This window comes from Pelecanus crispus, chromosome 3 (genome assembly GCF_030463565.1).
Source record: "Pelecanus crispus isolate bPelCri1 chromosome 3, bPelCri1.pri, whole genome shotgun sequence".
Taxonomy (NCBI): domain Eukaryota; kingdom Metazoa; phylum Chordata; class Aves; order Pelecaniformes; family Pelecanidae; genus Pelecanus; species Pelecanus crispus.
Genome location: NC_134645.1, coordinates 47,508,913 through 47,572,707, shown reverse-complemented (window position 1 = coordinate 47,572,707; position 63,795 = coordinate 47,508,913). Strand labels below are relative to the sequence as shown.

At 40.9% G+C, this 63,795-nt stretch overlaps 2 protein-coding genes across 3 annotated transcripts in view; one reads left to right on the top strand and one right to left on the bottom strand.

The window, feature by feature from the left end:
- Window positions 1-11,520: 11,520 nt before the first annotated feature.
- On the top strand, window positions 11,521-42,095 carry RASGRP3 (RAS guanyl releasing protein 3). Its single transcript, XM_075707688.1, has 16 exons — window positions 11,521-11,590; window positions 13,169-13,271; window positions 13,919-13,981; window positions 15,164-15,295; window positions 16,680-16,827; window positions 19,157-19,330; window positions 19,727-19,843; window positions 20,150-20,425; window positions 26,084-26,161; window positions 30,902-31,018; window positions 33,294-33,409; window positions 34,221-34,368; window positions 37,865-37,901; window positions 40,378-40,503; window positions 41,033-41,397; window positions 42,054-42,095. The coding sequence occupies exons 1-16, from the start codon at window positions 11,521-11,523 to the stop codon at window positions 42,093-42,095; spliced, it is 2,112 nt and encodes a 703-aa protein (XP_075563803.1).
- An 11,462-nt stretch (window positions 42,096-53,557) lies between these two features.
- The window catches only part of FAM98A (family with sequence similarity 98 member A), a 17,949-nt gene continuing 7,711 nt past the window's right edge, over window positions 53,558-63,795 (bottom strand). Inside the window, exons 5-10 of one of the 2 annotated variants that reach the window (XM_075707358.1) lie at window positions 63,395-63,579; window positions 61,327-61,407; window positions 59,841-59,957; window positions 56,959-57,126; window positions 54,876-55,431; window positions 53,558-53,674 (exon numbers count right to left, since the gene is read on the bottom strand). In XM_075707358.1, the coding sequence (XP_075563473.1) occupies window positions 53,667-53,674; window positions 54,876-55,431; window positions 56,959-57,126; window positions 59,841-59,957; window positions 61,327-61,407; window positions 63,395-63,579 (1,115 nt within the window). In that variant the 3' untranslated portion in view covers window positions 53,558-53,666. Of the gene's footprint in view, window positions 55,432-56,958; window positions 57,127-59,840; window positions 59,958-61,326; window positions 61,408-63,394; window positions 63,580-63,795 lie in introns of both variants that reach the window. The other variant, XM_075707357.1, reaches the window with a different exon arrangement.

Below are 63,795 nucleotides of genomic sequence, written 5' to 3'. Positions count from 1 at the left end.
GGGACTTCAATACTGAAAATGCAGAAAGAGGCTAAAAGCTCTAGGCAGTTACCTTCTGGGGTCAGAACGTGAGAAGTGAGAGACCAGGCTGAGAACCACACCCCTGGAGTCAGGCCCTGGAAGTAAAAGGGCGCCAGGATTTCGGTGCTTAATCCTTATTTTGGATCTAGTTCCCAGCTCACATTGCAGAACCAAAATAAGAGAAGTGGTTTTCAGGTTAACATATCTTAAGTAAAGGCTCTTTTGCAGTTTGCTTCATGTCTGTTTCAAAACCTGCTCCTTTTGGAATTCTTGCACTGATTTAATTATACAGATTCAGAAATTGTTGATTTGGCCACAGTTATCTGGTATACTAGTGCTTATAGAAATATAATTCATTCCTGTAAATAAGCCTGAAAAGGCATGAACTGTTTTGAAAACCTGACTGCAATAGCTCAGTCTTTCAATGCCAAATATTTGGGGAGGGAAAATAAGTCCCTAAGCCTCTATCTCAGCTTCTAAATCAAGATCTTCCTAATACTTCCCACCCTTTAATTTCCTCTCCTTACTTGACCACGTTTTTCACTTCATATTAGCTTTACCACGTAGCCACAGGATATATTTTTTTTTAATCATTATTGGAGTTAAACAGACCCTTCAAGAAATTCTGATAAGCTCCTTAAATTTAATAAATACATGCTAAGGAGGAAATAGTTATGAGTTTCCTCTATAAATACAAAGCAAACAGGCTTGGATTAATTTAATAACTGTCTTCCAAGTTACTCATGATGGTGACAGGTATTTGGGATGGCCTGAACCAGCCATTGCAAAGTTGTTATACTACCAATTAACTGAAGGGGTTTTATCCACACAGCCAAAAAGATACTTGGTGTAGTATGCAATTCTCAACTGTTACAGCTACAGCAACTGCTCTTGTTGCTTTTCAAATAATGGTGAATCTTTGGTATAGCATCTCTACAAAGTATGCATTTGGGGATTTTCTGCAGAAAATATGGGTTGCACTACGAATACATGAGGTTTAGAGAATTACAGTGTTTTATCTTAAGACATGAGCATTGCAAACTTAACTAATGGGGTTTGGTTATGTTTGTTTCTTTGAAGTCCTGTTGTCCTATTCTGTGGTTGCGGAAGTGGGATATTTGTGTAGCTGCAATCCTGTGTTAAATATTCTTTCATGCAATAAATATTTAACTACCGAAATAATATTAGCAAACTAAAGATCAAAGTTACTTGTTTAATATATTACTTATTAAGGCAGGAGCTGTAAGATGCTTTTTCTCTCTTTTTTTTTGTTGTTGAGATAGATTTTTTTCACATTGCTCCTTCCTTTTCTAATTGTCTTGCTGTTCTGTATATTTTTATATATAGCACCTTCTTCAGATGAGCTTGTGTTTGTGTTTCAAGTCTTTTGATGAGAAATTTCTGTGTTGCCATTACTCTCTTTTTAAAGAAGGCATTTAAATTGTTGGCTGCAAACTGTCTTATTGTTAGGAACATGGTTATTAATAAAACTCACTCTGTTCCAACAGCTTGGATATAGGAATCAAATGTGGTGACGCTGTTTGCATATCCTGTGCTCTAGGCTTCTTCTTGTATTGTAAACAGTTTTAGAGGTTTGCTGTGTGTTTTCACACGATCATACTAACCAGTGTGTGTTTCTTAGTAGGAAGTAAGGAAAACAAGGTTTAATCAGCTGACTGACAGTTGCTTTGTTACCTCTGAAAGAAAGTACAAAATCTGTTCAGACAAGCTAGAAAGAGCAAATAATCTCTTCCCTGTCTTCACTGTTGGAGGCTTACTATTTTAAAAACCTCTGAACTGGTTTAAGGAACACTGTATGCATGTGTTTAAAATACTCTGTTGGCATCATTAAGAAATCCGAAGCCTGCCATTGTTTCACCCATCTTCTCAAGGGAAACTCATAGAAAATAACTAGATGTAAGGAACTGCTTTTGTATTTCAATGTCCAGCATCTGTGGACAGAATTTCACAAAGAAAGATGCTGGATCTCTCCTGACCTCCCGTCTGCGTTTTTACTCTACCAGCTTTTTTGCACACCTGCTTGCCTGTGAGTTGTGAGTCATTGGTGGCTTCTACAGATGCAAAACCATAGCACCACACAAGGCAGGCATCCCTGATTCATGTGAGTGTGCAGTAGACAACAATTTGCATGAGTTCCTAGGATCACACAGCAGGTCTGTCTACTGGCGTGTGCGTCTGACAGTGTTTTCTAGTGTACCGTTTTAATTTGCATCTCTCTTTAAAGAGTGACTGCTCCCAGATGAATGGGAAGCTGCCACCAGAGAGTGAGAAGGGTTACTGACCATTAGCAACTGGTCCCATCTCTCTCTCTGTCTGGGACCTATTAGCACATCTGTGAGGAAACAGCAGTTACATGTGAACCATTTTCTACATTCATCAAAGGGAAAACAAAGGATGATTCCATTCGAAATGCACCGTAACAGCCAAATGAGCAAAAGGAGCCAAAGTTCTGTCCTGCCCCTCTGTCCTTTTAACTCTGTCTTGCTCCATCTCAGACATTCAGCTTCCCATTACTTAAGTCTCTGAAAACCTCTTCCTGCCTTTATTGTTTTGCCAGTTGCTGCCTTCAATTTACTGCACTGATAAGTACTTCCCAGGCTGTAAATGTGTGGTCAAGATATTTCTGAAGTCGACCCATGTTTTGATTGTAGTCGCAGGAGGAAAGGTCAGCAGCAAAACTGCTCTCTACACGGGGAGGCCACTCCTCTCATACCAGGATAGGTATAGGTTGTGAATTCATGGGAAGACATGTGAGGTAATGTACGGGATAACAGGGCTAAAGAGGAAAAAATAAACGTGCATTTAACCTTCTCTCTTCACAAGGCGATACCCTTGCTTTTATTAGATGTAAAGTAACTGCAGTTGTTCTTCAGCTAGGGGAACACAGGAAAACAGAAAGAGTGAGAAATCAGATGTGGTCATCGATGCTGGCAATGATAGCAGGTAGGTAGGAGGTGTTGAAGTCTCCCTTCCTTCCAACCCAAAGCATTCTATGATTCTATGATTCTATGATTCTATGATTCTATGATTCACTGGGATCTGTGACTGCAGATAATCATTTTGTCTTCTCTTGATATAATGTAGCCACAGAGATGGAAAAGGGAAGAGGGAATGTGTTTTAACATCTTGCTTTCTGGGGCACTTAGCTACAATCTCTGCTGTTTGGGTGACCAGCACAAGCCTGTAGAGCTTGATGTGCTTGAGAAGCTCCATTTGTGTCTGTAATTCCTGTGGCATCATTATAATGTGTGGCACAGATGTTTGCAATGTGGCTGTCTGCCAGCATGGGCCTAGAAAGTATTGTAACATGAACACTTAGTCTACAGTGGGAAGTAACTGGAAATTACAGAATTATATGGAGTGAAAAAGCTTCTTCCAAGGGAAAGTCAATCTGGAAGCCATGGATTTATCAGACAAGAACATTGATATGAAACTTACTGAATGTAAATACAAGTTAGAGGCTCTTATGGTTCCTCTCTGCCTTAAAATTGATCGAAATTGAAAGTAGTGTTGACTCTTAAAACTGTCATAAGTCCTGGAAGATTTAGCAGCCTCAAAAAAGACACTACCCAGGGACTATACTGCTATAGAATAATTTTGGCTTAGTTAAAAATGAGAAAAAATAAGCTTTGTGGGGGAAAATGTAAATTTCTAAGCTGAGCATATCAGAAGGCCCAGGTAAATAGGGCAGAGGTTTTCTTAGTAATCTCATTAATAAATCAATGTGATTTTTCTAGCTTGGCTTTAAGAAAATGTAGCTGGCAATGATAAATAATAAAAAATATTAAAATATTTTGTAACAGATATACAATAATAAATATATTTGTCTGTCAGAACTGAAGGGTTGATTATTTCCCCATACGTGTTTTAAAATAACTAAAAAAATGTTTTTTCTTGGGCTGGTCCAGTCACATTAAAGGCATGTAACAGTGTAACCAGTCAAGAACATATGCTGATAAGGTGTTTTTTTCCTCTGAGTTGACCTACATGACTAGGTTAACAAACCAGATTTATTCATGAAAGACTGTAAAGAGCTGTATGCAAGTCTGTAAATAGTAAAGGTAATTGCCAAGAGTTTCACCAAAGGCTTACAAGCAGTAGTATAACTTGTAAGAAGTATTGACAGTGTACTGATTCAGTTTCTGAAAAAAGATTGAGTCAGAGTATATGAATTCTTATTGCTGTTTGCTGTCCTCTCCCGATGGGTTGTACTTTGGTGTTGGAGATATCTAACATGGCTGAAGGGCAAAGATTCTCGGAAGAGCCGCGTCCTCTGGTGTCATACAAGTTAATCGAATGTCTGATATTTGTAATTTTATTTTTGCTTTCCTGGGAATAGCGAAACAATTTTTATGGCGAATCTACTGAGAAGTGTAGCTGAAAGTTTTCCTCTTTTTGAAGTCTTCCTTTAGCTCTTCCTTTGAACCTGATGCATTCTGGGCAATTGTACTACCTTGATCCATGGAAAGTGGAAGTAAGATGTCATCATCATCATAGTACTGGGAATAATTTGAGGATGTATGTTCAGCTTTTACTGACATTAATAGCTGGAGTTACAGTTAGAGAAACAAATTCTGACATGGTAAATTGCGGAAACAAATATAGAAGTGGATGGGACAAAGGTGAAGTATAGTAGATAACCAGTTCCATAAAATGCTAGAATTGCAATTGAGAATGAAACCTTTGTTGTTTTTATAAATCCAGTCATCAAGTTATCCATTATTTTAGGGAGTTTATAAGTGAGAAAACCTGGGTTTTTTTCCGTTGTCGCAGAAATTATCTTGGTTGTATTTCACAGAAAAAGATAAGAATGCTAAACAAAATGCTGTCTAAGCAGCTCAAGCCTTAATCAAGTAACTTTCTGATTACAGAAAGTATTTGGTCGTGTGACTGTCCATTAGCATTCCTCATGATTTCTGTAATCTTCTCTTTTATGTTAGGTCAGCATGTATTGTACCACATATGCTAATTTATTAACTTCTACAAGGCATTATGTGGCTCTGAACTAATAGTTTGGTAGTGCATATGAGCGGATCCATATATTCACTTGGTTTCTTATCTATGGTCCTATTCATTTAACCTCTGTTCCTGTAGAAGAGTAGACATCTAGGCCCCAAATTCATTTATAATATGCTTCTATGTTAATTGGGTGATCTGTGAGGACCTGAAACTAAATATTTAGCCCAGTGGACTCTTCTCTCAAAATTAAGCATAATGAAATACATTTTGACAATTTGTAACTTGCATACTTTTGTGCTAAGGTGTCAAATGCTCATCCCTTAGAGGCTATATTGGATGTAAATGGCAAGGTTTTGGCAGCAGGGGGGCTGCAGGCATGGCCTCTCTGGGAGGAGGCCAGGGGCTGCCCCATGCCAGACATAGCTGCTTCCAGCTGTCCTTGCAAGGGACCCATTGCAGGCCACAGCTGAGCCCATCAGCTGACTTGGTGGCACCTCTGAGAACACATGTTCAAGAAAAGGCAGAAAATGCTGAGAGGGAGGGAACACAGAAAGAACAAGGGATAAGAGAGGCAGAGGGACAACAGAGGGAAGAACAGAGGGAGTAACAAGGTCACAGGACTAGAAAGTGCTCTGTGGTGGAGCAAGTACTTCCCTGAAGGCACTGTGGCCTGTGGATAAGCCCATGCCAGAGCAGGTACTCCTCTGAAGGGACTGTGGCCCATAAAAGTCCCATGCTGGAGCATAGCACAAGAGTAAGAAGGAAGGAGCAGCAGAGACAATCTGCTGTGCACTGACCCTGAACTTCTGCACTGTTTGCTGCCTCACCAAAGGCACTGCAGCAATAACAAGGGAGAAGAAGAGGTGTCTGGAGTGAAGCTGAGCCTGGGAAGGTGGGAGGAAAGGTGTTTTAATGTTTGTCTTCTTTGTGTCCCAATACCCAAATCAATACTTAAATATTTATATTAATTGGCAATGAAATAAGTTAAATTCCCCAAGTGGAGTCTGTTTAGCCCATGACGGTAACTAGTGAGTGATTTCCTGTTCTTCATTTTGACCCATGACTTTTCTTGCTCCTGTTCCTCCTATTTTGTCCCCCATCACACTGTGAGGGGTGTGGAGTGAGCGAGTGGCTGTGTGGATGCTTGACTGCTAGCTGGGGCTAACCCACCACAAAGATTACACTGGTCTGGATAGGCAAATGGAATGGAGTAGGTGAAACTTTATCCCATGGAGTCTGTAGAGCTGTGGAGCCACGAACATACCCTCTGCAGTGCCTCTTGTTAATATGAGGTTTGGCTTTAGCCACCCATCAGCAGTGTACGCTTAGCCATTCCCCTGTCCTCTCCCCTTTTGAGACACAGACGTCCCACTCTTTTTAATGTCTTTTGAAGTTCCCCTTTGATCCAGAAAAAGAGTGAATTAAAGCAATAGGGTGCAGACAGTTATGGTTTATTGTGTTAACTGCTGTCTGAAGGTGTGTAGCAAAGGTGAATGAGTACTGGTGAGTCACAGCGGATGAGCCCAAGACTCTCATACTTAATTTTCATTCCTCCCCTGCTCCCAGCAAAGGCTTGTATCTTGCATTCATGGAGCGGTACCACAATCTCTCCCTTGTTCTGTGTCCCTGCTCCACATGACAAATGTCATCGGTAAGCCAGATGTGCCATCCTGCAGCCAGCTGCATGTGATGGTTGAGGTCATGGACTGGGACAGAAGCATTGGCATTAGGCTGCATGGCAGCCCAGTATCACAGCCCTTTCCTGCCTAGCACAGCTTCAGCACATGTCAGTCACTGGAGAAACCTGACCACATATGTGACTTGCTCAGAGTTTTCTAGAAATTGACTTCTGTGTACTGTCATAAGTAAACTGGTACTGACCACCTACAAGAACTATTTAACTGCTTGGAGGGGAAAAACTTCAGGAACCATGCATTAGGCAACGTAGGACCTGTGTTGACTTGAGCCCAAACAGATGTCTCAATTGCACCTGTGTAGGCAAAGGTGCAGCCGTTATGTGTGCCAGATGGGATTCTTAGTATGGTAATTACACTAATATGTGTGGAGACTAATCAGAAGAAAGGGCCTCATTGCGAGACCCTCCACTACATCTACAGGGTAGCAGATGAACTCTGTCCTGAAGAGCTTGACCTGGACATGCCAGGATAAAGAAAAAAGGTGTAGAAAGGGAAGTTACCCTTAAACCTTCTCATGAAACTCTCAATTTCTTCTTGGCTTCTTTTTCTGCATACTGCTACTGATTCAATTTCCCTGTTCAGCTGCTCACATTTAGCACTCTTTCTCCAGCAGCCAGGTGGAAGCTGTTTAATGCAAACATTCAGTGATGTGTTGTGTAGGTTGGAGGAGGGGGAGACAAGGGGAGGTCTGGCTGACTTAAATGCCCAAGAATGTCCTAATCTTGTAAAGAATATGAGTCTCCTGTGTGCAGGCCTCTGCAAAGTTTATGGATAAACTGAGACCCATAGAGGTGCCTCTGTCAAAGTTGAACTGATTGCATGTGGCTCTATTTATTGTCCCTAAGTAGAAGGAAAATAGCCCACTTCTAATTAATGAGGAAAATGCTACATGTACATTTACTTTGGCTTGGCTAAAAAGCTGTTTAAATTTCATTTAGCTAAATAAATATTACACTGTATGTCAAATTTAAGCCTATTTAAACCCAACTTATTGGTTTAGCTTGCACCTGTAACCAATATAACTTGCTTGAAATCCGTGTGAAAGTGCCCACACAGGGATTTGTGCTGCCTTGACATTTTAATATTAGTTAAACTGCCGTAACTTGTAGTTGTGGACCTCCCCTTAGTAGCCTCCAGCAGTAAAAGTGATATCTTTTGGTTTTACTAACAACAGTAGCCAGCATTTAAAACTTGACTGCACACTGCCCACTCTGTACAACAGCATTTGGTGCTTTTGCATAAGACCACAAGTTTACTGGCAGGGTATCCTGTTTCTTTTAAAAACTAGTGTATATTACACCTGACCACATCTGTCCCAAGAGCTCACAGCCTACACACTTGTTTTAAATACATCTATCAAGACAGTCCACAATAGTGCCATCTCAAGACTTCCAGAATGTTGGATACAAAATGCAATTAGACTGCACAAGAGTGCTAAGGAGTCATCTGCTCAAAGTAACTGTCTGTGTGCATGTGGCAGTCAGGGTGAGGGCAAGACTTGGAAGGGACTCTTATGTTTTGCAATTCAGTCCTTCATGAACTTCTAACCTCTGGGCACATCACTGCAGATGTTTCTGCTTTCCCCCTAAGGAGGAAGTGCACATCCCATAATGGTATTTTTTCATGAAATAAAGCATGACATGCCCAATACCATGACTTGGTTCATAGGAATATTATGGTTTTATCTATTGCCTAAATGAAGGGGGTCCTTTGGGCAAAGCTGTAGGCTTTGAGGGAGTGCTAAGGTCTCTATTGATCGTATTCCTACTGCCGTAGCCTTCACCCATCCCTGACTATCACCCTGAAATCCCTTCCCAATGTATGGCAGGTTACCAGCAAGACTTGCAGTGGAGTCTGTCATTTCAAGCGGCCTGATTAAAGAATGAGAATGGGTAGCTGCAGAGGATTGTATGCCTCCTGTGTTAATAGCCTCTGTTAACCACAGTAAACCAAAAAGGACTTATAATTCCATTATAAGACAAAAAATATTTTTTTTAGTTTCATTATAGTATGTAATCATTCACTAACTGTGTGATCTTATTGGATGAGCCCTGTTTTTCTCATCCAGCTTTCCTGAATCCTCCTGAAACAGCTGGATGGCAATGAGATGTTTCAGAGTTACGTTGGGAAGCAACTGGAGGCAAAGATTCTCTAGGTTATCTTTATTTGGAAGTCCAGCTGCACCTTTGACAATCGATTTTTTAATAGTAACCACTTAATTCAGAAGTTTTTAATTCTTTACACATAGAAAAGCTTTGCTATGATTTTATTTTCTTTTTTTCTTTTTGTGCTTCTCTTGTATTGAACCATTGACTATCAGAATACAATTTATTTAATTTATGTAGATTAAATTTATAGTTGCATCTCTAGAGGTGGTGGTGTGGTTGGATACTGTTGTGGCATGACATAGAAAAGATGTTTATTATTCTAGTAGAACAGCAGTGCTTAATCACACAAATGATGATGTAGTAGTTGTGGTTGTTGGAGTCTGTAGTCAAGAGATGTGATATCAGGTTTTGGCTCAGCTGTGGATATGTGGCTTAGCCCCAGTCAGCCAATTCTTCCTCCAGTGGAAATGTTTTATTCTTCTTTTACATGCATTATGAGAATAAACCCCTTTAGTGGTCATATAGGCTGTTTGGGGGGATAGTAGTGTAACATCAGGATCTAGGTATCTACTAGTTCAGTAGTTGTCATATAATTAAAAAAAAAAAATCCTGCAATTTTACACAGAGCATTACTTATTAATTGCTATATGGATGCCTTTATACTGTTGCCAACAGAAGACAGAGATGATACTTTCCTATGCTATACATTATGGAGGATGGTAATACTAACAAAACTGAAAAGCCAGATCAAATCTCTTCTCTCTCTGATCATGTTTGCTGTTGGCTGACCTGGGCTTCATCTGTGCACTGACTTGTAGAAACTCCCTGCTCCGTGAGCTGTGCTTATTTCATGCAGGGTCCTTCTCTGAATCCTTTGTTGGATGGGACAATAAAGAATCTGGCTGTAGATACCCATTTAAAACTAATCGTATCTTTGGCTGAATGGTACATTTTGAAGGTCTTCCAAGCAAAACACCACTGCATGCTTGGAGCTGCCTGAGCCCTGCAGGACTCTGAAGCTGGGTCTACAGAGAATTATCCAGTGTGGGATACTTTTCCAGGTGCTGGGATGCAATACGCTGTGCTGCTAGAGTGTCCCTGACCAGTTAGTGGTCTCCTAAGTGGACCTGAGGTGCAGGTGGGAGTTAGCATAGGCCAGCAATGGGCAGTTTTCACATGCCAACTCTGGGAGGTTGAGAGACTTCACTGGTGTAGATACAGGCCAACCTCTGCTAGCTGGCCTCGGCACCTGGGAGCCAGTCTGTGCGTGGTCAGTTCAGAAGTGCATACCCAGCCTGAATGAGCAGCATTTTCTCCTCTCTCTGGGAAGTAGGAGTTGTGTCAGGATACATTGGCCCTGCCTTTTGCTGAGGAAGGAGCATGCCTTCCCACACCGTGGCTGTGAGCTGGCTGGCTGAGGTGGCAGCAGCAGGGCCAGCAAATCTGCCACCGCCTGGTGTCCCTTGGGTGGCTGGGCCATGGTGACATCTGCAGGGCTGTACGCTCGCAGGGACCTAGCTCAGAGCACTCTGTGCTCTTTGTAACAGTGGCATTTGGGAGGTGGTCAGGGTGGGTTAGTAAAAATGGTGAAGGATGCCATTCCTGCCAGGACTGAATTTGCAGTATGAGGTCTGTGATATGGTAGGTTTGAAAAACTTGGTATTTTGGGTGAATTAAAGCAGGTATATAGTTAATCAGTGCTTTGCATGACCAACATTAAAAAGTTACGTTACATGCAACAACTTCTGAAAAGAAATTTCCCAAATTCCTGCATTGTTTCACTTCAAGGACTGTTTTAGCTCTCTTTTTGGCTTTTTTTCTAGAAAGGTTGCTGGATGTGTATTGTTTGTCACATTTCAAACACTTGTTATGGTCAGGCAGTAGTGGGGCTTAGTCACAGATAAACAATAACATACTGATTTCTTCTCTTCTTTAAATATAACCTGTAAAAATATTTCTGAAAACTTGTAACAGAGTATTTTCTGCATCTTTCAGGTAAATGGATATTTGATAATTAAATGCATAGTAGTAGTAGATGTGTGGAACAATTTAGAAGTTTCTGTATGTGTTCAACTAATGTGGGAAGATTTATTTTAAAAAGCTGTAGGGACTGATCTTAAGGTTCTTTGAAAAATGGCCTCCTAGTTTAATGTTTGCTATGAACTTCATTAAACATTTTATGCGGTCTGAGCCAATTAAGACCATTAGCATTACCATGAACTGGTAGCCTTAGGAAAAAATGGTTATGCGTAAAAACATAAAAGCAGGGTTATCAACAAAAACTGACTTACCAAGTGCAAATAAAATGACCTGAATAAAATGTGCGTCATTGTACATGCATGCCCTCATTTACCATCTCGTTTCTGTTTTATGACTTTTGCTATGGATTTATTTTGTGCTAGTGGACAAACAATTGGGCAACATTTAAAAACACAAGCTAGAATGTAGGGAAAGCTTGTGGCAGTCTTTCACATGCTCTGTATCGTGTGGGGAAAAAAACAGTTTATAGAAAAGATGAGTCGAACTGTAAATACTGCATCCTGGTAAGTGTTCCATATAGTCATGTAATTATGATTTCTTTTACTTCCTTCAGATTTTCCTTGAAGTCCAGCTAAGAATGCAACCAACAATAAAGTGAAAAAGCTGCGCAGCTGAAGATGCATCCTTCTACTTGGTGAAGATGTGTCTTATTTTTTGACAACAATTAAAGGACAATGGGGTCAAACACACTTGGGAAGGCTGCAACATTAGATGAGCTTTTGAATGCTTGTATTGAAATGTTTGGTATGCTTTTTTAATATTTTACTTTGCTGTTCTTGAAATTCATCTTATAATATAAAGCCTGCTGTTCTCTGATTTAGCCAGTCTTTCCCTTGGCAAACAACATTTCTGTTCTGTAAAATTTTCCGTGTTTCATTTTGGTCCAGAATCACATGGGCCAGAATTTTAATCACATGCATATTGTATTAAATTTTCTTAATACAGATAATACGCAATGGTGGGTATAGTGGTTTTTAAAATGCTGGCCTTCACCAAGATAATTGTTTAGTTGAATTATTCGAGGAGTTATTTCTGGCATTGATCTTTGTCTTGAATGGTTACACAGCTGCATTTCTGACCAGTCATTTTTTTTTTTAAAGGTTTTCCAAATCATCATGTGATAATTGGCAAGAATATGACTTAAGGCTCATGTAATCTTTTTACTCTTATTAAAATGTGATGTACCAGGATTGAGGGAAAGAAATTATGAAAAAGACCTTGACCCATAACACCACTAATCATAACATATGTCACATTGTAGTCAGATGAGTTCATGGATGGGCTTAAATGCTTTGAAATGGGGCCTTAATTCACAAAGTTACATTTAGATTCTCTTGAAATGCAGGACAGCTTTTGATTGGAATGAGGTATTGATTTTTTTTTTTCCTTTGTGGAGAGAAACTAAAATCTAAAGGTGAGAGAAATTAAATAATTAAGGGGCAGATCTTGCTACTGAGTGTAGTGCATCCCCATATATCCATGTTTGTAGACCACTATCAAACCTGTTGTTCTAAATACCTAATGTGAGGTAGCAGAGCCCATATACTTGTTTGCTGGAAATCATGCCTCTCTTCCTTGTGTACACACTCTCTTGGCAAGTGTAGTCCATGTGTGGTTCCCATTTCATACATGCATGTTGACTACTGTCTTTTAAAAGAGTGACAGACAGAAAATAATCTAAGATTGCAGATGTTGAAGAACACTGATGGTCAGCCAGCATGCTAGGGAATAACTCTTTCTGTAGTTTCAGTGGCTGTGTTGCAAAGATGCAAGGATCTGTACAGCAACTGGAGTTGGGACCCTGGGCACGTATGTGAGGTGTTGCTTTGAAATTTAAGTCCTTGAGGCAGATCCCTTTCTTAACAATGTAATTGTTAGCATAAAGCTATAAAGCTGCGATAAAAGAAATATTGTAAGTGGCTGTACATAAAACATCTGGACTTGGTAGTGTTAGGTTAATGGTTGGACTGGATGATTCGATGATTCTATGATCTCCCTGCCCTTTTGGTGGACTAGTTTTGGATTTGTTCTTTCGATTACTGGCAGTCTCTTTGTATAATGTCTAGCATAGTGCTGTCCATACCCTGTTTTTCTAGCTATAGCCTGTTATCTACATTGATTATTTTTTTACCTACCACTACAATCTAGCAGTAGTTATCACTAAAGGAGCATTTCTGTTCTTTGGTTTTGTTTCCTACCTATTTGGTAGATAATGACCCAACATTTCCACTTTTGGTCCTTTCTCTCTGACTCCACTTGAAGAATAAAAGCTTTTCTCTGTTCATGAATAATGTGGTTAACTCACTTGTTTCTCTTTTGCAGATGACAAAGGAAATCGGTGCTCCAGCCATTTGCCAAGAACCTTTCTTTTAATGCACCGGTGGTATCTGCCTTCCACAGAGCTGGCTGGCAAGCTTCTGTCCACATATCCTTTCAGGAAGAATTGCAAATTGAAATTACAACATCAAAAGCAGATTGTTTCTGTGACTTCATGTAAAAACATGTCAATTAATTAGTGACAAACAAGGTTTAGGGGTGACATTTTTTCAGCCTGAAAAATGGAAGTCTGTGAGCTTCTTTCCGCTATTGGTTGTGGACTTTTTCCATATGTACAAGTTTGCTGAGGCATACTTTGAATTAACTTAGAATAAGGGGAAATATATTGCCAAGATAACTTTTCAAATGTGTAATGGCCATCTGGCCTTGAACTAGTGTGAACTTTCAGTGGTAGCTAAGCACCTACATGTCATTTATACCTCTTAAAGTCTTCAATAATCAGAAGTAGTATTGTATTTGGTTAACCAGAGCTGGCAAGAAACCATTCAGCAGAATATTCAGAATAGTATAATAGAGGCATTTTTGCTAGAGCAAAAAACAAAGTGGCAGCCAGGAAATTATCTGTGTCCCCTAAGATGCTGTGAAAATGAATGAAGTATCAGAACATACTGCGGTTATCTCTGGAAGAAAGGTGTGATACTGTTTTTTATTCAGCTAGTCTAGTGTCAAAGTCCTCTGTGGATAAAAACAGCATCACTGAATCAAGGCACACAAAGCTTTCTTTAACTATCCTACGTATAGAGATGCCAATGGGGAGAACTGCAATGAATTCAGATTAAAAATCTGCTATTTCATGAGGTAAGCATGCTTCTGGTCCTCTAGCATTTTGTTTTTATGCCTCTGTGAGTACTATCAATGTAATTTGTTTTTGTAAAGATTAAAACTAAACCATGGACATGTAAAGCTTTTCTTTTTTTTTTTTTTTTTAACTTGATCTCCAGTCCATAGTGAAGAGTGAATTTCTGTGCTGCGAAAACAATTGTTTACATTGAGCCATCCAGCTTTTAAGACACTTAAGTGTATTGACCTAAAAAGCTGATTGAAAACTTGTGCTATGATTTACCTGGTGTTTGTGTGACATTTCCTAGAGGGAGACTAGTTCAGTGCCACACAGAGGAGAGACCCATTTTGCTTCAAGACATAATAGTGTGGTAGAGGAAGATTGCCTCTGGGCTGTTGGCTTCAGTTCACACAATCCCTACATCATTTATGACAGGAGTGTGTTAGTGATGCCAAAGCTATTACAGGTCAAGTATGTTCTGATCCTTGCACCAGCTGTCTCTGACCTTGTTTCTATGGGAAAGCTTTCATGTGTTAGGCTGTGCTTGTGTAGGAACATCTCTCTGTAAAAGAGAAAGCATGAATTTTTAAGCTAACATGATATAACCTGCTTCGCTCAAAAAAATGCTTTTTCTTTCTTCCTCTGGACTAAGTTATATCACTGCAAAGAAAGGGAGGGATGTATTGAAAGAAGGACTGATAAAGACTTTTCCATACCCCCTTAAACAGCAGAGGAGATGTCTAGTTTACATGGTTATCGTGGTAAAACTGCTACTCAAATTCACATTTTCATTTTCATTGAAAAATCTTTTCTGAGCAGATAGAGTGTCTCACTTAGACAAGGGATAAGTGCAAGTGTCATTTGGGTGTCCTGTCAGCGTGAGCCAGGACACATGTGTGTGCCTTTTGTGTGTGTCACGTGAGGCACCACTTTAATTTTGCATTTCAATAGAATGCTGCTGTGTTGTGCTGTGGTGAGTTAACCAAAGGGAATTATATGATAAAGTGTCTTTTGCCACTTTAGTGTCACAGAGAATCACAGCAGCAACAAGTTGGGGCAGTCCACCCCCTCTGCCCAAAAGCCATTGGGTCTGAAATATTTATAAGTCCTATTGAAGAAAATGTGAGTATATATATGCAGCCACTGAATGTTCCACCTGAATCCCTGGGCATCTTTGAACCACTGTCTGTGGATTTCAGATACTGGATTTTGGAATTTCCTGCGGAGTTTAATTTGGATCTTGGGCTGATTCGTTTGACTGAAGAGTTTCGAGAAGTAGCCAGTCAGCTTGGATATGAGGATCACATCCATCTCATTGATATCTCCAGCATGTAAGGATGTTATGAGCTTCAACATCTTTCTCTCTGTCTCTGTAACAACAGAATTCTAGTACTGTGCAAAATAAAAAAAATGTTAAGGGCCAGCTTGATCTCAAGAGTGCAAAAAAGCAGTTACAAAAAGATTGTATTGTCTTCTAAATTTGAAGTCACTAAAAATTTGAAAATCTAGTTGTAGTGTCACAGTAAAGAGAAGATTCTTACCTGTATGCAAGTTTTTAATATAAATGGGAAAGAAATAATTTTCCTGACAAAGCTAGTGCCAATTAAGTGATTAATATTACTTTTTTCCTATAATTTTTCATGCAGAATAACAAGGAATGCAGTGACTGGCATGTTGTGTAAATCTTGCATTTTCTCAGGGAAGCTTTTTTGTTCTCTCATCAGTAACCTGTTAATTTTTTCTAATGGCTTTCTGTGTGCTTCTTTTCTATAATTTAACTGAATAATCTCTAGCATTCATATTTGTAGTTTTATTGTATAAAAATGATTACACTACTATTTCCCTGACACGCTGAAATTAAAGTTACCTTTTAAACATCACCACTGACACGCTGAAATTAAAGTTACCTTTTAAACATCACCACTGACATGCTGAAATGAAAGTTACCTTTTAAACATCACCAGACAGGCTCTTGTATCTCACCTGATATTGTAGATTTCTTTTAAAATATGGCATATGCATAATGATTTGTCCTTATTGAAAAATGACAAAGTATCCTGGAAGAACAGCACTACTAATCTCAGTTAAGGTTGTAAGACTTCCTGCAAGAACAGTACCAGTGAAATCACATGAATATTGCCTCTTAAATCTTCATTTTAAAATATTGTTAGCAACCTCTTTCTGCTCTCTGAAGTGCTTTTACTGTATATGGGTAGGAATTATTCCATTGCTTGGAAGCAGATTATTTGCCTTTTTGTCCACCCACTTCTTACTGTTTGTCTTACTGTTAGTTGTTTGACTGTTTCTGTTGTTCCATTATTTCATGCACCCATGGTCTTGCAGAGTAAAAATTAATCCTTGATGTTATTCAAGTCTTTTTTTATTCTGTATCAGAATTTGGTGTGACCTGTTCTTCTTGTATTTCCAAAGCATTTTTAATTATGGCTTCCTGTATCATAGAGAAGAGTACGTTGTCCTTTTGCTCTGACAGAAACCTGCTATTATTTGTCATTTGCAGTAGCACCTCCAAAATTCTTGTCTTCTGTTATGCACCTGAATGGGTCTTACTCTGAGTGTTTGTTATGTGCTGGATGTCACAGATTAGAAAGCTCAATGGTCTGTGTCTTGGTAATTTTATACTATGTGTGCAAACTGTGGGCTACACTCACATATACCCAAATAGAATTGAGAATTATACCTATTTTTCTGTTGCAGTCCTTCCTATGACTGGATGAGAAGAGTTACACAGAGGAAGAGGATTTCCAAGAAAGGAAAAGCCTGCCTGCTCTTTGACCATCTGGAGCCAATTGAGCTAGCTGAACATCTCACTTTTCTGGAGCATAAATCTTTCAGGAGAATTTCTGTAAGAAGCCTACAACTTTGCCAGTTGTAATTATGAGCCTCTCCTTAAAGAGTGTTCATATGGTTTAACACTTATGACTTTTTTCCCTCAACATTTCAGTGTAGTAAATCTTTACAATCCTTCATATGATGTGCATAGCCGTGGCTGCACCTGCACTCCTTGATCTTTTTCATGACTGATGCTTTTAGTGACAGAAGTCAATTTTGTGGAGAAATTCTGGGCAAAAAATACTGCTAAAAGCTACTGCAGCCATGTGTTGCAGCAATTGATTAAACTAATGTTATTGTTCAAAATCTGCAGGTGGTTTTTTTTTTTTCCTCTGAGGAAAATAGTTAATTACTTTTCAGGAAACATCAGAGTCTTTGCAATGAATAATATATATATTTATATATACTCAAATATATATAGTCCTTCTGTAGTTTCTGTTTACTCCCAACCACTTCTTCAGAAACTGTCCTTTTATTTGCCAACTTAGGATCAGAAGATAATTCAGGCTGGAAGGGCTCTCAGGAGGCCTCTAGGCCAACCGCCTGCCCAAAGCAGGGCCAGCTCTGAGATAGTTTGTGTTCCCCGGCGACTTAGCCACTGGGGAATTGAAAACCTGCAAGAACAGAGACTGCACAACTTCTCTTTCCTCCTTATTTCATTGTACATGAACAAGAGGCAAAAATGGATGAAAATAAAAGTAGAAGCTAAAGCAAAACAAATGAGTAATGCAAATGCCAAAAGAAATGCTGATTTCTGCTGGCAAATATCCATACAAAAAGGTCACATGATGCCACTGTATCTATCTGGTGGCAAATGGAAACAGTAAGTTCTCAAGATGACAAGTTCTCTTCAGAAAAAAAATGAGACTTTTTTAAAAGTATTTAGGAGCATGAAAGAAATCAAGCTCCAAAACTAAGAAAAATATATGAGTTTTTCGTTTGTTTCAAGACAGGAAGGAAAAAGAGATCAATTAGGAGCTGAGACCAGTCTAAATAGAATCGCTTTTGACGTCATTTAATAACGTTCAAAGGTTTATTACTCTAGACTTCAAATCATGGGAAAACACCCTCCCGTGCAATGCTAACCTCAAAGAAGGAGGGAGGGACAAGAAAAAAAGCCATGGATGTCTAACTAGACTTAAGATATATTTTAATTCCTTTGGGAATTCCAGAAAAACAACTCAGACCTGCAATGAATTTTCTTTCTTCCTTGTTGTTTCTGATTTGTTAATTCTTCAGCTTGAATTTTGCAATCACCTCAGATGTTTCTCTGCAACCAGTTAGAGTTAACTAATTTGTACTACTTGTTATCTCAAAGCTATGTAATTGTAGAAGATGATTAGTCTGAATCCGGTCTTTGGTTTCACCTATCTAAAAAAAATACAGGAGAGAAGGAAGGGCAGTGTTAGCTATAACAGAAAACATTTAAAAGTGTTTGAACACTGAAATACTGTCTATCTGCAGCTCTGAGAGGACCATCTGCTGTATAAGAGTATATGCCATCGTATAGTCTTCTAGCAGGCAATTTTGATCGGCTAAGACCAAGAAACCCGTGTTGGCTGGCATTGTAAGCAACTCCCTACACAAGCTAAAGTTATGTCGTAAGCTTCTGAAAATCTGTCTTTAAAGGACAGCTGAAAAATGTTTTCCAAACATTTAGGGAAAACTAATTCCTGGGAACTGTAGCTGTCCCATGTAGAACCATATCCATGAACACGCAGGGACTGAAAAATAACATCAAAAGGAGCCAGATTTATTGGAAGTACCTCACTGTGCAACAGACTTTTTTTGACATAGGAGGAAGAAAATGGGTGCATATTTAGCTTTTTGGGATGCAGTTCCAGCTCCTGTGAAGAGTAACAGAGCTCCTGTTGATTTCAGTGGGGCAAGATTTCCCTCTTTACATCAACAATGGAGTTGGTCAGGATATTGGAGTAGGATGAAAGCTCTTATTTATATGCTTCTTGCTCGTAGCACTAGATAATTGCTATAGAGTATCATGCCATGAGGATGTCAAGTAAAACTACACAGAATAAAATGTTGCAAGTGTTGAGAAAATTATGGGAAAGATAATTCCATGGAAGTAGTAATCATGCTCATCATGCAGGCTCCTTTATTACCTGACACACAAACTCTAAAGTTTTAAGTTGACATTTAAATAAAAAAAAACCCAAGCCCAACAACAAAAAACTTTTAAGAAAGAACTGATGTGCAGCAGGGTCTGCTGACCCTGAGTCTTGATCACTTTCTAAAGAGGAGCTTTAAAAAGAACAAATGATCAAAGTTTCAGTTTGGTTCTTCTGTTGTCCACTGTTTTACTGAAAATGCCTTTCCTCTGTTAGTTCACAGACTACCAAAGCTATGTGATCCATGGTTGCTTGGAGAACAATCCTACTTTGGAGAGATCTATTGCCTTATTTAATGGTATCTCCAAATGGGTCCAGCTCATGGTTCTCAGCAAACCAACACCCCAGCAAAGGGCAGAAGTAATCACAAAGTTTATCAATGTTGCACAGGTAAGTCTTGCATATGAGTCTTTTTCTTCCAGCATAAAGCAATAATATAAATAGAGATTGCAGTAAACAAATGAACTGGATGCTCTTTGTGCTGTTTCCTCAGTCAATAGCCTGTTCAACATCACTGCAGGTTATTAGTTCAGATGTGATATGTCTGTATTTTTTGAACTAGCAGACATAACTATAAAATAATTTTTCTTTGTTGTATTCTAGTTGACAACTGTCATTATTGTGTGTTTCTTGTGGTGCTAAGCTAATTAAAAAAATAAATTCTGAACCATTCTGTTGTGTCCCCTGGTTTAGTGATTTCTGCTTTAGCTTGTTGTGTGCGACACTGGATAGCTGCCAAATGTATTTCCTTGATTTTTAATTATGTATGATCAATATCTCCTGCAGAAGCTCCTTCACCTCCAGAACTTCAACACACTGATGGCAGTTGTGGGAGGTCTAAGCCACAGCTCTATTTCTCGCCTGAAAGAAACTCATTCTCATCTGTCTTCAGAAGTCACAAAGGTATGGTGGACTCCAGAATATAGACATATTGAGCAGAACATCACCTCTCTGAGGTCTGATGAGTTCTGCAGTGCAGGTGTCTCACCAGCACAATACTTGAATCATGGCAGGGCATCCTAAAAGGCACTTTGATTGCATTCCTCTCGGTGGAGCAAGATCAGCCCACAGAGGTCCTTGGCTTGATTGTCTGTGCCAGAGAGGAAATTAGCACTGTTGACACCCTGACATGAGTTGTGCTCATTTAAAACAGATTAAGGAAATGCTATGAATGCTTTCACAGAGACTTGCTTCTCTGCCTATTTGTAGGACTGGAATGAAATGACAGAGCTGGTCTCTTCCAATGGAAACTACTGCAACTACCGCAAGGCTTTTGCTGACTGTGTTGGCTTCAAAATTCCTATTTTAGGAGTTCATTTGAAAGACTTGATTGCTGTCCATGTCATTTTTCCTGACTGGATAGATGAGAACAAAGTTAACATAGTGAAAATGCAGCAGCTTTCCATCACCTTGAGTGAACTGGTTTCCCTACAAACTGCCTCTCATCATTTAGAGCCTAATATGGATTTAATTAACCTGCTAACTGTAAGTATTGAGCATGTTTCAATTCACTTCTGTTATTCAGATGCTGAATGTCAGTAGGAATATTCATATCTATAGGTCTATCTGCACATTGTTATCACAGTTTTGTAAAAGAAAAGGGAGAGCATACGAAACAGAAACAAGTTAACATGAGGTGTGAATAAAGTCAAAGAGTTTCATTACTATAGTATGTGATGGCTGGAAGCAGCCACAGGATTACTATCAATTAATTATTTTAAGGATGACAGAAAGAGGGCTGTATTTGTGTTAGGAGAAGTAAAACTAAGTTCTGACTACTTGGAATTGAAGCTTATGTCTCCTGCACAGAGATCAGGTGACATATTGACATGGACACACAAGTGAAATTCCAACTTGGGCATCACTCCATTCTTACTCCCCTGTGCTTTGTGTGCAACACAGTACTCTTCCTATCCAGTAAATAAAAATGCTCTTCATTAAACAACCCCTGCAAACCCTGCTCTTTCCCTTCTCCTTCCCCCTTGGCAGTGGCTACATTTGGGGAGGTTTGAAACTTGCACACACAAATTACAGATAAGGAGTTGAACATCCCATTTCAAACAAAAGGAAAGTAAGATTTCAAAAAGACTGAATAAAACATTTTTTTAAAAAAAGCTGCAACTGAGAATCCTAAAAGGAATTCATTTTCAGTCCCATTTTTGATATGTAGACAATTAATGTTGTTTTAATAAATACTACGTTTTATTTCAAAACATACTGAAGTGTGGAGCCTGAACCATCAGGCCAAATCCTGTTTCTATTGAAATGTAGTCATTTTAACACTTATCTCAACTGCAGCAGTGTTTGACCCAGCACTACAGTTTGTTCAGGTCATGGGCAAAACCCAGTATCTTGGAATTAAAGATAGAACCTGTGAAACTTGAAAAAAAGGCATGTTGTTTGTTATAAAACAGTTGATGTTGCAAGCAAATAAAGTCACCTACTCACCTGAGAGTAGTCTGAAACACATCATGTTAGGTAAAGGACCCTCGTAATATGTAATCATTTTATGCTGTTCCTGTTCTTGTTTTTTAACTTGGTCTTTCAGATCTCTGATCTGGACTGAAAGAGAATAACTTTGCTCTCCTTAAATCAATAGAATTCTTTTAAAAATAAACTTAGAACTAAACAAGGTCTGTGTGTAAATAGGACAAATTTGAGAATTTTTCCAGTGTTCATTTTGTGGGATAGCATGAACTTCTCAAGACCATGTTTTTCTCCAAATTTCTTTTTTCTCTTTTAGATGACAGGAAAAAATCTAGATCAAAAGCCAGGGAAAGAATTTGGCTATCTCTGAATAGCTGTGTCCAGAACAAGCAATGACTCAGCATTGTCCCTCACTCCTTGGGGACGTGGGAACCAAATTCCATTTTTTCCTCAGCCAGGTCACAGGCTTGAGGTGGCTCTCATTACCTAGCTCATTCTAGGTTAATGCCTTAACTGGAGGACTATTGGGCAGGAGCCTTGGATTTTTTCCTTTCATGCTTTACTTTAAAATGCTCAAAAACATGCATATCTGGAAAGTAAGCAGAAGTTGTAGTTTATGATGGATTTATGCTGGGACTGATCAGGTCCAGACCTTTACACTACGCAGGCTGACAAATATGAGCCTGAGCTTGGAGCCACCAAGCTGGTGTGGATATACCCATGGCTTCATTGTAATGAGGAATGGGAAAGTTTGGGGGAACAGGAAAAACTTCTCCTGTTGCACCTTGTATGGAACAATCTGAGAACAAGTCCTAATCCTGGTTAGTGGGACAGGGAAGAGAAGAGACCATCTGTTGCCCACTGCAACATGCCTTTAATTTAAATATTGGACTATAAAGGCAGATATTTATTATCTTGTTTTGTTTTTGCAGGGATTGAGCATTGCTTTCTTATGTCATGCCACTCTTTCCCTCCCTGGTTGTTTCTGAAAGTTCACAGTTTCTTACAAGCTTGTCTGTGAGTAGGGAGAAGTGGAACCTCAGGCTTTAGGGAACTGAGCAATAAGAAACTGAGTCCAAAAGGGCAGAAATTAGACAATGTGAAGTGAGAGTTGGAAGCTGAACTGCTGCTGACATTTTCATTAGCTGTTCTTCTCTCTTTTGGGTAACAGCCTGCTTTCCAAAAGGAGCAGAAAGCTTCATATTTTTCTAACACGTTGCAGGTTTATATCCATTGTTGTATCAGCCTGAGCTTATATAGTGTGTCTGTTTTTCCTTATATTAAAAAAAATTTCCTTGTTTTGTGTGTTTTCAGCAAAATGATAGGGATTCTATTTATATTTCCATATTTAATTCAGTATATTTCATTTACCAGGAAAAGTAATTGAGTACCTGACGGGTACTTTTTCACTTACTTTTGATGTATTGATTCCTAATATAACTCTGCTGACTTTGGTTACAGTTGAGCCAATCTGATTGTAAATAAATGAAGCTGCATGCTGCAATATTGATTCCAGACCTGATCATGGGTTAAAATTAACTTGTGCTGCTTTTTACCTGTTAGCAGAATTCCATGGTGGTACCTTTTAGTAATGATGGAGACAGCCATGGGTATCCTAGGTAGACAGCTGGAGGTATCCTAAAAACATTTCCAGTGTAATTCTGTCTTCCTAGTAGTCACTGGAAGTATAGTTGTGGGTCGAATGTGTTTGATAGTGTGGGAGTTTTGATTTAAGATGGTGATTCCTGGAAAGGAAAAAAACAGATTTCTACAAAAAGTTCCTGGACCAGAATCTTGGTACATATCATAATATGAATATTCTCATTTATCGTCTGGTATGTAGTTTTGGTCCTCATCTGTACATATGAATACAATACTTGTTTTTACAGTGGTCTTTTAAACAGTAATAATGAACTTATACAGTAGATTAAATGTTTCTGTCAATCTTTTTGTTAATAAGAAAGTTTTAAATTATGGAGTGGGGTCAGAGAAAGAGGAGAGGAAAATCTAGGACTGCAGCCCAAAGCTGACAAGAACTGTCAACTAAAAATAGCTGACCTTGCTATGTGCAAATGGTCTTTTAGCAGATTTAGCCTCCCTTGCTGCCAAAGTCATCCTCCGTTTTCAGAGCCTGAAGAAAACTATTCTATTTATTGCTAGGTCTTCCCTCTCTAATGCAAACTGTAAAAATTTTTCTCATCTTTAACTTACTTAGAGAAACTCCCTTTCAAAACTAGTAAATGTGTAGAAATGAGTGGAGTGCTTTTCATTTGCATGTGGATCAGCTGACCCAACTATTTGTTCACTTCTGCTATTTTCCCATTAAGCCACTTCTGTCGGGGCAAGCTTCTAGTAGGTGTTTTGTCCTGATAAACAATGTGTAAATCTCTTGCCTGGCCTCTGTCCCTTGCAGCGTTGCCTTTTACACCACACTTAGCAAGTGCTAACAGTCTGGCCTGTGCTTGCTTGACAAGTAAATCACTGGGGGCTGGCTTGCTAGTCCAACAACTTGCACAAAAAGGTAAAATGGGTATTTCATGGGCATGTGGGAATTTGCCCTGGTTTTTCTTTTCCTTGGTGGTGAAGTCCTATCCACTCTGAGGGAGCTGATACCTTTCAAGTGTTTTGGAAACGGTGGCTTTTGGGGAGTCTGTGTTAAGAGCAATGAAGTGACAGCTTGGCTTAAAAGCTGGGGCAAGGGCTTGGTAGTAAACTTCAGGGCATCTGGTCAAGGGTCCTATGGGCATTTTTCAGATGCTATTGTGCGTGTAGACCAAAAGGGTGAATGGGGAGCAAGAGGTTTCTCTGGCTTCAGTGGCAGCTGCTGAAAGATCAGTATTTTGGAAAGTTGGTCTCTCTCTTGCCTTAAATGTCTGCACACAAACTTAGAAGTCTGCTTCCCCTCTCCCCTGAACTTATTGTCAGCATAAAAAATCAGCTTCTAGCTCACAGAATTTTAGCTTTGAACAAGTAGCTGAAAGAAGCCAGTATTTTGCATGGAAGTTAACATGCCACAAATAAGGCAAAGGTTTGCTGTATGGAGGGCAGTGAGACAAATGCCAGGTTTACCTCCATAGGAGACTGCAACAGCTGAGAGGGAGCTCTAGTGATGCAAGTTCTCACTCATCATGTGTAAATGAGTCTAAGTTATATGGGCAAAAGAAGTAAATGTGCCACAACTCAGCTGCTGGTGAGCCAGTGTGTTACACGAAGATGGACTCACTTCTTAGTGCATGCTTGCTCTTAGTCTGTGTGATTCTTCCTCCTTTCCTGCCTTATTGGCCACACTCGCTCCATCTCCACTGACTGTACTGGGTTCTGTACCAGTCCCTAGCATCCAAAACATGGAGCTAGAAGTAGAAGTAGTAAAAAAGGACCTAAGCCCGATCTTGACAGTGCACAGGAGAGGAATAATAGCTTTAATGATATTTTCATCATTAGAAAACTTACATTTGGTAAGGATGCTTAAGGGATGTCCTTACCTGCTGTGCAGTATTTCCACATTGTTTTTATTTCACAACATGAATAAAAGCCTGTGGGTAAATGTTTCATCACTTTCTGTGGATTGGAAGTGGATTTCAGTCTCTCAACTAGACTACAGTGTATTTATACTAACTGCATTAGAACTTATTTGGTGCCACCATTTTTCCCCCACTATTTTTAGGTCTCAACAGCTATTTATCTAACCTGTTCTGAGACTATATGCAAATGACTGGAAAGTCCCAGTCATTTGTACAGTCTAGTGAGGAGAATGAGAAATGTCTAAACAATCAAATTGAAAGTCACCCTCCCTAATTTGTGTTCAGTAAGTTCCACTTACAAAAAAACAGTCACGCCTTTCTGATCACTCCCCCACCCTCCTCAACCCCCCCAGATTGCTTGGAAAAATAGGACAGCAATGAAAGTCAAATTAGAATGGAAACTGCCACCTGCTGCAAAGGTTGTCCTAGGAAAACTCTTATTACACTTTATCTGTCAGAGCAAAACTGTAAATAAAATGTAAAATGAGAACTTATATACCTGTGTAGTCATCATGCTTGTAATTTTTTTGCTAGTATTTGAAACTTCTGTACTAGACAATACCTTGCCCACAGTGTGCTGTGCTTACATGTTGTGCCTAATGAAGTTATAACTGCTGCTTATGATAAGGTCAGATAATTCAGGGAGGGAGAGATACAAACTTGCTCAGTAAGTACTAATGCATTTCCACCCCCAAATCCACACCCTGCTCATCTAACCTGCTGAGAAAACTGTGCTCTTTAGGAGGAACAGGGCAAGGCCTTCTGAACTAGCAATTCTGCTATCAGTCCCAGCCTGACATGATAATGTGCTTCAGCTGAGTTCTGCTTATTTTATATCACCAAGGAACCTAGGAATACAGTCACTGAATAACTAAGTACATGAACAATATTTGTTACAGCAGTTACTGGATCTACGGTATCCTTAGTACAGGTCCTTACATTCCCCTATGACAGCAGCATGCCAGCTGGGTGAAGGAACCTGCAGGATGCTCAGGCTTTCACTGGCGCTCATAACCAAATTAAGAAGCACAAAAATCAGTGTAGCGTTACAGCTAGACAAAATGAATAGTGCAATATCCATTGTTCATTGTATCTATTGTTTAGCTTCGGTGGGAGGTAGATCTCTGCTTACAAGCCTGTCATATCCAACCCAGTCTAATAAATATTACTGGTTTTCCCTCTTTCTTACGCATAGCTGTCCCTGGACCTCTATCACACTGAGGACGATATCTACAAGCTCTCACTGGTGCTGGAACCAAGGAACTCCAAATCTGTAGGTCATCTTTTACTGCATTTTGACATGCTGCTTATTTTGTCTGCACGCAGTTGATCAAATTTTTAAATGACAGTTGATGTGTTTCCTTATTCATATTCACATAAAGCTTTTTAGTATGTATGCTTGTATAGTAAACACAGTAACTCTTTATAGGTTTTTGTGCATATTGGGAGAAGTAAATAGTGAAACATGCCAGACTTCATTATTAATTATTTTTCAAGAAAACCTCTGCAAGTCCTGGAAAACATAGTTCTGCTTTATGTAAAGATATCCTTTTGTAAGTTTACATCAATTATTTATTGCCTGACCATTACTTCATTTGCTGGATGCTGGTGCAGTTATATAAAACAATACTGAGTCCAAAGATTTGTTTTAGGTAAGGCACAGCGTTAGCTGTAGTGTTTTAAAAACTGTTTGCTTATGTAGAATTGGCTGTATCTTGGGCTCTCAAGCAATGTTTAAACACCTCAGAACAGATACTACTTTTTTTAGTATGTGCAACCTAAGATAATGCTGCATTGATGCATTTTTAATTATGCTTTGCAAGTCTGAGGATACAGATAAATCTAATTAATAGCTGAATTTCATTTAAAGTATTACTCTCTTTTCTGTTGCCAAAGTTCAGGAACTCTTCTTCCCTCTGAGCATTTCATCAGTGTATTAACATCCTTATTACCTATCATATCCAGCACGTGATGCTTTCAGGCTGAGCCCTCTCAAGTTTGACACCAGCAGAAATTAAGGGTGGCTGGAAATGCTTAGCAGGGAAACTCTGAGAGCACAGTCCAGTAGTCTGAGGTGAATCATTGCAGTGCTTTTTATGTTTTTGAAATATTCTTAAAAGCAAACAGGGAAGCAGAACCCCTTAATTTCCAAGGATAGGGCTTCTCTGGGTTTTAAGATAGTTTATCACTCTTGGAGATCAGTTTGAGGACTATATGCATGTGTGCTTTCAATGGTGGATGATGAGCAATAGTAAGGAAGCTATCGAATATTTCCATAGTCAACACTAACTCAGTTTGAACACCTAGAATTTCATTAGAGTCTCCAGTCCTTGTTGGGTATGATTTGACCACAACAGTTCCCATTTATCGCAGTCATTCTGGCTCCCTCATGCTCCCGTTACCGCCAGCAAAGCTGATTTGTTACAGCTTTATGCTGTGGAAGGACTAATGGGCCACTACTGTAAATGAAGAAAATTATCTTGTTGCCGCTTTGATCTCCAGCCTGAGCTTTAAGAAGGACAAAAGCAATATAAACAGTGCTGTGAACTTTAACAGTACCCAGCAATTGTGGGAGACTTCTGCATAACGATCAATGAATAACCAGTGACATTGAGCTGTTGCAGCACCCTGAAGGGTAAAATGCTACAGCTGAATCGACAGAAGCCCGACTATTTGAAGCATACTTCTCTTTGGTGGAGTGCCAAAGCACACAAGCTATATTAGAGGGGAAAGAATCTGTAGAGCTTTTGTATGTGGAAAAATTTGTCAAAGGCAACATGGCAGTGTAGTTATATCATTCCAACTGCTCTTTGATTTGTTGTTGTATGGGTACAACTCCTGTGCAGGTGCACTGCAGAGGAAGTGCCTCATGCTGCTGCAGTCGTTTTCAAGGCAAAAGTGGAGCTGACCCGTTAGCAGACAAGCCTGCTGTCGACAAGGACTTGAGCAAGACTTTCATTCTGCTAAAACTGGGAGGAGACTCTTCAGCCAGTGTAGCAGGCTAAAAAAATACTGAAGACTGACCGCCAGTTGTACTATAGCATCTCCCTGTCACACTGTCCTGCTTTTCCCTGCGTATTGGTTATCTTCTTCTTGGGAGTTTTTACTAGTACAGATGTTGGCTAGAAGACAGCTCTGCCTGGTGTAGTTATGCCGCTGAAGACACACTTACATAGATTTTTTGCTTTTGAGTAGAATTTATTTCAATGCCAAAATACACAGATGTTTGCATCCATCTGAAAATGCTTTTTCAGTCTACAGTACCATCCCTGTGCTGGTGAAACAGACAGGAGATACAGGCTGAATCTCAAACAGCATGACCAGATACAGTGTTTCTGAACACTCAATAAATTCAGCAAGTTAGTCTCTGGACACTGGTTAGTACCTTTCCTCATAGCATGCATTTCAAATACTTGAATAAAATTATGGTTGTTCATACTAGTTGTCATGGTTTAGCCCCAGCCAGCAACTCAGCACCACGCAGCCGCTCGCTCACTCCCCCTGCCCCGGGGGGATGGGGGAGAGAATCAGAGGAGTAAGAGTGAGAAACACTCCTGGGTTGAGATAAGAACAGTTTAATAATTGAAATAAAGTAAAATAGTAATGACAATAATAACAATATAATAATGATGATGATGATGATAATAATAATAATAATAATATACAAAGCAAGTGATGCACAATGCAATTGCTCACCACCTGCCGACCGATGCCCAGCCAGTTCCCGAGCAGCGATCGCTGCTCCCCGGCCAACCCCCCCCATTTTATATATACTGAGCACGACGTCATATTGTATGGAATAGCCCTTTGGTCAGTTTGGATCAACTGTTCTGGCTGTGCCCCCTCCCAGTTTCTTGTGCACCTGGCAGAGCATGGGAAGCTGAAGAGTCCTTGACTGGCATAAGCAGTACTTAGCAACAACTGAAACATCAGTGTGTTATCAACATTCTTCTCCTACTAAATCCAAAACACAGCACTATGCCTGCTACTAGGAAGAAAATTAACTCTCTCCCAGCCGAAACCAGGACACTAGTCTACAAGTGAAATAGGACGAACTGACATTTCCCTTTGGCTAGTGGGCAACATGAAGTTTCGTTGCAGCTTGTCAAAAAACATAAAAATTGAATGAGGCTTCAAATGAAATAGCCCAGAATAAAGAGGAATGCTCCAGTGGATTCAGTCTCTTTCTGCCATTTTTGCACTTGGACCAACAGGAGTTAAAAGCTCTCTGTGAGGACTTGGTAGTCTAGCATCACTCTGACATTTTGATACCGATGCTTTGAGTCCCTTAGTCTAAGATTTTTTTAAGAGAAGCATTTCAAATTTCTTCTCTGACCATAGCTGTAAGACTATTACAATACTGGCATGTTACATGTTATCATGTAACATGTCATCTTTAAAAGATTGCTGCATTACTGCATATTTTTAGAGCAAAACCGCTTGCCAGCATGTTGGTCTGTCACTGTGCGGTGACATTAATTTTAGGATTAAAACATTCTGTAAGTGCTTTTGGCATATAGACCTGGATGTCCAGGTTCACTGTATTTCCTGTTGGAATTGAATTCCATGGATATAGGGATTTTTTTCTTCCTTAAACTTACCTGTGCAGATTTGTATGATGAGTCAAGAGCCATTGAGGAACTGATAAAAGCTGTTCTGACAGCTGAATAAGGAAAAACCAAATGAATAAAGCAACCCACTAACACATCTTTCTTTTTTTCCCCTGCCAAACATGGTAGAGTATCACCTTGTGACCACTTTTCATCTCAGTGTCAAAGTCTACAATACCTTTATTATACACAGTAATAGCTGTAACATTTTTAGATGGCTGAACAATCTCCCTCTCAAACTCACACCAGTTCATAGGGAGACAGATGGGACCCAAATTTCTTCCTCATCGGCTAATGCAAGGGCCTTCTGAGGCTGTGGGCCATCTCCCTTCTGATCCAAACCATGCTGAAATTTTTCTGCTTGACACTGCTTCACCTGCCAGCTGTCCACTGGCAGATGCAGGAGAAGGCCAGTACACCTTGCAGCATTTTTCATGCTGCCTGGTGATTTTTGAAGCCTTACCTGAAACTGTGTTCAGGTTTGTCCTATATTTTCTACTTGAACAAGCCGAGCTGTGTGCCAGAGCTTCTCCCAAAGCACCGTAGTGACGTGCAAGGAGTCGGGCTGCATGCTCTGTCTATCAAGTGAGCTGTCAGCTACTGTTTCGTCAGGACCAAGCTGTTTGCAAAATAAAATAGGTGGTGCTGTCTGGAGACTAAGTCAAAGGTTAGCTCCTTTCTGCTCAGGCTGCCTAGATTAATTAAGCTGTGTGTCCTGGCCTACTGTAAATTTGCTCCTGTCCCCGCCCGGGAAGATTTCACTCTTGTTCCACTATGGCATTGGCATTTCCCTGCCATGTCATCATAGCATGTCTCAGCTGAAAACCAGTGGGATGGCTGAGGACAATTCTGTCCCCGCTTCTGCATCCTGCCCTCTTCTTGGTGCCACACAGCAGGAGCGTTAACTTATCCAGGCCATTGCCATCCCTCGCATGGTTCCTGGGCACGGTCCCTCCGGCAGGGAGCTGGGGCCAGGCTACATCATGACGGTGAGTTGCTTGAGGGCTCTACCAGGAAAGAGAAAAGCAGGTTTCTGGGCTTGCCTATTTCTGATGCCCGCTGTGTCCAGAGACCCTCCTTCCTTCCCCCTTCCTCCGAGTCTCGTTGCTGTTGAACCCTCCAGAGACAGCAGTGACGAAAGTCTGCCTGGTTTTGCTTCTGAGCTTGCTGGGCACTGCCGCTGCTGGCATAGCTGCAAGGTGCCACAGAGAGCCCAGCCGAAGCTGTCAGCAGAGGCAAGCAACCCTATAAAACTTTGCCTGATGTTTTGCTAAGCACATTTTTACAGCACAGGGACTCCAGTAGTTTGTGGTTGTAGCTCTGACATATGGAGCTGCTTTTAGCAGGAAATTCAACTTCATAATTCAGATTTTAAAATCTTTGTGTTATGATCCATCTCTCAGCAGCCTACCTCCCCGACAACCCCTAACAAGCCAGTAGTGCCACTGGAGTGGGCATCTGGAGTGGTACCAAAACCCGACCCTACCGTCATTAACAAGCACATACGAAAGTTGGTGGATGTAAGTATTGGAAGAATATACTGGTCAAAGAGAATGCTAGCTTTCATATTGTCATCATTATAATTAATTTCAAGCTTTTCAAGCGATTGTTATGGTTGGGATGAATTTCAGACATCCGATAACAAATTTGAGCCTTTACTGATACTTTCAGAAATATTTATTTTAGTCCTTCAGTCAGTGATGGGATTAGTAAGCAGGTTTCTTGATACAAAGGAGCAAACTTTCAGGAGCATCCAAAGCCTGGCTGCTGTTCAATAGGTTTGATTAGCAAATATAAATTCAGAGGGCAAAGTTGAGTTTTCGCAGTCACCCAGTTTATGTCTGGTAACAGACAGCTGGAAACAAAAACTGCTCAGAAACAAGGACTCACTCATTACTAGGTCCAGAGAAGGTTTACAGAAACCCTGTTTCTGGTTTTCAGCTTGCTGTCGTTTGACTGTCCAGAGCATACTACGTATGGTAAAGAAAGCACTGTCTTGATATCACTTTAAAAATCTGGGCATGAGATCATGAAGAATTATAGCTGGGATCTTTCAGCTTCGTTTTGGAAGGTGACGTGTCAGATAATGCAAACAGAACTAAGCACTACCAGGTTCCTTTGGGGAGACTGAGCCCTGTTTTATTGGTGTGTAAGGGACTTTTAGTTATATGAACAGCATGCAGAGGAACGAGGAATGTGTTGTAGATAATGAAGTAAGATTTCCTTCTGCTTTTTACAAATCAATAACTAAGTCTGGGAGGAACTATTAAATTCTGACCTTGTTTGTGTTACAGGTCATTAATTGGGATTATGTTGTTAAGATAACTTAAACAAAGTCTTTAGTTCCCTTGCTCAGACTTCAAATATATTTTGTGGTTTACTTTTTGTACGTGCTCTTTCGTTAAAAGAAGTTTCTTTTTTCTCTTAATGTGGGACACCAGAACTGCACATGCTGTTCCTGTATTGCTTTTGTCAATGCCATATGTGTTGATAAAAATCACCCCACATCCAAACCTCTCTTTGATAGCTTGTTTGAATAGGAAGTCTGTCACAACTCCTTAATCTTTCCAGAATGTGCTGGGTGGTGGGTTGTTCATGTTCCTGTGGGTGGGGGAGATGCAGTCCCCCATTCCACAATTTTGGCCTGGTTCAGGACGTATGATCTTGAGTGGCAGGATTAAAACATGGTTTAGGGCTGTTACGGATACAATGTACCAAGAGGCCCACACCACTCTGTACAGCTCTCTTTGTTTTGCCAGTCTTTGTCATTTGCTAGCTGCTTTGAGTTGTGCTTTAAGGCATTGTTTTTATTACTAAAAGTGTTGAATACTACTTGGGTTTGCGTTTTGGTTCCTTCTTGATGGTGTATTTTTGAGGTCTGCCAGTCATCGGTTACAGGTCTTTTGATAGGTGCTTAGAAATTGGCTTCATCATCTTCTTATTAAAATAAGGACAATGCAAACACCTTTCAGAGGTTTCAATATATTAAATTCTTGTCTTTGTCAACCAAATCTTAATCTAATGAGAGGGTTTGTGCTTCAATATGTGTCTTTCATGTTAACTTTGACATTCATGTTTTTCCCATCAGCATCACACGTAGCTTTAACGCCCCTTGCACAACTCTGCAATCAGTAAGACAGAATATAGTCATTCCTTAGCAGCTAAGGAGGGCCTCCATCACTCTATGTGACCTTTTAAATTTGATCCCATGTCTGTTTTTACTTAGGGGTGAGCTGGGGTGGGTTGATGGGAGGGAATGGTTGTTAGATACAAAGTGCTTGTGATCTGGATGTCAAAGTATTAGTAAACAAATCAGATTGAAACAGTACTGTGGCAGAGCAGAGGTGAACAACTAAAAGAGAAGTGAAGCCAAAAACATCTGAAATACTCATGGGAAAGCTGCTGTTGGGTTGGTTTTGGTTTATTTCTTTTTTGTGATTAAAAAGCATACTTAATGAAACAAAGGGAATATGCCACGTGGGGCAGAATCTTAGTGACATTTCCAATACAGAAGAAAAATAGAGAAAGAATAGTTTTGTCTGAAGCGGTGTGGAGGACCGTGGCTAGATAAATACTGAGGTCACGTTTTCTTTAAAAATTAGCCATTTTTTCCCCTACAGTCCAATAAATATGCATATTGAAGTACCAAGTAGGAATACAAGGAATAAAACAAGGCAGCAGAGCATCTGATTAGTAATGTTGAACATTAAGTTACAGGTAATTACAAGGTTAAAGAGCTGGTATAGATTCAGGATAGGCTAGATATTAGGACAATAATTTCTGTTTTTTTCCCAGTCTGTCTTCAGGAACTACGATCATGACCATGATGGCTATATTTCTCAGGAAGACTTTGAAAGTATAGCCGCCAACTTCCCCTTTTTGGACTCTTTCTGTGTGCTGGACAAAGACCAGTAAGTGTGGAGATTTATTTGTGTTTTTTTTTTTCTTTTCCTCAATTTAAAAACTCATGAAAACCAAATATGGAAGAAACAGTGTCTCCCAAGTTTCTTGTGTCTGACATCTCGCTTAAGGAACTGAAGATCCCTAAAGGCTGAATTCTGTTCTCATTTAATTTCTTATGCTGTAGCCAGTTCTGTAAGCCCACCCAGGCTGGAGTCTTGCTTTACCTGGTACTTTAAAAATAATTTATATAATAGCTTAATGAGAAATTCCTGCTGGGACTGAGTTAAAACCCCTAAAGTACTGTCAAATTACAGTGGAGATGCTGTATCCAGACCAGGCATCAGACTGATGAAACAAATAAGTTGTGTACAGGACAGGGGAAATGAGAGCATGTAGCAGAAAGAGGGTAACAAATGCCCTAGGAGGTATATACAATATATATTTCCTAGCCAGATGGGCTTGATAATTCTTGTTGTCCAGAATCTCTTTTGCTGTCAAGGCTGGTGGTCAGCCAGCAGCATAACCACTTCGTCTGTGTAAGCAGTAAGTCAAGCTCCTTCACTTAATGGCCTGGTCTGTGCTCTAATACCATGAACAGGTGAGAAACCAAGGTCCATGCTATAAGTTCAGTGTTTGCTGTTTAACGAAGGATAAGAACCACAAAGGCTCTGAAGGTTTTTTTCTGCCAGGACTGTTGCAGCTCTTTCAAAGAATGTGCTTTGTGTGCTGTGTGCTTTTTGCAATGAGAAAATCCTGAAGTGTTTTGTGCCATGAGCAGTGACATATCTACTCTACTTTTTTTTTTTTCCCCCTTAACAGAGATGGTCTTATAAGCAAAGAAGAAATGATGGCTTACTTTCTGAGAGCTAAATCACAGTTCCAGTGTAAAATGGGACCAGGCTTTATTCATAACTTTCAGGAGATGACATATCTTAAACCAACTTTCTGCGAGCACTGTGCAGGATTTGTAAGTATGTTTTTAATAATAGTATCTCTTAAACACAATTTTTTACCCTTTAGGTAGACAGGGTGAAACTGGCTCCATTGCATTGCTAAAGTCTCTTGGCCAAATATCTCATTGCATTCAGAAGCACAAAACATTTACTCATGTGTAGCTGTGCTATCCAGTTTCATTTTAGTGGCGTCTGAATACTGGCATTTGTAAGAATTACTGTTGCAGGGGAAAAAAATAAAATTATGTTAGCTAGAGGACATTAGAGACTATATGAGTGGCCTTACTTGATTTATCTTAAGTTCTTTAATTTGGCTTGATTTCCCATGTAAACAAGCTCAAGGGAAAATGGGTGTCTGGAACAGAGGATGTAGATGAAGCAAAAGCCGTTGTTTCTCAGGAAATTGCACATGGCAACATAGCTATGTTCATAATTCTCTGAATGGCCAAAACAGCCTTAATCTTTTCTCTATTGAATTAACACATCTTCTAATTTGGTCAAGAAATCAAAAGTGCTTCCAGCAGTTCCGTAGAATAAGATTTTTTTAAATTTATTTGAGGAGTTTTTTTAACTTGCTTTGTCTCTCAGCCATAATTTATTAGATCCTGCCTATTAGAGAGCTTTATACATAGCTGGGAAATGATTGTCTTTGTGAATATTTGCGTTGCTTGTAAACCTCCTCCAACTTTTTCACTTCAATCCAAGTATAGTAAAGAAAAAGGAATTCCTGCGATTTAAAAGTTACATAAATGTACACACCCCACTGAATCAAATGTCCACATTTAGACAGCTTAACCAACAAGGGCAGAGACCCATGTCCTCCGCTTAACGCGTGGCCCACATACAGGATGTAAAGTCAGAACATGGTCCCTGCTCTCCAGTGCAGATCTGCCTCTGCTATCGGCAGCAAAATCTCCAGCTTGTACTCTGTGAACTTTTCCACTAAGTTATATCTTTTCGTGGCTGAAAGTAACAATAACAGCACTGCTAAGTGCAAAAATGTGCCTCCTCTCAGACCACCTCTGGTGTTCCTGCTCTTGTCCATGCTCCTGTCTTCCACTCGCTTCTTTTGTAAGGCGTCTGTCTTGTTCAGATGCTCGTCGTCCCTATCACAACCGCTGATCAAGGCCATGAGGAAGAAGGAATTCCACCTATTTCTGCTAGAACAGCAAAAACCTTGGAGGTGGCATGGTCAATGCTGATTCAGGATTGTGCTGGTGGGCTCTTGAGCTGACAGCTCCAGCAGACCAGTGGGCCAGGGGCAGTCACTGGCCTGAGCCTGTTGTTTCAGGCTGCCTGCAGCCTCGGGAAGACCATCGTGTTTGTGACGCTCAGTTCATGTTTGGAAGGCTTCCATAGCAAAGCAAGGCCCAAGGACTACCCTGCAATGTCCTTTCCACCAGATATTTTTCTCCTGCATCAATTTGCTAATTGGCTATTGTTGGATTTTTCACATCTCCCTGATTGCATCCAATGCAGGAATACAAATGAGTGAGGGGTTGTACAGGAAATGGAAATAACGTCATTTTTCCTGTCAATTCACTGAAGTCATTGGCACTGTCCTGTGGATGAGTCGAGCTGATAGGACAAGAACCAACTACAAAATCTGCTGTGTGTTTGTTCTGCATTTCAGCACTGCTCATCCATGGGTGGAAACTTAATTTTTAACTGATGCACTGATTCACAGTCAAAATAATGTGCACCGACAGTGCAGCAGGATGAATTGACATGACAGAGCAATGCATGCAGTATCCAATAAAATATCTGCTATTAAAATGATACGAACTTTAAAGGTCAAGATAAAACCTAATGCCATTAAGCAGCACAAAATTGATACGCCCATGGTCAGCCACAGTTCCGTCCCACAGCTTGAGTTGCACCGCATGGCAGGGTGGGTGACCAGCTATCCCATCGAGCTTTATAATACGAGTTTGCACAGATCCTCTTACCCTGGAGCTGGCTCAAGCCAGCTTTGCAGCAAGGCTGTGTCAGATGGATTCAAAGCTTTAGGTCAGAATTCATGACTCAGCACTCCAGCTAAGCTTCGCTGTTGTGTGTAACCACAACAGCGGCACCAAATTTGAGTAGGAGGAAGGTACAGAGCTAAGAAGGTGTGGAGAAAGTGAGAACAGATTAGAGCTTAAATGAAAGAAACTGCAATCCGTGTCTCTTACGGTGATCCTGGCAAAGAGACCTGGGAAAAAAAGTCACATGAAGCTGAGCAGCAACAGCCCTGCTGCTGCTTTTCCAAGAGGGAGCTGGGGGGGCTCCACTGTTGCTGCCTGACCACAGGCATTAGCAGGAAAAGAGCAAGCACCATGCTTTCTGTGGACCCTTCTACCACAGTTGTCCCTTCTGTTCTTTATTCACCTTTTTTCCACCCTATCTAATCTGTTTTGCTTTTCCAAGCCATTTTTCCTTGAAAATTCTTTTTTGCAGTGTATGAATTTTTTTCCCCCAATATCTTCCTATTCTGCTTATTTTACTCTTTCCTTTGTGTTCTGAATGTTCTCCAGTTCTTCCTTTTGAACATTTCTTTAATGACCATATTGAACCCCTGCATACTGCACATGTGTTCTTACAAATACAGTGAGAAGCCGTGTGCAGTTTCAACTGCCTGGATGTTCTCACCCACCCTGGTAATGTTTTGAATGAGGTCAGGATAAACAGACACTGCAGTCCCCCATCTTTTTCCTTTAATGCTAGGGCTAGACAAACTGCCCCTTCCTCTATCTGCCTCTCAGAGTGAAAATGCTTGTTTTTATAATGTGACGGCTGTACATACAGTGCTTCTGAGTGTATAGGTAATGATTTGCTAGGGAATTTCCCTACTTCCAAGCAATCCTGCTCATGTTGCAGCTAAAGCTTGCCAAAAAGTGGGACTGCACACACTGCCTCCTGGAAGTTTAGCATTTGGTTTTTATGTACATCAACAAGAAAAGCTTTCTGGGAAGAGGTAAAGATGGATTTTAGTGGTTTTTCTCCCTGTTTCAATCTTCAACCTGTTTTCTAATGGAAAAAGTCAGGCAGACAAATATGATTGCTACGGCTGGGTGTGCTGGGGACAAGTATGAGAACAAAGAACCTAATTTTTATCCCCAGTGGTGTTTTCTTCTTCTGTGTTTGAATGGCATGGGTCATTCATGTATCTGGAGAATGGATGTACACTGGAAATTCCCTCGCAGATAACATTAAGTGAGCCTAAAAGCAGAACATGTTCTGCTGGTTTCAGTAAGCTTGATATAATGGCAATTTTTCACCTGTTCCTGGAAGCAAATGTCATCTGTGTCTCTCCTTCTCTGGTAGTCCCACTGTAAGTAGTAGAAATGAGGGGGAAGCCACACAAGTCTTATCACAATTAGAGGGGGAGGTCTGCCTAACAGGAAGGGTGTTAAGAGCAGTTATATCCTGTTTGTGCTTTTGCAGCCATTGGTACTTCCTCATTGTGACCTTGTTTTCCTTCCGGCTTTCTTTTCTGATTCCTTGATGTTCTTTTGTCTTTCTTTGCAGCTCTGGGGTATAATCAAACAAGGCTACAAATGCAAAGGTAAATAAACATTGCATGGATTTTTCAAGCTATAAGTGGTGGGTTTTAGCACAGGTAGGTCAACTGTATTTTTTACTAGAGTGACATCTCTTCATCTAGATTTTGCTCATACCCTTGGTACTGTCCATGAACAGTGACTGCTGGTATGCTATGAAGTCTCACTGCATTAGGGAACATAGCACCCAGTAGGAACACACAGGTTCTGTGAGTCAAAGGTCCAAAGCAGCCACTGACTCCATGAGGCGTCACTTCCTACCAGCATCTTGGAAAGCCAGTTGTCCTCATCCTAATACTGAGACATCCTGAAATACATCTGCTGAGACTTGGGGTCAGGAAAAGGTCTGCTGGCAATGCTGTCTGTCATGTACATCCACATGCCTGTAGTGAAGCCTAACTGGTCTTGCAACGCAATAGTGGCTGAGCTAGAAATAGAGAAATATTTAATTCCTAGACTGCCCAGCAGATCTCATTGCAAGATCTTCTGCAGACATTCAACTTAAAAAAAAAAATCCTAGAGCTCTTACAGCCTTCTGTGTTGCTTTCATAAAATGTTTAATTTCTTACGCAGTATTTGCACAGTATTGAGCAGGTCACACCAAGAATGACATTGTAGTGGTCCTCATTGGCTTTAAAGTCCTGGATCTATTTATTTCTCAAGCAGATCAGCTGTGGCTGAAGGGCACTGTTGATTTTCACAGTTGTAGTTGCATCTCAATTATTCACAGGGAAACAGTCATGCTGGAGCTTCAGCATTGTATTTACATGTGCTCTTTTCACTTAGTCTTACACTGGCTCCCACGAGAAGGGTGAAGAACTGGCAGGATTGGTTTTTAGGATACACCGTATTCCTGTCTCTCTCTCCACCTATGAACACCTCTTCCTCAGAGAGGGGTGGGGAAAATGTCTACAGCTAAATGAATATATGTAATTCAGCTATTCCTGATTACTGTCATCTGAGCAGCTACGGCAGGGCTAGTTGGGGTCTGCACTTTTACTGGTAGGATGAAGGAAGGAAGCTAGGGTTTTGCCACAGCAGCCCTGTAAACTCAACTTGAGATCTGAAAGCTGAGCTCTGTCCTGCATCATTGCTTGTAACAGTGGCCCAGTGGAGAGAGAACAAAAGTGGTTCTGTAGAGTCAAAATCATAGGCAATGGAGCATGAAAGTAAGAGAGCAGAGCTGCTCGCTCAGATCTTAAAGTGGTCAACAAGTGTAATTAGTGCCTGCCCCTTGTTGCAGCAGCTACCAGCTGCTCTGTATGCCAGCATCACTAGAGTGCTGCACCCATTACAGATGGTTTCTGCCTTTGAGCAGAGAGCTATCATCTTCTGTTTCGAACCTCTGACACTGAGCTAGCAGGGGGAGGGAGGGACTTCATCTGTTCAGGTCTGCTGCTTACCCCAGCACTGTGGATAATGAGATAAAGCTAGACTGCATGGTCTACAAGTGATGAAGGAGGTTCTCCACTGCCGAGAGAGGTCTTTATTGTAAGCTGGGGGGGCTACCTTTAGGGCAGACAAAACCACAGCTGGGCAGGTACTTCTGTGTTAGTCATATGAACAAGGTGATGGGAGAAACAACTCTCACCCATCATGCTAGAGCTGCTGCCCTGAGCAGAATAGTTCTTTTAGCAGACAGTTATAAACACAACGCTTTGGCAATGGCTCACCTAGAACAAAATGTGAGGTCATGAAGCAGCAACAGAGAACCAAGGCAGACAGACATTTTCAAACAAGGGCAAGGGACAGAGAGAGAGAGAGAGAGACCCTGAGTTTGGGGCACACATCTTCCACCCTTTGGCCCTTTCTTGCAGATAAGATCTGTACTGCAGTTATACTTCATGTAAGTGTACTTAGTGATGAGTGTATCCGCAGTGATGCAAAGCCCAGCAGAGGCTAGGCGTGCTGGCACTCAGCCAGTTTCATCCAGGTGGCTGATACACGTGCACAGAGCTTACTCTGTGCTGATGTTGCTTGCTGAGCTACTTGGATGATTTTTAACCTACAGTGGTCTACATTAACCTCCAACTGTCCTTCCAGAGGCTCAGAGTACGGATGCTCCAGTATCTTCTGACCAAGTGCATTTACTATAATGGGCACTGCTGAGTCAAATTAAAAAAAAAAAAAAAAAAAGCTTTTTTTGGAGACTCATGCAGTGGAGCAGAAGCTTTATGCACAGCATACACAGGATCATACCAGTAATTCCAGGTCTCTTCCTTGAAACTAATTTCTGATGAAAGTATCATCCCCCTCTTCCCTTCTGCTGCCAGATTTCAATTAATGGCTGCCATGGACATGATCCATTTTTTGTAACGCTCTTCACACCAAATGAACCATTTCTGCAACTCCCTTTGCACCTTCTGTCAAAGTGTTTGTTCCTTCAAAGTCCCTCCTGGTATCTGTCTGCTAATAGCCCTGAGGGATTACCAGATAGTTGTGGCTTTCCATTTGGTGACTTGACAATTCCTTTCTTTACAGATTGCGGTGCCAACTGTCATAAGCAATGCAGAGACCTGCTTGTGCTGGCATGCAGGAAGTTTTCCAGAGGAACCTCAGTAGGCAGCAACCATGGCTCTCTGCCTAGCAGTCCGTCTCTGCCTCCAGGTGAGAGTGCTTTTGTTCCTATTTTAAACCATTTCTGGAATACTCTCTAACGGCCAGTGTCCTCGCTGCCATTTTTAATTTTTCCTTTTTATCAATGCACAGAGCAGCACATGTACTTTCCACTACGCTGCGGCTTGTGTTCAGTACTCAGATTACAACATCCGTTTCCACAATGATGACCTTAGTCTCCTGCCTGAGGCTCTCTATCCTCTATACTAGCACACCTATCCCAGCTAAAAAGAAATAAAATTATAATTAGGGAAATTGTACTTCTCCTTATAAACCACTTAGGGACAGGGGCTAGGAGACATACGGCATAATTCTAGCTCTGCCTTATACCCTCAGCATGCAGATGGAGGGATAAGGAAATGTGCGCACACAAGGCCAGAATCATTTTCCAAGCAGCATATAGATATTTTTAATGATAACACTGCTTCATATAGGGGGTTACCCCCCCCCCCCAGCTTATCTTTTTGTAAAGATCTTGAAAGAGAATATTTAAAATAAACAACTCCACCCTCTCTTTCAGTCCAAGATGAAGTATTTGAATTTCCCAGTGTTGCTGCAGAACACCAGGACCTCGATGGCAGAGCTATCACCCTCGTCACTGGCTCTTCACGGAAAATTTCAGTGCGGCTGCAGAGGGCAACCACCAGCCAAGCAACACAGACAGAACCACTGTGGCATGAGCCAGGCTGGAACGATTCAGGTTCCCATACTTTCCCCAAAATGAAGTCCAAGTTCCATGGCAAAGCTGGGAAGAACAAAGGCTTTGCAAAATGGGAGAACGAAAAGCCCAACGTGCAGCCTGATGTAGAGCTAGAAGCTGAGGCCCCACAACACATACAGGATCACAATGGAATAGAAACCCTCCCAGAAAGACAAGAATCTGAGGTGAGCTACAGAAGAAGCCAAGACAGTTTAAAATCTGGTAGAGTCTGAGGTCTCATAAGGTTATTTTATGAATTTCAGGATGCTTTTTCATTCAAATTTACCATGGCTTTTTGCACAAGAGTTACTTTCAGAAGAATGCCAAATCATCCATTTTCCATCCATACCTATTTTCTACATTGCAGTGTGCATTTACTGTAACTGGGGGTTTGGCTCGTGGTGTCACTATATGCTTTTAAGAGTTGGGCACTTTTCATTTTGAAAATCATTAAAATAGCCTGGTGGATATCTGACCAAATTCTGTACTGTTGTACCCTTGCAATGCACAGTTCAGGGCTCCATGTTAGATTCACAAGAACTAGCATTCTGATAAATATACATCCAGGCTAGGGCAGGATATTGGTCTGATTTCTGTTGCTGTCACCCATAAAGATTATAATTCCAAAGCCTCATGCTTTTATTGACCATCTTTGCTAGCACGTAAGAGTCTATTTTCTTTTGGTTACAGGATAGCTGATTGCTCATCCTGAAGCACAGAAAAATGGAGATGACAACTGTAATACAGCAAGCATTGATGGACTGTCACAGACCACATTTGGCCATGAGAAGTTTTCCTGTACCTTGTACTTTTAAACTCAACCATTGCCCCATTTTCTTAGCTGAAAGGTGTTACAAAGCACTATTTATTTTCTTACGAGTAAGCCATTTGGATGAACATCGCACGGACACAGCAGAATGGATCTCTGCACTCAGTTTTTTTTCTGTTGTATGACTTTTGTGGAAACTTCCTCTACATGCCAGTGAGGATATATTTGGCCTCCTTTAAACATACTGCATCATTTCAGTATGTCTGCCAGCAACAACAATGGTGAGGACAGAAGCCAAGCATCTAAGTTTGTTCGATAACACTCCTTTTCCAGAGGCTCGTAATGATCTTTTAAGGAAAGAAGTAGGTGTTTATGTTGATTAAATCTCAAACAAAAACCTTTCACAAAGCCCTCTACGCTGAAATTCTTTGCACACCTGGGGTTTTGAATTTTGGCCGTGTTTACATTGCTACAGTGAGCATATTGGTGTTCAGCACAGCGATACCAGTTCCCAGACTGGGGATTCTTCAAATAGGCAGCACGTGGCTGAGACTGAAGGAATTCCAAGACACTATGCATATGTCTGGCTACACTGCAATGGACAGGGGTCCTCTCTGCCAGCGCTGATTATGGTAAAATTAGCATGTAATAAACACCTTAGTTTTAAGTGTGTGTGTATGTATGTGTATGTGGTATGTTTTTCTCTGGTTAGCAGGCTGCACATGTTTAGACTAAATGTACTGAAAAGCAACCTCCAAATTAGCAGTTTGCTAATGTAGGATATAGCACCTGAACCTGTAATGGCCCGAGAAGCAGGTTTGAAGTGGCATTTCTCAGAAGCATTAAGTTACTTAAGGAGCACAGCCCTCATCTGGAAAAAGAGAGAAAAACAAAACAGCACAAAGCTCAAACCTGAAAGGTGCATTCCAAATTGGCATACATGTATTATTCTTCTTACCCCATCTCCCTACAAAAATAGGTGTGTATAGGGAGCACACACTCTGAATTCAAGCATCCGATTATAAGATTTCCTACAAAATTCGAGTTATTGCACCCTTCACCAAGTTATAAACCCTCAAGACCACAGAGTACTTTCATAGACTTCCCTAACCAAAACTGACAGCTGCACTCCTCTGTGGTAATTTGACTTTAATCTGCACTGTGACTACATGATACCTGCTCAGGTCTGCATCTTGAATCCTGCACGTTTCCTTTGTTTTCCAACACAACTAGTAATGACGGTAAATCTGGGGAGAGGAAAAAAAAAAAAAAAGAGACCATGCTGTTCATGTTTTAAACTCGGAGAAATAAGCCCTGCAGGGAGCACTGATATCCAAGCTAGGATGAGGGCCAGAAGCATCCTTCACTCCTACTGCTGTGGGCAAAGAACAGGCATTAGAAAAAATATGGTCTTTATTTCCTGTGGTGGGTCAGGTGACAGGTCACAACAGGGTGACCGCACAGCTACCGTTAACAGCATACGACTTGCACACAATGAAAATGATGTGGTAGAGAATTTGAATAGAGAAATTTGGTTATGATCCAGGCTGTTGATGGATCTGTTGAGATAAGCCTTTTAAGGCTTTATAAATGAAATGTTCATGTGCAACTTCATTCTTAACATCACATAAGAGTTTTAAACAGCATTTAATCTGTAGACCTCAGCCTATTTCTTGCAGGCTTTTAAAAGTTAGTTGTAACTCTTGCTCTGAAAGGTACCTGCTTTCCCATTTCTATTAGGCACACAAACCATGCCCATCTTCATTTCATTGTTGGATAAGAATGTTTCTCATGCATAATCTTGTCTTGTCACTTACCTGCTTCCCAAGATACTTACAAGCTTCTTGCCTAAACTGTTTAAAAGTGTAGATGCTTTATGTTCTTCAGAGGAAGGCCTTTTCAAAGATACGCTTTTTTTCCCATGTATACTGTCATCAAGGCATAGACTCATATTTAAGCAAGAAAAATGACATCTATAGAAGCAGCTCCCACGTTCTAGGGGACCATTCTACTCACAAATAGACTGCTTAAGTTTCAACCTGCTGTAGAGATTTCATCAATGCATCTCTAGCAAGCCTGGTAGCTTTGGTCAGGTAGGTGCTTACCTCAGCAGCAGTTGCAGATCAAGCATAGATGTTAGCTAAGTTTCAGAGTTAGCCTTCAACAATTGCAGTGGGGGTAGGTGATAGATCTTTGATCACAGGCTAAGAGGAGCAATGTTGTTAGGATTTGGAATAGTAAGATGAACACAGCATTTCCATACGCCATCCTGCAGGGTGCTGCAAAAGAGAGAGAAAAGAGAAAAAACTGTTTCGGCGGGGAGAGTCCGAACGGGTTACCCCTTTTATGATACAGGATAAATCTACCTAGTAGTAATTCTGTGTTTTGTACCATGGTTATCAATAGCTTTCCAAGCAAGTGTGCCACGAGGTTTAGTCAGAGTCATAGGCACATTTCCGATTTGTGGTAAATTAACCATAAGCAGTTTTCCTGGTTGCTCTCCACCTCTGAACCCTAGGTCGACAATTTATGGGTTTCAGTTTCTGGGAACTATTTTGGGGTGTTTGTTTAATTTGTCTGATGTTATGATTAGGATTTTCAGTTTCAACAGATTGATTACTCCATCCCACTTCTCGCCCATGCTTTACAATGTCATGCATTAATATTGCCCAGGTGGGGAGATCTCTGCACATTAAGGCTCCTTCTTGTCTGTCAGCAACCTCCCTCATGCCCGATAAGGCATTGAACTCTGCATTCCCCCTTATTTCATCTCGTTTTGCAATAAGGTAGGATTTGAGCATAGCAGGGACTCTCTTAATTAATGGCTTTAGCATCTCATGATGCACGATTGCTGATATGGGACTGTCAAAAATACCGCAATCATACATGGCATGGATACAGGCAGCTTTTGTAATAGGTGCGGAAAGTTCATTTAGGGATTTAATAGGTATTACTAGAGGTTCTCCTCTCTTCCATACATCAATTCCACCAGCCCAGTATGCCAGTCTACTGGTTATCGAATGGGGATCATTTGGAGGCACAGAGCCAGCATTTAAGACGACACCAGGGCCCCAATATACACTGGCCTCATCACCATTTAGTAAAATTCTGTCTTGTCCAGTTAAACATACTCTCCATAAATATTCAGTTTCAGTTTCGCCTGGCTTAAAGCCATAGTGTTCTTGTAGGTCAGGCATTTGGATTGGATCAAATGGGGTTATTTTTCGGGTATGATTTCCTACTCCACCCTGAGGCCCAGTAGTTTCTTCTGTTTTAATAATGGGCCTAGCTACATATGTAGGGGTATTTGGAGGAGGTAAGGAATCATCTTTCCCCGTATCGTTAATGTCAAGGTCACCCCAGATGTTTCCATCCCATTCTTCAGGAGATACAATTAGTTTTTTAATTTGTGCAATATCGAGGGAGTCGGGGGCTTGCACAAGCATCATCTCGACCCTTTCTGCCAATTTTTGTTTTTCCTCCTTTTCTTTCTGCAGCTGTTTCTGTAGTTCTTCAATTCATTGGGACAGTATTAATTCAGCTGCTTTCCTGCCTTCTATTTCTTCCTTTAAATCCTGCTCCCTTCTCTTAGATCTCTTTTTGCCTTTGCAGGCAGCTTCTAGGCAAGTGCCTAGCATTTTACAGATGATTCCTTTTCCTTTACCATTTTTAATGCTCCCTCTGGCCACCTTTAGCTGTTTTTCCACTTCTTCCCAATTATCCCAGTTATCAAGAGCCCGTTCGTCTGAGAATTTAGGGCTTGGACTTATTCCATGCACTTTTAAGTAATCAGTGACACTGCTTGCCATCCTGCCAACTACGCCAAATTGTCACGAATGAAGGTTTGTGAATCCTGCTGATTATGTTGATTCACTATGAATGAGTGACTTTACACAGTTTGATTTAGTAAAAGTTAGAGTTTACTTATAGCGAATTGCAGAATTTGGTTATAGTATTTTTAATAGCACTCAATCATCAATGATTAATAAAGTGATAGACAAAATTAATCAAAACAGTGACTTAGTTACAGATTCAAAGATGGCAAGGTTCACTATTACTACACAAAAGCACACATAAAAGAGAATAAATCACAAAAAGTTAAGCTGATTCATAAAAGCATTGCGTATATATGGAATAAAAGTAAAAGGGGGAGAGAGAGCAAAAAGGGCGGGGGGGGGGGGGGGGAGGCGAAAGGGAACCCTCCCGTTGAGTCACAAGGTTCGGACTAGACCCCCTTGCTTTCTAAACTCCTTCTCAGAGAGGAGTCTAGGTGTGGCTAGGTCTAGTCCTAGTCTCAGACTTGGTCAACGGTTTATATGAATAAGAGTAATGTATATATATAAAGGAAATTTGGATTATACGAGAGAGAAAGAGAAATTGTATGTAGGGAATGCGGGAACCCTGCCGTTGAGTCACGAGGTTCGGAATGGACCCCCTTGCTTTCTAGACTCCTTCTCAGAGAGGTGCCTAGGTGCGGCTGGGCCCACTCCTAGTCTCAGACTTGGTCAACGGTTTATAAGAGTAATGCTATAAGGATAGTACAGCAATATCAAACTCCTTTAAAATTGAATCATACATCTACAAACTACTTAAATTGATTTATGCATGCAACTTACAACTATAAATGCAAATGTGAAAATAGTATACCTGTTAAAAATTCCCCTCGAGTTTAGTGAAATACTCACGTCTAATGCCTTGGCATTTCTCAATGGGCGAGAGCAGAGTCTCGAGGAGTGAAGAATATCAGCAGCCCAGGCTCCATTGTCGATCTCCGGCAATGGAGTTCTGGTGGCAGCAGACTTTGGGAATCTGCTAGTTTTCGCTGACTCTGAGAGACATTTCGATCAGAGGGAGATGCTGGTGCGGCCCGTGGCGGTCCAGGAGAGCTCAAAAGGCCTCACTTAGGACTGCCGTTTTATAGGATTGTGAGATGATTGACTTTAATCACCAGTAAATTTCCATCCGAGCCACAATTCGGGTCGGCTTGTTGCTGGAATTCCAGCAGCAATGATACCACCCTGTTTCAAGGCTGTCCGGGGTAGCTGTTTGTTCTCGTTCCCCTCGTTAGCCATAATATGAATCTTGATAAGAACAGAGCCGCTCTCTGCTCCAGCCATGTAGGAGTTTCTGGTACAATTAAGGAGCGCTTAACTGACCAACTCTCTACGCAAAAGCTGCAGCCTGCGAATTCCTGAGATTGTAAAGCAGACGAAGTAGAGGGGAAAAAAAAACAGGACAGAAAAAAAAAACAGGGGCAGGGGGAAGATGTACCACCACACTGCAGGCTCACACAGCTGATCCTTCTAAGCAAAACATTGCAGCGTCCAAGGAGAAGGACTCATGCTAGGTGAAAATTTCAAGCACCTGCTCCTGCTGGAAACCCTTTGCTTTAAGCTTTTCAAGGAGGGGAACATTGAGAGTGTGTTGCTGGCAGTAAGTGTTCACGGCCATTGGAAAACTTGGGAAAAAGACACTTGGGAAAAATACAGCCTTTTTTCACACACACACACACTGCCCCCAAAAAGGAATAGACTCATCATAGACAATGTAATAATAAAAAAATTAAAAAAAAAAAAAGCACATTAACAGGCTGTTTGCAGCAGAATGCTGATGTAGTTCCACAGCAAGCACCTGAGTGGGGAGCACTGACAGGGTGTGAGCAACCATTTTAAGAACTTGATACAAGATGAGCTCTTTACCTTGGAGGTGGCCTGAATACATGAAATTAAGAAGTCTCTCTCTCCTTACTTCCAGTTGACTTCTTTTTCTGAACAGGGGCAAGACAATTTTAGTTCCCCAATTTGGGCAAAGCAACAAAGAATTTCTTGTTCACCTTCCCTGACTTAACAAAAGGCAAAACATACCAGCCATCACAGTTCCTGACTGAGCTATGTGCCTCTGCTGGTCTTGTGAAATCCTGCCTGCTAGAAGTAGAGCAATTCCCCGAGAGTGTCCAGGAGAAAGTGTCATAATGACAAAAGCACTGGATTAATTAAGTAGCTAAAGTGAGATACAATCCCAGATGATGCTGGATACTCCTACCACATCCATTCATCCCTGTCTCAGTCCTCAGGATCTTTTAAGAAACTGGGGGGAGAAGGGAGGTGTTTTTAAAACAAAGAAACAAAACACCAATCCCATGTGCCCCCCGCCCCCCAACCCAACCACTACCACCACACAGTGGAAAGAAGGAAGATTATGCCAAACCTTATTTACAGCCTGATCTGCAAGTGCCAAAGAATACAAGCAACAAGAGTAGGTGAAAAATGCAAGTGCTTGCATAGACAGACCCTGTAAGAGATGATTTGGCTGTTCAAGCCAAACCCACTAGGACTTTCTGTGCTCGTGCAAAACCTGTGCAAAGCCTCATGCTGCAGATAAGGGAGCTTCAGCCTTGCCGTCTTTACGTAGTAGCCCTGAGTGCTGTGCAAGGAGTCAAGGGGACATCTGGCTCCTTCAGAGTGAAACGCAAAACCAGGTTTGTATTGCAGGTCTATCCTCTGCTCTAGATCTTCTCACAGTCTTGCCCTCTTCTGCCCCCTCAGTCTTACCCAGCTTTTGGGCTTTAAAAGAATAATCTCAGCTCTACAAAGAAACATTTTCCTAGACACAAGCTATCTTCTCAGAGGAGCCTTCCTCAGGCTGACAAAGTCGGGGGGGTTGGGGGGGGCTCAATGGACAGACACACGGACAGGGGACAGTAACATGCTTGCTGACCAGAGCTAGTCTGAAGCATGGATTTTCCCCAGCTGGGAAAGGTGAGCCTTTTTCCTTTCAATATAGAAGATAAAAATCTGAGCTGCAGGGCAAGTTTAGGGGCAGCTGCTGCCTAAAATTTTGCATTTTCCAAAATGGAGTGGGCTGGCTGCTGTCACCTCTGCAGACTGTTGCTCAGGGACTCCTCTGTGGAAGCCAAAGTGAAAGCATGCCCTAACACAGCCCCCAAGGTCTTCCTGAAGGGGAGCCTGGAAGCCTTTGGCTGAAACAGCCTGAGCAGCCACAGGAGGGTCCTCGCAGCCTGGGACACCAGTTCCAGAAGCTTTAGGCATCTGTATGGAAAATAACTGCATGTGAAGGATCCTGGACACTGGGGGAGGAGGAAAAAAAAAAAACCAACCCAAAACACCACAACACCAAAAAAGGGAGAACAAATAAACAGACAAATGGGGAGCAAGCGTGGGAAGAAGCAAGCTAAGAGTGCTCTCCCTCTCTACGTGCCACCAAGAATGGAAGGGGATCCCAATGGAGACCGAGCAGAGGGGGAAGGAAGGAAGGAAGGAAGAAATGAGATCTGAAGGCAGATTTTGTGGAGACACAAGGGACAGGAGAAACAAGGGTTTGCTGTTTCATGATCATCATAGCCAAAAAAATCTAACCAAGGTTTGCTTCATTCAGTATCAGCCTGCTAACTGATGGGCCTCTGTACAGCACAAAAATTAGCTCCAAGTACTTCTCAAGAGAGTCTTGACAACAGAGTTGGCCCACCCTGTGACACTGGAGAAATAGATGTAACTTTGGAACAAGTTTTTGAGTTATCAGCACTGATCTAAACTGGATTTTCAAAATAAGCACTGTAGCCAATGGGCTAAACTCATTGGAAAATCTGTGTGCTGAACTCTAAAGTGCTGTTTACAGCTGCTGACAATCTGGTCCTAGGAGACAGAAAAGCCATCAGCAAAAGGCTACTGCTGGGGCAGTATGAAATTTAGCCAAAAAGTCTGCTTTTTCCATGAGTTAAGCCAATGCCGGAAAGTTTAAAGGGTCCTTATCACCTTCATCTCTGCTTCATGTGTGAAAACGAGTTATGACCTTCCACCTGCCCACAGCACAGGCAGACTCCCTCTTTCTTTGGTTTTACAATAGTGTTTTCCTACTTTTTGTACTTGTTTTTCTCTCCTCTGTTGTGGGAAAGACCCACGTGGACAAGAGGGGAAATTACTGGACAATAAAGGGGAAACAATGACACTGACAGCACTCAGAGCTGTAAAAAGCACGAAGTAAACACAAGAGAAAAATATTTTTTCCCCTCTACTCTTGTTTGTTAAGCCATTAGAGGTGTGACTTATTTTCGGCCAAAGAGGGAAGAAAGCAATGTTTACAGCTGGTAATAGCACTTGCTTTTTCAGTTTGTGTTCCTTTGAAAAGGCATAACCTGAAACAAAAAAGCACGTGGGTATTTTGAGAACCTACACAGAGGAAACAGAAGTTCACATCCACCTCGGTGTACTGCTCTCCGATCACAACACTAGTGTGATTCCAGCCTAAGGGTATGCTAGGAGGCTGATAAAGCAAGCTTGCAGTTTAGCATGAGCCAGCTTGTTTGGGACTGCTAAATCATGCTCAACACCTTAAAAATGCATACATACTTCTGGAGCATCCCTGCTGTCCAAGGGATATCAGAAGTTCAGAGGGGAAGCGGGATCACAAGCCTGACAGTCTTTAGCAGCAACACCGAGATTCTCTACTGCAGCCCTAAATATGGCAGAACTAAGAATAAATCATGTGCGATGAGCAGACAGTTGCAGGCTTTTGTGTGCTGGCCTTCAGTAACCTAACAGGAAGCTGAATTAACTTCTAGTACTCCAAGAACCCACATGAGCCTTTTGGACACCCAAGAGAGTTATCAGATCTTGGTTAGAATCCTCTTACTCCCCACTCAAGTCTTCCCACTTCAGCACAGTTTAATTTTTATTTCCCAGATGCATAACCCGTACAGGGAATACTCTTATGCCACAGGACTTTTTGGGCTCCAGCCACTTCTCATAACTACCTACTGTGATGAATCTTGCTTCCCTTCTTCTCAGTTCTATCTTAGGTACTTGACTGGCGTGTAGTTTCTAATTAGGCAAGAGGTTGGTTGAGGCACTTTCCATTTTGATTAATTCAGATGCAAATAGCAGTTTAATGGAGACACATAGTCAAAGCCCCACCATGTTAAAGCAGGTTACCCACATACTCTGGCTAAGAATTCTAACCCATAGCTAGAGGAGCCCCTCTGGGGGCCACCAGCTGTAATGGCACATCACCATGAAGCTGCACACTTCAGGGGCTTGACTAGAGAAGCAGAGGAATCTCATCAAACAAGCTAGGGAGTACCAGCCAACACCAGCCTTAAAGATGATGAACTACTCAGGGAACAGCTACAAGTAAAAAGGCTTCCAGGGGTGAGTGATGCACCGTGAAAGCTCATCTTGATGCCCTTTCCCTTGTTGCATCACTGTTTTGCACACAGTAAGGAAAAATTTTTATCCATTCCTTAGACCTGCAAGGAAAACCCAACCGTGACCACAGTGCATATAGATCATGGTATTCTAAGTCACATACTAATGTGCCTGATGTGGGAAGCAAGTGTGTATCCCGCTCCCCATAGTTATTTTACTGCACAACAACACTTGAGAGAGGGTGATCCTAATAGATAGAATGGAAGGGCAATGAAAGTGAAGCCTTTAGGAAACAAAAGTTGCTAAAGAAGAAAGGCAGATGGAAAAACAGAACAAGATGCCTAAAGCTTGTGGAATAAGAGTGGCAAGAACAACCATGGTCAAAAGGAAGAACATTTTGTTCTCCTGTATAAATGCTTGCTTACTTAATTGCCTTCTTGATCTGCTGGAGTTCTGCTTTTGATCACGATGCACAACGAAATTGAGCACGTATATCCAATTCACCACAAACCTAGTAATCTCCACAACCCACCTCTCCTCTCCCAGCTTCCAGTTAAGAGATTTCTTCCAGTGCAGCAGGAATCATGTTTGGAAAACCGTAAATATCAGAGCATCATAAAGACAATAACAAAGCAGTGGCTGTTTGCTTTCATCAATCAAAGCTGCTCTCTCCACATATACAAAGCTTGTTTTCTCTGGAGAACAAAGAAGTCACAGCACACAGGAGGAAACAACAGAGTAAGGAAAAACAACAACAGCTGGCAGAAGCAAAGTGTTTTCTTTCCTGTTGGAAGAGTAAAGCCTCCTGTTTTGCTGCCTTATGGTTTTGGCTTTTTTTTTTTTTTTTTTTTTTTTTAAAAACTTTCCCCCTCAAACAGCAATAAAGTGGCACTCAGCTTACCCTAAGTCCTGGAAGAGGGAGGAGAAGCAACACATTTTGAGGAGAAAAAGCTAGCTGGAATAAGGGGGAAAGGGGAAGCTCTGTGCTCCTACTCCACCCCAGCATCGTTTCACCGTATCACAGGGTGCAAAAGTGAGACTATCCACTGCACCAACAGTCATAGCCTTGCAGAGAAACTGGCAGAGAAACTGGCAGCTCTAGCACAGAAAGAAGTCTCTGAAGGTGCTGATGCAACTCAACCAGAGGGTCTCTGAAGAGCCTCCTGGGTTCCCTTTTGCTAGGAGCAAGTTTGCAGCACTCAAATGGACTGACAGAAAACACCAGCCTCTTTACAGTGAGGAGGTGTGAAAAAAAGCAGAAGCTGTCAACTTGAAGATATTACATTCCCAGCAAAAAGCTCTTCAACTCTGTCAGTCTCTCCACCTTTACCAGTCCAGGACTGACGCAGTTGTAGGAATCTTAATTCTTAAAAATCACTAATTATTTTTGCATGAATGCAGCTAGTCACCAGAAAATGCTCACAAGGTATTACTCTCTCACAAGGAAGATGTCTTCTCTGGAGCATCCTGCTGTAAGAAACCATCAATACCTTTGTGAAGCAGCAACATTCATTTTTAGATGACCATAATTTGTACTGTATTATGCTGAGATAGATCTATATTGGTGACCCTCAAAGACCTGGATTCAATATGGAAAACTTTTCCTTCATCAGGTTTGTTAATTTTTTTTTTTGAAACATTAAAAAAATAGAAGAGACATTAAGTCAGAGTCCCAAGAGCTTTTCACGGAGACCTTCGCTTCCAACCTACGAATCACTAGCAGCACCTAGTGGCCGCAATAAATTAAACAGGAGATTATCAGGTAGATCGTGAAATGAAATACAGGGAAATCGGTTCTAAACAATGTTTATCAGCTTATTTACATGATTAGCTTGAATTACAGCAACACCAGCGTTACACAGATTCTCTAAAATGCTCGTGTTATTTCTGTAATCCAAGGAACATCTCCTGCCTGCATCAATCTGGATTCAGCCCAAAAGGGCACTTCAGGTAGCCAGAGACTGCCTGCCATCAGCATAGTCTCTGCTACAGGGATCCGAGCACAGCAGCAGGAACCTGTATTTTCCACAAGGCTAGAGAGTATCAGGAGAGTTCCCAGAAGCAGGATACCATGTTCACATGGCAAGCAGGAGCATAACCTGGGAGATGGGTGCTCACACAGCTTAAGAGTAACTTTACACAGTGACCCCCAAGAGAGAGTACTACGTGCTGTTACATCAGTTGAGAGGGAGGAATAAAACAAAACTCAGAGCAATTGAAGATCAACTCTTCCTGTCTGCTCCTGTTCTGACAGCTTTCTCAGGGGGCAGAATGCACAGTACTGCTGGGACAATTAGAACATCTAAAATAGATTAAAGTGTAAAACAGATGAAGCAGGCAGAAATCCCCACAAATTCCCAGCTGCTGTAGCAACCGCTTTTTACTACTAAGAAGGAAAAGAAACCATAGCAAAGGGAACATACAGATACTTTTATTGCTCACCTTTTATACAACAGCACACCTTCAGCCATTTTCTTTCACAGCTTGACAATGTTTATGTACACAAAAAACCCAGCAAGAAGCATTATGTGGCTTTCAGTAAAGAAAAAAAAAAAACATTAGAACATTAAACTCAGCCAGGCTTTGTTTTCTGCAGCAATAATAAAAGGGCTTCCTCCAGGCAGAAACTAATCTTCCCAGGCCGTAGTGCATTTCTTTAAAACGACAACCCCCAAAACAAATTGCCCTAGATTTGCTGAGCCAGTGGTATTAACTTGCAAATAAAATAAATTTCAGTTTGTCATTTCTTCCAGCTGATTTCAAGTAAAAATTAGGTTTGGAGGAGGAGCAACTTGTTTTGGATGGATGCAGGTCAGTTTGAATTGCTACACCTAACTACAGGCCTACAGACACTATCGGTTCACAATTTAGCTTAGTTTTACATGATCTTTGTAGATTTTGGCGGCGGTCAGTCTTCAGAGTTGAGCAGGTGGGAAAATTTTATTTAGCAGGAGATAAGGCTACCGAACATGGCATCCACAGTAGAGCTCATATAATACACAACAAACCTGTTTGTCAGAGGGAGTCCACTGTGCACGCATGCACGTGTGTATAACATCTTCGTGAGTAAAATGAGAGGCCAGCAAGCCAAAAAGCAATACTCAGAACTGACTTTAGAACATGTAATTGATGCAGAAGTTCTACTGTGTATTATAACAGACAAATTTGACCAGACGGGTCTTGATATTTCTCTAAATCAAAGCAGAAGGCAAACACAGCAGGTAGTTTCAGAACAAAAGTGTTTTGAGCAGATGCAACCAGTCCAACATCTAAAAAGCATGGCTATTAGTTGATGTTTAGGGTGCAGCAGGTAGTGATGATGCATTTAATTCAGACAGGTTGGCGGGTGGCAGGGAGGAGAGGTCTACAGGAAGTTGTACTTTGCTCAATGCAAAACATCCCACCCAAAGAGATTTCTACCTGCCACACACAAACCTGTACTAATTCAAGCAGCGACTAAGCCAGGCCTCTGAAACCAGGCTTCTATTACATGAGCTCTGCTGAAGCAAAAGTTTTTAGCAGCCTCAGCTTGTGAAGTGTCTTCCTTGTCCAAAGCCAGATTGATTATACTGATAACCTCCATGCTGGAAGTGCTGCTCAAACTGCCCCCCTTGATTAAAGTTCTGTCCACCTCTGCCCCCCCAGCCTCCTCCTTGACCTCCACGGCCACCGCGACCACCACGGCCACCCCTCCCTCCTCCACGCCCACCCCCTCGGTCACTGTGGGACCCACCATCTTGATATCTGTTTTCTTGCTGGTAGCCGCCACCACCACCACCCCCGCCTTGGTAGCCACTTCCTGAATATGAAGACGACTGGTAGCCACCATAGCCTCCTCCTTGATAGCCACCACCACCACCACCACCATGGTAGCCACCTGTTTGAAAACCTGCATCTCTGTAGTTGCTCTCCCTGTAGCTGCCATCCTGGTAGCCACCACCTCCACCATCTGTCCAACCTCCTTGAAGCTTGTTTCCTCTTCCACCTCCTCTGCCACCATGATCGTAACCACCACGTCCTCCTCGTCCCCCTCGATCATGGCTTCCTTGTTCATGACCTCCTCGCCCTCCATATGATGAGTCATAGCCTCCTCTTCCTCCTCGGTCATGACCGCCATGGTCATATCCTCCTCGCCCTCCATATGAGGACTCATAGCCACCTCTTCCTCCTCTGCCACCGCCTTGTTGCGGACCAGCCTCTGGTCTTTTCTGCCATGGTGGCATCTCAGGAGGTGGCGGTTCAATTTCATTGGGCCTTCCTCCTCTGTCAGGCACTCTGCCCATTAGCACCTGCAAATGGGAAAGGGAGAACCGCCATAGGAGTTTTAACACCTCAGGGAAAAGTCACACATATCGATACACACCACAAACAGCAGCCACTCAAGGGTTCCTACGTCTAGAGGATTTCATCAAGGCAAACTTTTGCATGTTTCAATGTGACAGTCCTTTATCTCCAATTAATAAAAATTGAACAGAGATTATCTAGTACTCCAAGCACGGCTAACAAGGCACATCTGGAGACCTGTATTTTTTGTTCAAACAGCAGGCACTCCGGTAGAGGCAGCATCAATACAGTCTTTCACTAAACTGTTTACTAGTGCAGACTGCTAATCTCAAACAACCCCAAGTACAGTGCAACAGTCTCTCTCCTAAACAGTGCTCTGAATTGCTGTAGAAGCCATTGGCTAAGATGATTATCTTTGGTAAACCTAGTGCAAAGATTTTTATTTTTCAGTAAGGACACACACAAACTTACACACCAACAAACAGGTGTCAGACAGTGCTGACCAGAGTTGAACAAGACTCTAGAAGGTCTTTAGCTGTCCAAGGATGCTGTGACATTAAGAATTTAGCAAGACTTAAAATGGGACAGGACACTTGCATTGCTTCAAGTTTTAAAGTGATATAACAGAAAAACTTAAATAGAAGCAGGTTACTTTGTTACTTTGTGTTACTGTCTTGGAAAACATTTACTATTGATGATGGCAATAAGTTAACAGGATATGGATCAGCAGCAGGGCAGTATTGCATTTGTAGTAAAACATACATATGGTCTCATGGTAGTCACACCTGTCTTCCCACTTAATTTCTTTTACATTCCACACTCCAACTACACTAAAAAGGTGTAAAAATTATTTGGGATGAAGGGGGTTCGTCAAATCACACCACCATTCCATCCTAAATGAATTAGAGTATTACCTGAAATACAACTGGTACCAAAATGGAGAAGAGCATGCATGTACACCCACAAATTTTAAAGTACCAAGTACACTGCTGTACATAGCTACTGAGCTTCAAGTTCAGCACATGTACTTTTGTGAGCCTATCACTCCTGTAAAATCATAATTTTTGAAACAAGGGAAATTGTATTCCTACTACGTCATTGCTAAAACTACACACTTGACTATAATCTAACCTGTGAGGTGCTTGCTTTGTGATCTTAATACATTCTATTTACATAGACCAGAAACACGGTTACTATGTAGGTGTTATTTTAGACATGGTAACAGAATTAGGTAACAGCAGTGTAAGGTCATTAGTAATTCTGATAAGACAGAGCAGGCCTACTCCCACTGAAAGGAATCAAAGATATTTCAGCAATTTTTTACTGCCCCTAAGAAGGGGCACTCTGAACCTCAACAGGTGAAATTGCAGTTCCCATAATGCACCAATGCATAATCTGGAGTACCTAAACATCATATTTCTTATCCTTTATTTTCAAATTCCATGTACAATCCTAAAAAAAGTAGGATTTATTACTACATTCGAATTACTTAAATATTCATAACAGAACAAGCCATTTGTCACCAAAGGTACCTTATTAATGGCACATGCAGTCTTCTCTCGGATGGACCCACTGCTTGTTCTCATAATCTTTGACAGGTCCTGCCGAGCTGCCAAGAGATTTGCAACCGAAATAGTGCACTTAGTAGATAAGAGGGCACGTTTTGGCTGGTAGACTTTAGCCAGTTTTTCTGTTTGACTCTGTTTGAGAGAAGAAAAACAAAACCCAGTCAGCTAAAGTAATAGGAAAGCAATGGGACACCTCACCAAAAGAATCAAATCAACATTGAAGAACAAGACACTACTGCAAATAGAACAAAAATTAATATAAACCCAGTGAGAACCACTTTGTAACTAAGAATCACCGCAACAAAGCTAGCATTTGTCAAATTAATTTCTTAAGTAATATAGGAAACACTATTCTGACTGACCTGACAAGACACTGATCTTCTGACAACTTTAAGATTAACAATATATACATGCAGACTGTACTACTTCCAAGCAAACACAGAATAGGAGCGTGTCATATAGTTATACAAATTACTGCTAATGTTTAAAAGATACTGAAACATGTCTGTGTCCAGCCTCCAGACCTCCTTCTTTGCCTGCACTCTGAACCCACACCAGTTCCAGTTAGGCTAGCATCACCATATCTCTAACACTGTATCAGCAGAAAAAGGCTGTGTTAACTCTTTCACACCCTTCATGCCAGTCAGCTTCTTCAAAAAGGCAAGCCATCAAGAGGTACTGACAGAACTACAGCTCTCAATTGCTGGTTCTAATTCAGTCCTTTGTCTCATGTATGTAGTGCCCAAGCTAGAAATGAGATCCTACATGTCAACTTTGCCTTGTATGCAATCTCTCTTCCTCTACTGCCTGTTGGCATTAACCATACTGGCTTTTTTGAACACCTCAAAAGTATGACAGCAGTTTTCCAACTGACAAACACAACAGAAATCTGTGCTACCAGACATGAGTAATACACGAGTTACATCTATCTTCAGTTATCAACAGAGTATAATATGTGATGCAGTTAGGATAAACCAGATTGCAATCTGCACACAGACAAAAGGGCTGCTTTTTGTCTGGACCCCAGATGACAGCAGTGGGGACAGGCAAACCAGGTTTTCCAACAAATCTCTTGACAGGGCAAGAACTTACAAGCAAATTTGAAAATCCTAAAATCCTATTTTCCATCTAAAGGCAGAAAACTGGAACTGGGAAGAACTGAGAGTATGTAGTTCCAAGTGACTCAGTGATAATTTTTTAGAACCAAAAGCTTCTACTTGTATATTACAAGTTGAACAGGGTTTATTCAAAATGAAGGAAAACATGCACATCATTTACTTGACGCTGGCTAAAGACAGGAGAAGCAACAGCATTCACCAAAGCAGTAGTATGTTTTTCCCTGGCAAGTTTGACTGAGCTCTGAGCACAGTATTTTGGGTCTATGATATTATTCTTTTAGGTGAAACTTGAAATTTTGAAACTTAAAAACCCCCTAATAATAAAGTTTTTACTGGTGTTTCAGCTATCTGGAGAAGTCACTATTTAGTTATACTACTGTATCCTAATACTTCTCAAATTTTAAAATGAAAAAATATAAATTACCATCATGTATTAAAGCACTGCTAAAAGTTACTGTTAAAACAAACTGTACTGCATGTCGGGAATACTATAGCCACATTCTCCAATTTCATATCGTTATGGTCCTAAAAATTTACATTTGCATTTGAATAGATATAAATGCATATATACAATTTGTGGGTTTTGTGAAAGGATTTCATGTAGCTAGTCAAGTTCAAAAACATCTTGAAAATTCTCCTAGAAAAACAAACAAACATGGATTTGGATGCCAAAGGTATAGCACAGTTATAAGTCCCTGTTTTTTAACCAAATCCATACTTTTGCCCATTTTCATTCACTACTAATATACTCAAACAATCAGTTCTTCAATCACCTACTAAAAAACCCAAAGAATACAAGGTTTAAGAGATAGGACACCAGTAGAAGTCCTGCTCAGGTGATGAAACAGAAAAGGGGAGAGGTCACAGTTTATTATTAAAATACAGTTGCTTTTTGAATAGATCATTTATCAAGAAAAAACAATTCATGATTCGTGTGTCACAGTTTATCACTAATAACTCAAGTCTCAAACACTGACAGCAGCATAATTAACAGAATGTTAGCAGATCTGGTTTAGTCCTAGAAAATAAGTGGTATGTACTATTTTTTAAATCTTGTCATTCCTTTTTCACTACGAGATACAGGGAATAGGGAAACCACGCAATTATTTTTAAAAGCAGAATATGTATCACATACTCAGAGAGAACAGACGTCATGTCACAGCCACTTGCACGGTTCAAAGACAAAAGAAGCACATAAATTATTACCCTGTCTATGAGGTAAGAACAAGTAGTGCCTTAGCAGCTTTTCTCATGTGCATCTGTGGAGTTGTGCTTGCAGACACACTTTGAGTTAAGGAAATCTGATCACTGTGGACAGCACAAAGTAAGTTAAGGGATGGTCAACAGGAAGATGTTTTTCTACCATCACACAGACACAGCACTTAATGATTCACATTATGGCACTCTGAACGCAAATGGTTGGATCAGTAATCTCTTATTATTTTTTTCTAGTGGCCTATTTAACTGTCTATTTTGGCTTTGATGCACAGTTACACACGATCTAGCTTCTCATTCTACATACTATTTTAAAAGCCAACAAATCAGTTTTAAGTAAAATTTTTTTAGTCATCTTACATTGTCATAAACTTCTTCAGAAACTCAAACCAAAACCAGACAACTCCTGTGGTTAGTTCTTACTCATGAAGGATGAAACAATGAAGCAGTTTTCCAGAGATACTTATATAAAGCATTACCATCAACCAGGACTTCACAGCAAGTTGTTTGTACCTTAGCTCTATCTGACCAGCCAAAGGACTGCACAGTAACATCCAAACGTTTGACTAACAGTTTTCTTCGGACTTCATATTCGTTGACTATGGCTTGATTAATTGCTTCAATTTTTTCCTGAAACAAAAATTTGCAAACATAACCTATAGATTATAGATAAAATGTTTCTACTTAAGATAATAAACTATGTGGATGGAAGCAAGTAAGACACACAGAGATATCAAGCAGGGCTTAAGCCCACGACTATCTACCTTGTCAAATGGGCCCACAGCAAGCTACGCCTGCTGGCATTATTTTCCTGAAGGCTTCAAAGGCTCTGTTATCCTCACATTCAGCCTTCTACCATTTCTAACAGCACAGCTGTCTGTTCTTCATAAGGGACCTAAAAGCTGCACACACTGCTGAGGCATTTCTCAACACCCACCAGGGCAAAGAAGCAGAAATAAGAAAATACTACATGCAACAAGCTGAAGGAGATGCAAGGACATACTGAAGTCCTAGGGACCAGGGTGCCCTTGCCTTCTTAAAAAGTAGTAAGCTTAAGGACAAAGATAGAGCAAAGATGGAGGACTACAACTAAGTAAAGTACTGTAAGAGGATCTTGATTAAAGCACAGTCTGCATACAGACAAGACAACAAAGTGCCCTGCAGGGAAAAGCCATCACTAGAAACACACCTGGTAGCAGACAGTGGTCTAGTCACAGCAACAGTTGAGATGTGCACCTTTAAGGAAATGATTTATGTATTGACCCCTGGCTGGGGACGGTGGGGCCACTTTCAGCCTCAAAAACACAAGCACTGAAGGAAGCAAACTGTTGGGAGTAGATGAGCCTCAACCTTAAGCCAGACACAAGAGAGACCTGCAGTCTTGCAGCAGTAGCCATAGCTTTGTGTTGGTGCAGCAGCACTATCTAACCTAGGCACCATCCTTCTAGAACAGCGGGTGACAAAACCCCGCTGGAGATGATTGTGGGTCTGCCGCCTGGGTGTACAGTCTCTCCCAGCTTCCACCTGCACACCCACTGCTTCTTGGAGAAAAGGCTATGAAGGAAGCAGACTACTCCAGCAGGACAGAAAGAGAGGAGGAAACGACGGGAAGACCAACAGGTTAGCTGGAAAGAAGCCACGGATGGGGATGTGACACCATCTCAGCAAGGCTAGGTCACACAGACAGTGCTGGCACAGGGCAGGAGAGGAAGGCTTAAGCTACTGCACAAGCATGCAGGTCAGCACCACCACCATAAATCTCCTTTATTTTGGAAAACTTTTGCCTACATCTGGACATACAGATTAATGAGCCTTAGGTCTTGTCACAGTTGCTGAACATTTATTGTACCAACATATATTTGAAATACTGCAAGAAATTGTCTTCTCATCTTCAGAAAGAGGTGAGAAAAATCATTTTGCAACATTACACACAGGATAAAGATCGACACTTCACACACCTGAAAAAGGAAAATGGGCTCTAATACCTGCGACTACTTACCCAGTGAGCTGGTCCCAGTTGTTTCTTCAATAAAGGTTTTCCAACATGATTAGGTGGAACCTTTGCTAGGGTTTCCTTCAGCTGTTAGGAGACACATAAAAATATAAGCGTTGGCTAAAAAAAATTAGCTTCTCAAGATTCAGATTACAGGAGAGGATTCTTGGGCAGTCATAGGCATGACAAAGCAACCTCCAATATCAAGTTGTTTTCTTTGGGACAGAGAACCAAGCACGCTTCTTTTGGAAAGCAACTATTTTCACATTTTTGGTAATCTTGGCTATAATTATTTAAAAATTAAGAGAAAGGACTATAGAGCAGATCTACAGTTAAAATAGAAAGATTCCATGAGGTACAGCTCCCCTTGAAGACAGAGGGATTATTCTACACATCATCTCTTTAATTCGGAAAAAAACCCACACTTGTATCAAAAAGGATGTATTAAGACTATGTGAAATATAGCACGACCCCTCTACAATCAAAAGGAGAAAATCTTCAATATGTATGTGTGAAGAAAAAGGTAGCTTGATTTTCACATGCTAGATCAGAATATTGCATTCTACGACTCACTTTTTAAAAACAAGAAAACTTTAGGGTGATCTTTTGATATAACTATCATCTTACAGTCAAGAGTAAAAATTTCACTCTAAGTTTTCACATTCTGCTCACCTTTGATGTATTTTCATTTACAAAGTGAAGTAAGTTTTTCAGTTATTAGTCAGCTTTACTTTCTCCTTTTCAAATACTACCAACATCTGAAGTGTTCCGACTGTAAGCACCACAGCTATATATGATTTCTAAAAAACTCTGTAGGTTAGAAGTCCCTGATGTACTTTATTACGCTATAAGGACTGTTCACTTTTTTTTAGTATAACCACCTATGGATACAAATCAATGAGATAACCTTAATCATCCTGCAAGGTCTATGCAAGTTTGACTTCAAAGCAAAACAATGTAAAAGAAAAGTCAATTAGTAAACCATAACAGAATTTCCAGACAAAAAAGATTTTGATCTACTTTGTATTCTGTATTTTTATAGTCTTTTTCACCAACAAAGCTTGCTAGCATTGTTCATTGTTATGAATGCTTTCTACCTTTTATAGAAAATGGAAGCACAGATTTCTTATGTATCTATTTAATGCCCATGACAATGCCAAAACCAGAAAGCAAACTGCTTCCATTCTACACCTTGGACTTCTGCTGAAAACCATCCTCCTCCTCTTAAACAGGTCAATCAAAACTGATCTCTTGCAAAGAAATGAAGCACTATTTTCAGTTGCTTGGATTTGTTTAAGTACAATGCAACTAAAAGGATAGTCAAAAAACTTCTCTGAAAGTATCTTGGGGAGCTTTGTAATCACATCCATTCTTTAAAGTTCACAAAGGTTCTCTTCTGCTGTTCTGCTCTCCTCTATCCTGCAAGGTACTTAACATAACTTAAAAACTTTCTGTCCCCCACCTTTGGTCTGTGCAGTGAACAGCCCATTCCACTTCACTTCTCTGCTTTATAAAAATTACTCAAACAAAAATAAATTTCTTTAAAAAAAAACCCCAACAACAACCTAGAGAACACATACATGTAAAGGAACAAAAAAAAAAAATGGAACCACAAGAACTGATGAAACCTTAGGGAAAAGGTGTAAACTTGACTTCAGTTACAACACCTTTTAACCTAAACATTTTTAAAACAGTAGGTTCCTGTAAAAATTTGTTTAGGTGTATTTCCTGAAATACATTATCTCCTTAACATTCTTCCTGAGGCCCAAGCTCAGCATTTTCCATGTCTCCTGCAACAGGTGATGACTTTAAAACCTAGAGCAGAGTAAGAAATACCTCACCCTGTAAGGCAATGATAGCAGTAGTCCCTGACCTCATGCCTTGGCATGGAAAAAGCCTTTAAATTCATTTTCAAAATCCTGATTCTTGGCATACTCAGTAATCCATGTTAACTCTCCTTCACAATTCAAACACTGGAGTTTCACAAGCGGCAGATCTCTCCCTGGTAGCAGAACTATTTCCCATCAAAACAGTAACATCATAAATATTCTAGTTTTGTTCCTTTGAATCTTACTTTTTTTTCAATTCCACTGAAGAACTGGAACATCGTTATGTTGGCTGGAGGCTTGGACATGCCTAAAGCAATACATATGCCTTTTAGCTCCTGAAAGACTTCACTGCCACCTCCTTCCTGTGCTTTTTTAGGAGGGGCGTTCACACACAGCATTCTGGCAGCTTCCAGTTCTGAGATGAGGTATGCTGGGGTAAGAAAAATTAGATTTCAGCATCAGATATAGCCGAGTTAAATTATTTTAGAACCAGTGAGAACTCAAGTGCTTACAACCAACAAATGTGCAAATGGACTATTTTAGAAAGAGTTAGGGCTGTAATTTTGGTATCCACAGAATGCTCATATTTCTAATAATCACTGAGCCCAATGCTAGAAACACAACAAACAGGGGAAAGGTTTAGTAC

What these genes read in the sequence shown, in the direction of transcription:
- RASGRP3 (XM_075707688.1), top strand. Translation starts at nt 11,521, where the DNA reads ATGGGGTCAAACACACTTGGGAAGGCTGCAACATTAGATGAGCTTTTG. An exon ending in TGTCTTCAGAAGTCACAAAG is followed by an intron (nt 19,844 to 20,149) that starts GTATGGTGGACT and finishes GCCTATTTGTAG; the next exon opens with GACTGGAATGAAATGACAGA. An exon ending in TGTGTGCTGGACAAAGACCA is followed by an intron (nt 33,410 to 34,220) that starts GTAAGTGTGGAG and finishes CCCCCTTAACAG; the next exon opens with AGATGGTCTTATAAGCAAAG.